The 62,223-nt window shown below is 32.2% G+C and overlaps 5 protein-coding genes across 5 annotated transcripts; 4 read left to right on the top strand and 1 right to left on the bottom strand.

The window, feature by feature from the left end:
• Window positions 1-32,588: 32,588 nt before the first annotated feature.
• Window positions 32,589-33,662, bottom strand: LOC144561961 (F-box protein SKIP23-like). The gene has a single exon (XM_078311098.1). The coding sequence runs from the start codon at window positions 33,660-33,662 to the stop codon at window positions 32,589-32,591; it is 1,074 nt and encodes a 357-aa protein (XP_078167224.1).
• Window positions 33,663-39,270: 5,608 nt separating this feature from the next.
• On the top strand, window positions 39,271-40,275 carry LOC144561881 (leucine-rich repeat protein FLOR 1-like). The gene has a single exon (XM_078311012.1). The coding sequence runs from the start codon at window positions 39,271-39,273 to the stop codon at window positions 40,273-40,275; it is 1,005 nt and encodes a 334-aa protein (XP_078167138.1).
• Window positions 40,276-43,741: 3,466 nt separating this feature from the next.
• LOC144561783 (receptor-like protein 35) lies at window positions 43,742-44,746 on the top strand. Its single transcript, XM_078310913.1, has one exon. It carries the CDS (start codon window positions 43,742-43,744, stop codon window positions 44,744-44,746), a length of 1,005 nt encoding a protein of 334 aa, XP_078167039.1.
• A 1,836-nt stretch (window positions 44,747-46,582) lies between these two features.
• LOC144561701 (receptor-like protein 18) lies at window positions 46,583-47,588 on the top strand. Its single transcript, XM_078310796.1, has 2 exons — window positions 46,583-46,805; window positions 46,972-47,588. Exons 1-2 carry the CDS (start codon window positions 46,583-46,585, stop codon window positions 47,586-47,588), a joined length of 840 nt encoding a protein of 279 aa, XP_078166922.1.
• An 8,217-nt stretch (window positions 47,589-55,805) lies between these two features.
• LOC144561624 (putative F-box/FBD/LRR-repeat protein At4g13965) lies at window positions 55,806-56,426 on the top strand. The gene has a single exon (XM_078310675.1). The coding sequence runs from the start codon at window positions 55,806-55,808 to the stop codon at window positions 56,424-56,426; it is 621 nt and encodes a 206-aa protein (XP_078166801.1).
• The last annotated feature ends 5,797 nt before the right edge of the window (window positions 56,427-62,223 follow it).

Genomic DNA, 62,223 nt, shown 5'->3' with positions numbered 1-62,223 from the left:
AGCGTTAGTATTCTATTTTTAAATTGATCAGACTTTCCATAATTAAAAATTGACAGCACCGACTTAATTCCAACCTCTATAAATTATTTGTAGCAACGAAGGATTTGTTTATTTCTTCATAAATTGATAAAACCTCCCAATCTCTCTCGTTGGTTGATATCTTTATTGAAGATTGCCATTCTCAATAATTCATCTCACGAGGAGGTAAGGGTTTGTCTTACTATACTTTCTATTGAATAATTTTATTTGTGCAAACCTCTTCTATTAGAGCACCTTCGATTAAATAATTGTAACCAAATAATATGAAAATGAGAATGCAAGCCTTTGTCTAACAAAAAATTACAAATGTACATGATTAGTTCATTGGTTTACCAAAATCTGATTTCTTTTGGTATTTGTCCACATATTGTTGAGCAAAACTTAGTTATATTAAGGATAGGAAATTGAAATTATAAATGTACTCGAAATTATTTAGAAGGGATGTACTAACCCTAAATTAATTTGAAATTTTATTTTGTATAATGGATGATTAAACATCTTTCAAATCGAATTGATGCACAAACTATATTCAAGAAACAAAATACATTTATAAGCTAGCTCTTTAATTTATCAATGTTTTTTTAAGTTTCAAATATCTACAAAACAGTTGGATTCTGGTGCGCTATAACTATTCTAAAAATATAAATAAAAAAATTGGAGCGTGCTAATTCTGTATAAACACTAATTGCAACAAGTTTCATTAATAAACCCAAAACATCAAAATAGTTCTTAAATAGACATTACTTACTATAAATAAAAATGACAGCATCCATTTTTAACCTCTATAAATTAATTATGTGTAGCAACGAAGGACTTGTTACTTTCTTCATTTCTTGGAATCTTTACTGAAGATTTCTATTCACAATAATACATCCCCCGAGGAGGTAAGCGTTTCTACTAGAGCATCTTCTACTATATTGTATAAACAAATAATATCGAAATTAGAATGCATGCCACTGTTTAACAAAAAAATTACAAATGTATTCAAAATTATTTAGAAGGGATGTACTAAACCTAATTTAATTTGAAATAGATTTTGTAGAATGCAAGATTGAACATCTTTCAAATCGATTTAGATTGATGCACAAACTATATAAATTAAAAAAGAAAAAGAAAACACATTTATGAACTAGTTCTTTAATTTTACAATGGTTTTTAAATATCAAATATCTACATCAGTTGGATTCTAGTGCGCTACAAGTTTCATATATGGAAAGTAATCCACCGTAAGTCCGTAACCAAAGTCAATGCTACAAGTTTCAGTCTAAATTGTACGTACATCATGCATGCAATTTCGATATTTCTTTCTAATTAGTTTCAAAATAAATGATTGCAGCAATATCATCGCAATGGAGATGTATATCGACGGTGTTGAGGCCGAAGCAAGCATGACTTCCTCGACTGGCAGTAACTACGTCTTTATAGACGAGGGACCATCTGATAAAACTTCATCAAATTCGCCAAATCAGTTGGATTTCCAGTCCAAGGCTCATAGGTTTATTTTATTCCTGTTCTCTATTATATTAATTAACATAATTGATTTGGTCAACTTATATATATCCTATGGTTCATATAGCTTTCAACTTATATATATCCTGTTCTTTATAATTTAACACCAACAATGGAATCAAATAATGACCTAGATTTTAACTAAATATTTTCTAATAAAAAGAAAGGTCATTAATTGGCAGCCATCGAAATGGTCATTATGTAATTATCAGCCAAAATGAGAAGCTGAGGTTGGAATTTTGTCAATGCAAAAGTAACATGCATTTCAATCCTAAATTATTTATTTCCTCTGTAGTGTGGGTTATATATTCAAGATGTGCGATGCAAATATTCGAGGGGATCAAAGTGATAAACTCCATTGCATAAAACGTCAAATGATCGCACAAAGCGGTCCTTATGAGAGCACTGCGGAAAGTGTTCTCCGAACTAGTGAAGTAAGTCAAATTCAAATTTTCCTTGCAACTTTAAGATGAATGTAATTGCAAGTATTCTTTAATTTGGTGCAAGACTTATTTTATAACTGCATGCATGTTGTCTATGGCAACCAAAATATATATAGTGTAAATTACATTTGGCAACAAAGTTTAAATTTCAAAATTGCTGAATTTCTTTTCTGCTCTCACCTTATCAGACACATTATAAATGTTTAAATTTTAGTACATATTTCAATAACCAAGTTACTTGATTAGTCATTCCAAATATGTCTAAGAAGTAGTCAGTTTTTATTCATGTTATTGCTTGTTTCAATCTCCTGATATACAACCTTTTCATAATTATTCATTTTGTACAGAAGATGTACACACCTCAAATGATATACGAAGAACTCCTTAAATTTGGATTTGAGCAAGACACCTTCGTAGAGGCTTGTGATTTGCTAATAAATGATGACAAGGAATTGGAATTATTTTTTGGTGTGCCACACAAGTTTCGCATCGGGTGGATACAAAAGAGAGTTCCCAAACGAAAATGCTCAGATATAGATCCAAAGATTCCAATTAAGAAAAGAAGAATTGTTCTATGAAGAGTGTTCTCTAAAGAATGCTCTACATGGGTCCATTTGGCAAAACAAATTTGAGATGAACAATAGTGTTATTATTTGTAAATGTAGTTTGACAAAATTTTAATTAAATTACTAAAATGATAGATTGTTTAAAAATGGTATAATGTCTCTACACTGGTTGTCTATCATGTTTTACTTATTGTATAGTTCATACTCTGTTAATTGTATTTCATGTTCTACTTGTTATCTTTTATCTTGCATTGGTTGTTTTTCATGTTGTACTGGTTGTATTTCATATTCTGCTTGTTATTTTATATCTTATTTATCTTTCATTTATTTATGTAATTTACTGTTAAAATCCGGTAACTCTATTTTATTTTTCACCCGAATTAACCCTAAACGGGAAATATTTTGAGTTGGTTTTCACTTTAGACCTTCTATGTTTATAGAAGAATACGTATTCTTTTAAATGTTACGTGTTTTTCTGGAAAAATTCTCTCAGACGTATCGACCATTCGTATATCAATATTAATTACAAAATTTCATGTCGATATTTTTCATGTCGTACTTATAATCCGCCAAATATATATAACGATCCAAGAATTCGTACATCAACACGAAGGCTAGAATGAAAGTCTTAATACTTCTTCCAGCTAGTCTTAAAAATTGTTCTCGGAAGTCTTAATATTTGCTGACACAAATCTTAATACCCATTAAAAATATGCTGTTAAATTTAAAGTTGGATTGTACAAGTCTTAATAATTATTCTAAGTCTTAATATTGTTACACAAAAGACTATATATTCACAGGTCTTAACAATTCTTTTTATCATGGCATCATTAGTACAACAAAAACCATCCTTCTTTTTAATTACAGTACTCATAGAATTGTAAATCCAAAATATGGCCGTACCATTTTATAGAAAGAGAGGAGATGAGGAAAGTGAGAGTGGTGAAAAAGCTGAGATGGGAGCGGCAACGAGTCAAGAATGAGAACGAAAGTAGTGTGAGAGTGGTGACGGGGTGAGAACAAGAGCGAGATCGAGAACTAGTGTGGAGTGAGAGGATAATGAGGCATATGTGGGAAAATTAAAGAGTTGGGAATCAATAGTTTTTTTTTTAAATGTTGGTGACTTTAATTAAGTGCTAATTAATAATTTCACTGATAAAAAAACAAACTTACAACGAGTTAAATGACTCTAAATCTAAATACACTCTTTTATTCACACAAATTCCTCTAAACTACTCTAGATAACTCTAATCTCACTTATATACACTCATAATTACACTATTATATTTCCCTATTGCTCTCTACAATTGTATTCGTATTTTCAACCGTCTCCATGCTCCGATGACCAGATCTACTCAACTGTGCTCCGATCGAGATAGCATAGAGACTCAATGCTCCAAACTCTAAATATACTGCGCTCTCGGCTCCGATTGGCTCCAGTTCCTCTTCTGTCTCTCTCATTCTCCTCTCCTCTCAAGGTAGAGGTGAGAGAGAGGGGGTGCTTTATTGGAAGAGAAACCTAGAAAGAGTGACAAAGGAGTGAATTGAAAGTAGAGATGTGTTGGAGTGCAAGTAATAGTTTCTATTTATGGTAGTTTTCATTTACGGAAGTTTCCGTAAATAGAAAACCGTTACAGTTGAAGGACGAGTCTAGGACAGAAGTTGGGATGGGGAAATTTTGTATTTTTATTTTTATTTTAAAGAATGTAACATAAATGGATGGTTATTTTTTTAGAATCGAGGATGCTTTTCATAAATAAAAATGACAATGCCACATCATTCCATAAATAAAACCGACGCTACGAATTAAAATAACCTTTGAGAGTAACCCATGTTATTTTTCACAGAATGAAGCATTACTATTCTTTTTTTAAATTAACAGTACTTTCCATAAAAAGAAATGACAGCACCCACTTGTAAGCTCTATAAATTGTGTAGCAACAAATGATTTGTGCATTCATTTCTCCATAAGCTGTTAAACCTCCGATTCTCACTCGTTTCTTGAGATCTTTACTGAAGATTTTCATTCCCAATTCTCACGAGGAGCTAAGGGTTTTGTCTTATTTTGTTTGATAATTGTCCACAAATTGTTTAGCTAAACTTAGGTAAACTGAGTTTACTTATTCAAATTATAAATGTATTCAAAATTATTTAGAAGGGATGCACTAACCCTATATTAATTTGAAATTTTATTTTGAATAATGGATGGTTAAACATCTTTCAAATCGATTTAAATTGATGCACAAACTATATTTAAGAAAAGAAAATACATTTATAAGCAAGTTCTTTAATTTATCAATTCATTTTAAATTTCAAATATCTACAGAACAGTTGGATTCTGGTCCGCGAGTAAGGCTTGGGTGCTATGGATAGCATAGAGGGCTACGGTGCTACGGCTCAATATTTGAGTTTTTTAAATCCTAACGGTCGATCCGAACCGTTCATCTTGTTCTCCATATTAATATGTGTCTGTAGCACCGTAGCCCTCTATGCTATCCATAGCACCCAAGCCTTACTCCTGGTCCGCTATAACTATTCTAAAAATATAAATAAAAAATTGGAGCGTGCTAATTCTGTATAAAGCCTAATTGCGAAATGCTTCACTAATAAACTCAAAACATCAAAATAGTTCTTAAATTGACATTATTTACTATAAATAAAAATAACAGCACCGACTTTTAACCTCTATTAATTAATTATGTGTAGCGGCGAAGGACTTGTTACTTTCTTCATAAGCTAATAAATTTTCCATATCTCCATCATTTCTTGGAATCTTTACTGAAGATTTCTATTCACAATAATTCAACTCCCGAGGAGGTAAGCCTTTCTACTAGAGCATCTTCTACTATATAGTACAAACAAATATTATCGAATAAACAAATAACATATTCTACTAGAGCATCTTCCATATTAAAAAAAATATATATATAAACTAGTTCTTTAATTATATATCATATCTACATAAAAAGATGGATTCCAATGCGCTACAACTGTTATATAAGGAGAGTAATCCACTGTAACCAAAGTCAATATATATGGTCGTAAAAAAAGATGAATGTTAATTGGGAGGGACAAGGTTGTCCTGAAAATAACGGTCCCAAGTGTACATCATGCATGCAATTTCGATATTTCTTTCTAATTAGTCTCAAAATAAATGATTACAGCAATATCATCGCAATGGAGATGTATATCGATGATGTTTAGTCCGAAGCAAGCATGACATCCTCGACTGGCAGTAACTACGTCGATCTTTATAGACAAGGGACCATTGGAAAAAGCTTCATCAAATTTGCCAAAGCAGTTGGATTTCCAGTCCATGGCTCATAGGTTTATATAATTGTTTTGTTCAACTTATATATTTCCTATGGTTCATATAGCTTTCCACTGGTACACATCCGGTTCTTCATAATTTACGTATAAAAACTTGAACACCAACAATGGAATCAAATAATATGACCTAGATTTTAACTAAATATTTTCTAAGAAAAAGAAAGGTCATTAATTGGTAGACATGAAAATGGTCATTATGTAATTATCAGCCAAAATGAGAAGCTGAGTTTGGAATTTTGTCAATGCAAGTAACATTTCAATCCTAAATTATTTATTTCCTCTGTAGTGTGAGTTATATATTCAAGCTGTCCGATGCAAATATTTGAGGTAACCAAAGTGATAAACTCCATCGTAAAAAAAGTCAAATGACCGCACAAACCGGTCCTTACAAGAGCATTGCTGAAGATGAAATAGATGCATGCCGACCACATACAGATAGCAAGCACAACCTCCTGCACCGGCAGTAATTACGCCATAATGGACAAAGAATTATCATATGAATTTTCACAAGAATTGCTTGTATTTTGTTTATGGAGTTTTAATTATATATTGATGCCAATTCATTGATTTCCTCCAATTACTCAACATTGAACAATTTAATTCCAAACTTGACATACATGTATTCTTATAATAAGCATATACTAATTGATTATTCGCAAATACTATATATAGTTTTTGAGAAATGTAAATTGGGTGAGCCAATTAAACCTATACTCACAAGGCATGTCATACCTAATATCTATCATGTTAATTTGTTATCTCATACAAAAGTTACATGCTTTAAAATTCTATCCGCGTGACCAGACCATAATGCTTATTTGTCCATCTTTCTCTGTTAATATAAATTTACCACAATCGTCAAACCAATATCACATCACATATATGAAAAAAGTTATCAATATCAGCAAAAATAATTTGCTAGATCATCAAAATGTTTCATATTGGCATTTTTTAGTTTCTTATGGGAAGAAAGTAAAACTAATTATGCTAGATAATTTAATTAAATTGAATGAATTCATGAGAAGTTCACTGATATATTAAGATGGAGATGTCAAATTCAAAGTAAATTTCTGACAATTCAAAAATTTTACCTCCATGAGAGTCGTGGTCTTCTAAATTTTTTTTTTGAAAGACAGAAATTTACCTCCCTGATTCGAAGGAATTGTATTTCCTGATGGGTGAATTTAAAAATCCTTAATTTTCAGAAAATACAACATGACCAAACAAAGGATTTCAAAATAGTGACCTAGATTTTAACTAAATATTTTCTAATAAAAAGAAAGGTTATTAATTGGCAGCCATCAAAATGGTCATTATGTAATTATCAGCCAAAATGAGAAGCTGAGCTTGGAATTTTGTCAATGCGAAAGTAATATTTCAATTCTAAATTATTTATTTCCTCTGTAGTGTGGGTTATATATTCAAGATGTGCGATGCAAATATTCGAGGGGACCAAATTGATAAACTCCATCGCAAAAAACGTCAAATGATCGCACAAAGCGGTCCTTACGAGAGCACTGCGGAAAGTGTTCTCCGAACTAGTGAAGTCAAATTCAATTTTTCCTTGCAATTTTAAGAAGAATGTAATTGCAATTCTTTAATTTGGTGCAAGACTTATTTTATAACTGCATGTTGTCTATGGCAACCAAAATATATATAGTGTAAATTACATTTGGCAACAAAGTTTAAATTTCAAAATTGCTGAATTTCTTTTATGCGCTCATCTTATCAGACACATTAAATGTTTTAATTTTAGTACATATTTCAATGACCAAGTTACTTGATTAGTCATTCCAAATATGTCTAAGGAGTAGTCATTTTTTATTCATGTTATTGCTTATTTCAATCTCCTTATATACAACCTTTTCATAGTTATTCCTTTTGTACAGAAGATGTACACACCTCAAATGATATACGAAGAACTCCTTAAATTTGGATTTGAGCAAGACACCTTCGTAGAGGCTTGTGATTTGCTAATAAATGATGACAAGGAATTGGAATTATTTTTAGGTGTGCCACACAAGTTTCGCATCGGGTGGATACAAAAGAGAGTTCCCAAACGAAAATGCTCAGATATAGATCCGAAGATTCCAATTAAGAAAAGAAGAATTGTTCTATGAAGAATGTTCTCTAAAGAATGCTCTACATGGGTCTATTTGGCAAAACAAATTTGAGATGAATATATAATAGTGTTATTATTTGTAAATGTAGTTTGACAAAATTTTAATTAAATTACTAAAATAATAGATTGTTTAAAAATTGTATAATGGTTATCTTTTATCTGTTACTAGTTGTCTTTCATTTAGTTAGTTGGTTTTCACTTTAGACCTTCTATGTTTAAGGAAGAATACGTATTCTTTTAAATGTTATGTGTTTTTCTTGAAAAAATTTCTCAGACGTATCTACCATTCATATATGAATATATTATTTACAAATTTTATTTTTCACACTGATACTGTGACCGTTTTATTTTGTTGCTTTGTTTTCTATTTTATTTTTTATTCTATCAATTTATTTTAATTTTTCATTATGTTTTCCATACACGATCCATATTTCAAATGAACAACGATACCTGAACGAATCACATTTCTTAATGGACAATCGATATACTTCCATTATCTACAACAAACAAAAATTGAACAATAATTATACAAAATAATGAAATATAATCATACAAAATAATTATTATTATATTTAAATATACATATATATAGAGTTGGGCTATGGTGCATTGTAATGTATAGCCTCTTTTGTATATTGAACTATAAATTACCGGATTCAAAGTCCAAATGACCGATCCAAATGTTCATCTTGTTCTTCATATTAATATGTATTTGGAGACCAAATTTTACATTTTTTGAAAATTTTTTACTATTTTTTTAAATTTATTGAAAATCACTATTTTCAGACAAATCTGAACCATAAAAAGCAGCGATTTATTTGTACGCCTGAATTTGAACCTACTACTCTCCCCTGTCGCCTCTCGATTCTCTCCTGGTCCAAGGGTTTGCTCAAAACCTCAAGTAGCAATGAGCAACTCGCAAGGTAGCTTTCATATATCTGTTCACAAATCTTCCACCATAGGATATTTCCTCTTCGAATTGATTAAATTGTCTGCTGATGGATTTGATTGCTCGTTAGTTTCGTGTTCTTGATGAGATCTACCGTACTATTTCGGATTATCGATCTTGATCCGTTCATTATCATGGTGTTTCTCCCAATATATTCCTCTGTAGAGTTAGGGGAATTTTTGTTGTGAGGGCTAGAAGACTAAAGTACAGCAAAATAAAAATGCAATCAAGTTGAATAAAACAAACAAATTCAAAAACTAAAAGTAATCCATAGTTTAATAAAACAAAAATATACCAAATTATTGCGGTTTTTAATTTGATGGAGGAGTAGGTGAAGGAGGTGAGAGATGTTGCTTACTCAACAAAATATGTTTTTTAATAAAAATATACATTTTTTATTGACTAGGCAACATCTCTCACTACCTTCACCCCGTCCTTCTGCCTCTCATCTGCTATCTTCTGCTTCTTCTCATCATCCCTTAGAAGAGCTAGAATCATGCTGATTTAACGGCTCACTGTTTCCACTTGCGCACCAACACTGTACAAGAGAAGAGCCTCCTAGAATACAACTTCAGTGAGCTTAGCCAGCACAAAATCTACAATGCTAGCTCTCAGCCATCCCTCTTCTTTAGAATCGGTCATCTGTATTCTGTGGTAGTTGAAACTAGAGAACTAAAAATGTTTGTGTATTATGAGAAAGGTAAGATAAGAGGATGGGAGAACTTTAAAAGACCTCAACTGGCCGGTCGCTGGTTGATGCATTAATTCAAAGGGTAGTAAGGGTCCGGATTCTCTCAAGTAACTTAATCTTTGGATTTTGGATCGAAACCATCCGATTAGAATTCGTCGCTTAAAATTGCTTCACGATTCAAATTTATCTTAAGAGATGTGTGTGCTCCACTTCAGATAAATTATCACTGATTAGATCAAATCGGACGATCTCAATTTAAAATCCAAAGATTGAATTAAATCTGAACTCGTTGATGCGGGCAACATTGTGAATAACAGCTGGAGGTTTCATTAAGAATTAATGATTATATTTAATATTTGTTGACTTCAATTTATAGATCTTGCAGTGAGTAGTTGAATCGGCATGTGCACATAACTAATATTCAGTCGGCAATTAATTTTGAGGGTCAGTTGTCTGCCACATGCATGTTATTGTTGGAAAATAATTTACAGAGATATTTATTGCAAGTAAATAATGTGATTAATGTACTGAAACCAAATCAGTTGTATTATTTACAGATTATTTTTTTTATAAGAAATATCGGTCATACAAATTATTGACCCTATACGTACAACTTGAAATTAACAAAAAACTAAAACGAAACTACTCTCTGCAATTGGTCACAAATTTTCTTTCGGCTTAGTTACCAATTTTCTTAAAATAAATAATCTATGCTCAACTGTTAATGTTTAATTGTGTGCTTAAGATATTGCATAAAATTAATAGAGTTGGATGAGTGAAGCAAGGTGTGTCAATGACACCCTTTTATTCATTTACCAGATCCATATCGTATCCGATAAGACGGATATGGATCAGATTTTTTTTCCGTAAACTTATCAGGTATTAGCCGATTTTTTTATTTATTTCCAAAAATAATATAAAATTTAAAAAAATAACCAAACCTCGGGTGTATTTACAAAACTACCCAAATCAGAATTTTTTTTTCCGGTTTTAGCACCATTTACCGGAAAAAAATTTTCCGAAAATGAGATTTTCCAAATTTTTTTTATTTTTTATAAAACTCATTTACATATATACATATACATATATTATATATACATATATATACATGTATTATATTATATATACATATACATATATTATAAAAAAATGAGTTTATAAAATAAAAAAACCCAAACGACGTTTATAAACAAAATACCAATGGTTGTATGTCTACCGTTGAACAAAAACTTAAGTTGAATTTTTTAAGCACTAAATTTTTTCGGTAATTGGTGTTAAGACTGGAAAATTGTTAAAAAAAATATTTTTGATATAAATAAAAAATTTATATGTATAATATATGTATATGTATATCAAATTTGACATCTGCTGGTAAATACAGGGACCAAACTACAAAATTGATTACACCAGCATGTAGAGCATTCAAAAATACACAGAATTGACACAAATTTCAATTTATTTGGATTTTTCTACAATTAGTTAAGAATTTCCAAAGTTTAGTTTTCGAAAAAACTTTAAACAGACATAACTTTGGCTAGGAAAGTCGGATTTGGGTGTATGACCACTTTTCAGAAAAGGGAGGACGAGACGGATCCGAATATCACCCCGGAGGAAACTCCCGGGCATTTGAAGCATCAGAATTTAAAAAAAATGTCGTTTAGTGCCTCAAAAATTCAGTTTCAATTTTCGTTCGACGGTAGGCATATAACGATTGGTATTTTGTTTATAAATGTCATTTGGTTTTTTTTTATAAACTCATTTTTTTATAATATATGTATATCTAATATAATATATGTATATGTATATATAATATAATACATGTATATATATGTATATATATATATATGTAAATGAGTTTTATAAAAAAAAAAAATGGGAAATCTAATTTTTTTTCCTATTTTCAGACTAAAAATTAGAAAAAAAAATTTCCGGAATTAGATATCGGAATTTTTTTTTCAAGTTTTAGACATCAATTTCCGGAAAAAAAATTCTGGTAATTGGTGCTAAAATCGGAAAAGAAAAATTCTGTTTTGGATAGTTTCGAAAATACACCTGATGTTTGGTTATTTTTTAAAATTTTATATTATTTTTTGATATAAATAAAAAAATTGGGGGTATTAGTATGGGTAAAGATTTTTTTTTCCCATTTTCTAAATGAGTAAGGGTACGGGTAAAGCCTATTTTGTACACGTTACCCGATCGGGTAATTATAAAATATATATATAAGCATTGAAAAAAAAATACTTGAATTGGTTTACTTGCAGTTAGCATGATGATAATTTTTTTTAATAAAGTACTATATATGTGTGAAATGAATGTATATATATATTTTAATAATTTCACTAGGTGTGTCAATGGCTATGGTAAAGTATGGTAAAAAAATATTACTATATTGGTATTATCCGTTATTTACGGCTGTCATTTCTTTTTCCGACAATTATAACGGATAAGTAAAGTACGGATAAGATAATTTGTAGCCGATAAAAGTAGAATACGGATAAAAACAATTTGTAACAAATACAAATATGAAAATGCTTCCATCCAAACTTTACCATAGCCGTTGACACACCTAGTGAAGCTATTAGTTGTTTATAATTTATTATTATCGATCCAATCAATATGTAAACTCGAGGGCATGTGCAGCAATTAAAACAGATCCTGATAATTAGTCTTCCATATATAACTGAAGATCGAGAAACGTAATCCGTAGGCACATTTTGGTGATTATATATGATACTAAATTAAGCATTATCAAGCAGGTGACTCTTTTCAAATCTGCCTTTTCTGTGTTATTCTCTTGTTTTTCCGATACAGATTTAAGTGGCTAAAGACCCGTTAGTTTTGAATAATTATAAAAATCCCCCCTCTTGAATCCCCGCATTGTCACCGTATCAACATTCCTCTAATGATGTCCAATAGTCCTTACTAATTATATGATCCATCTTTCTCCATATCTCCACACTTGTTCCTCCATTAACCTTTATAGATATAAATAGTTAGAAAATAAGATATTAATACTTCAAAAATAAAATATTAATACTTTGATGCAAAACTTGGTACAATTGTTCCCGTATCAACATTTCTCTAATGAAATAGTCGGCACCCCGTATTCCCGCATCAACCTTCCCCAATCATTTCCGCGTCAACCTTCCTCTAACAAAGAAAGATGACCTCATAGATATATATACTTCAGTAAATAAGTATAAATACTTGTAATACATGATATTAATACTTGCAGAAATATAGATATAAATACTTGCACGATGAAGTATAAATACTTGCGTAACGATGAACCCAAAAATACTTCATCATGGATCTCATTTAAAAAAAAAAGAATCACATAGAAAACGTTCGAGGTTTAGATTGGCAAAATTGCTCACAGGTCGTCAGAAATATGAATGAGATTGAATAGAGAAACAATTATTTACGTAAAATCATGTAAGCAGTTGGAGTGTCCCCACAAATATTTATGATGCGGAGCGTTTGGGGGATTTTATTGAGGAACAATTATTTACGTAAAAATTGTTCACTACATATTTATAAATACTTTTGTTCACCTCATTCAAGTACATTATATATTATTAAACAAATTGTCTTGTGAATTAAGGATTTATAAGACAAGTCCATATAATAATAATAGAAGTACGTATTATGACGTTTCGTTGTAATGCTTAAAATATTATATTACTATAAAAATCTATTGAAGAAAAGTGCATTTATATTTGGACTTTTTGGATGAGAAAGATATTTTATCAACACATCACAGCATGATATTAGAACAACCTTTTTACTGAGCAAGTTATTAAATATGCTTTGGATGATAATATTCCATCAACATTTTTGGGATTTATAGTTAAAGAAGATTTGATAACACATGCTTTCTATGATAACAGTAAACTTGTTTCTAAAATAATTACTAATAGAAACTGAGCAACCATTATAAACTGAACAACCATCACAAAATCACTGTTTTTGGATGGTCCAGATGCAGTGATTTTGTACCTATCTAAATAAATAGTAAAAACATTCCAAAAAATATAAAATTTGGTCTCTAAGCATATTTTAATATGTAGAACAAGATGAACGGTTCAGATCGACTGTTTGAACTTTGTAAACGAAAATAGAGATGTGGGGTATGGTTGGGGCACAAAACCAATGGTGGATTTTAACCCTTCTCTCTCTATATATATAGAGAGAGAGAGAGAGAGAGAGTGACTAATGTGCATTCGAATGTATATGGGCCGAAATACATACGGTCCAAATTTGACTTTTCAAAATCCAAACGGTCGATCCGAACCGTTCATCACTACTACAAAAATGGTCATTGTACACTGCACATTGTACACGGATTTGATAATTTTACCTAAAAACTGTGGATAAATTGTAATTTTTTGAAAGCCCGAAATATCTGTGGGATCTCTACATGGATGTTTATTAAAGAATCAGTGTAGAAAGCCTTGAGAGAGCTACACGGACGTTTATTAGGAACTGTACACGGATTATTATTTAAATAACAGTGTAGAAAGCCTTGAGAGATCCTACACGGATATTTATTAAAGAACCGTGTAGAAAGGTAAGAATTGTACACGGATGTTTGTTTAAATAGCAGTGTAGAAAGCTTGAGAGAGCAACACGGACGTTTAATAAAGAGCCGTGTAGAAAGGTGAAAATTGTACATGGTTTTTTGTTTAAATAACAGTATAGAAAGCCTTGAGAGAGCTACACGGATTTTTTTACTTAAAAATTCATGTAGAAAGGTTATTCTAGGGTTTTGGTTATATAAAAGACCTTCTCCTTCCAGCAGCGCCGTTTTGATCAATTAATACTCTCTCTCTCTCTCCTTCTAGCAGTGTCATTTTGATTTCTATGCACAAGGAGCTAGAATCTGAGATTTTTGAAGTTAATTTGTATTTCTCCTCTCTATCTTGCTAAGCTTAGTCATGTATATATATATATATATATATATATATATGAGATAGGCTACGGTGAGTTGCGAAGTAAAATGCGTTTCTACTTCACGCCGTATTTTTATTTTGAAAGCCCAAACGACCGATCCGAACCGTTAGATATTTAATCCATATTGAAATGTGCTTGGAGACCAAATTTTACATTTTTTGGAATTTTTTTACTATTTATTAAGCATTTTTGAAAACTGCTGTTTTGCTGTGAACAGTAAAAAACAGTAAAATTTTGTGAACCCTCAGATCAGCGGCATTCAAAATTGCTTAATAAATAGTAAAAAAATTCCAAAAAATGTAAAATTTGGTCTCCAAGCACATTTCAATATGGAGAACAAGATGAACGGTTCGGATCTACGTTTTGAACTTTAAAATCACAAAATATGAGCGTGAAGTAAAATAGTCGCTTTACTTCGCAACTCACCGTAGCCCAGCTCTATATATATATATATATATTTCTCTTTTTTTGTTACTAGCTTATTATTGCTTATTTAGGTCAATTATTAATTAATGCATGCATGCTTGATTTGTTAAGATAATGTAAATAATTAGTGTAATGTGGACTATTTTTTGAAAGTGAGAAGTAAAGAAAACGCCTAAGGTCTCCATCATCAGATCTGAGGAAAACCGTTGAAGATCAGTACTAACACTTCCGCCTAAAGATGTCTGAACTTCAGAACTGTAAGATTTAAATTACTTTGCTATTTTATTTTGAATTTACGGATTCTGGATTGCTTGTGTTGTTTTAATTGCAAAACACGTCATGAATCATTAAGACTATCATTTGGTATCAGATCCATCGTAAATTCATATAAGATGCAATAATTTTTTTTTTACGAAATTGATTTTCAATGGTTCGTATAAAAGCTAGACAGATTCAACTAATTTTATATATAAATATTTTCTTATAATTTTGGATGAAAATTTTAAAGGAGAGTTTTTATTCCCTATTATGTATGCACATATATGTTAATCAATGGATTCTTATTGGAGATGCAATATGTTGGAGACCTTTAACCAAGATGCATCATGTCATGGATCACATAGGAGCTGATTTTTTGATATGTTGGATCTAATACGCCTTAGTTTGTATGAAATTTCGGTCCAAACTAGACCATAACCAAGCATTTTGGCAATTTGAGCCAAAGGTTGATCATGTGGTTACTAAGTGGTAAGGATATAACTTTTATACAAACATTGTATTGGATCCTAAGGAGTATATGTTATGTTTTATCACATGAGATTGCATGTACAAAAGGCTTTGTATATATATATATATATGTTGCATGAATTGTAATCTTCTACCTTTTCTTGTTACTAACTAAAACCAAATTATAATTGTAGTATGGACCAAAGAAAAAGTGTTACACCAAGGAGCAGATCGACGATGTCAGATGTATGTGGACAAGACGGTTTCAATTTAAATTTTGTAATGCTCAATATGGATTTGTATAATTTTGTATATTTTAGTGTACATAAATTATTTATACTGTTGTATAGTTTTGGAATTATGAGTTTAAAAGACCTCTGTTTAATGTTTCTCTGTTTTGGAATTCAAATTAAATGGTTAACAAAATTGGAAGCTAGCCACCAAAAAAAAAATGGGAAAAAAGGACAATTCTACACGGACATTTAGCTAAATATCCGTGTAGAAAGAGTAATCGTACACGGACATTTAGCTAAATGTCCGTGTAGAAAGAGTAATCATACACGGATGTTTATGTAATAATCCGTGTAGCTCGATTATTTTGAGAGCGACGCTGGCAAGCGTTTGTACACCGTTGTTTATGTAATAATCTGTGTAGCTCTCGATAATCGCACACGGGTAAATATCCGTGTGTAAATATTCAAGGATTTCTACACCCTCACAGTCCACACGGCAGGAAATCTGTGTAGCTCTCCTGTTTATGTCCGTGTACAATCACTTATTCTGTAGTAGTGCATCTTGTTCTCCATATTAATATATGCTTGGAGACCAAATTTTACATTTTTATGTTTTTACTATTTATTAAGTACTATACAAAATTGTTAATTCAACGGTGGCTGCTGATTTTACTATTTTGTTAAGCTACCGTTGGATCAACAATTTTGTAAAATACTTAATAAATAGTAAAAAAATTCAGAAAAATGTAAAATTTGGTCTCCAAGCACATATTAATATGGAGAACAAGATGAATGGTTCGGATCGATCTTTTGGATTTTGAAAAGTCAAATTTCAACCGTATGTATTTCAGCCCATATATATTCGAATGAACATTAGTCTCTCTCTCTCTCTATATCTCCATTCTTATGTTATTCACGTAGTTGTCCTGATCCGCCAATAGCTGAGATTGAAAGATGAACTTTCAAATTGAATATCAACCCTTCAATCACATAATCTATCTTCTTTTGATTAAATACATCTATTTTATGTGTAGAAGTCTAAATTTAGTTAAAAACAAACTCCCCACAAGAACTGCTACATGGTTTGTCACAATTAAAATTGAATGAATTCTTAGCGATCCGTTTCCTTATTTCTCTTTACAACTATCTCCAATTTCTATAATTAAATTATTTTCTTATTTCTCTGTTTTCTCCATTTCATTTCTCATTTTCCTCCATAATTTCGATAATGAAAATGGAAACTATCATACCTTTTTGGATTTTATTTAGGACTACTCTATCTTTATGAATAGATGAATAGCATATCTTGTACTGATGGAAACAATCATATCTTTCTGATCTGAATATATATGTAAAGAAAATCCTTATTTGAATCATTTAATCATATATTTTCCAATTTTGTTTATTTACATATTATTTCTTATCTAAATCGTTTAATAACATGTCTTGCTTGTGGGAAAAATTAGATATTAAATCGTAATGATACTTCAAGAATTTTTTTTATATTATATTTGATCCTTTTTTTTTTCATTTTTTGTTGTTTCTTTTATTGTTATTTATTATTTGAATATCTATTTTTTCTCATTTGTGTCTTTTATTTTCATTTAAATATATTTTTTCTTAATTTTGTGTGAATGTCAAATAAAAAGGTCTCTTTATATTCTATTCAATCTTATAATATATTTTCGTTGCAATGCATGGGCACGATACTAGTATATATATATATATATAGAGGTTGGCTACTCTACTTACATAAGCATATGGGGTATATGCTTATAAGTCATTTTTTTCGTTTTCAAAATCCAAAAAGTCGATCTGAACTGTTATATGTGATCTCTATATTGAAATGTGCTTGGAGACCAAATTTTACATTTTTCTGAAATTTTTTACTATTTATTAAGCCACTTTGAAAATCGCTGATCCAACGGTGACTTCTGATTTTACTGTTTTGTTAAGCCACCGTTGGATCAGTGATTTTCAAAGTGGCTTAATAAATAGTAAAAAATTTCAGAAAAATGTAAAATTTAGTCTCCAAGCACATTTCAATATAGAAATTAGATATAATGGTTCAGATCGACTTTTTAGATTTTAAAAAACAAAAAAATGACTTATAAGCATATACCCTCATATGCTTATGTAAGTACAGTAGCTAACCTCGTGTATATATATATAGAGGAGGGTTCAAATGCACCCAAATTTTTGTGCACCCAAATACACCCTATCTTTCAAATCTTTGTTTTTTGTTTTCAAAGTCCGAATAGTCAATCCGAATCGTTAGATGCGATCTATATATTAAGATGTGCTTGGAGACCAAATTTTACATTTTTTGGAATTTTTTTACTATTTATTAAGCCATTTTGAAAATCGCTAATTTTACATTTTCTGGACGATTGGATCAGCGATTTTTCAAAGTGGCTTAATAAATAGTAAAAAAATTCCAAAAATATATAAAATTTGGTCTCCAAGCATATCTTAATATATATATCGCATCTAACGGTTCGGATTGATTATTCGGACTTTGAAAACGGAGAAAAAAAATAGGGTGCATTTGGATGCACAAAAATTTGGATGCATTTGAACCATCTCTATATATATACATAGAGAGAAAGAGGACGACTCAAATGCCTCAACAACTTCTGCCCCAATCAGCTCCCAAAATCTAAATCGCACATCTAATATTAAATTGCGGTCCAGATTGAGACTATTTATTTCTAAGAATACTCGCGACTAATTTAGATGTTTCTCTCCATTTCTTATAAATCCTCACCACTGTCCAGTTATCTTCTATCGTCTCCAACAATAACTGATATCTCTTCCGTGCAATACAGTCGTGGTCTCTCTCTCCTCCGTTCAAATTTCCAACATTTGGATATATTTTCTTGCATGAACTGTCATTTTTTTATGGCGTCTTCATAAAAAATTAAAAACACTCATCCATTTCATAAATTCAGATTCTATGATCAGTACCAATCGTGGTAAACATGTTTCACTTCTAACAAAATCATATCACATACAAACATTCACTTGAAATATATTGTCAAGAAATCAAATACAATAATAAAGAAACTTTTTCTCTCTTTAGAAAAATGGGATAAGAAAATAAAAAATGAGCAATTGCAAGAATTATCAGGCGATTACTCCAATAAAAACAAAAAGAAAAAGCAAAAATCAACAATCATTAGAAAATGACAGTTGATAAATGAATTTTAAAGATTCATGAAGAACTGAAAAGTGCCTCCGGCTAGCTTAGGCATAATGTGCCCCCACTGATATGCCGCACTGCTTTGATGTCTACTTCTAATATCGAACTAGCCTATCCAGTCGGTGAAGACGAGTTGTCGGTGGTAGTGGCAGTGGAAGCGGTTCTCTGCTCTTGCAACAAAACCCTAGCTTACTTGGGAGGCGAGAGGAGATTTTCGCCGGGTTCAAATTGGGCGGGAGCGACGAGAACGGCGAGAGGAGGAGAGTGTTGTTGAGCGAGAGGAGTGTTAGGAGGGTTGTGTTGGGATAGTAGAAAGAATTTGGATAGAGCTAATTTGCATTGTGGGTGAAAGAAGGAAAATGGGTGAGAGAAATGAGGGGTCAGGACTCAGGACTCGGGAGCAAACTGGAGCGAATTAGAATTTCTCATCAAGCACTCTGTTTGGCACAAATCTTAGTGCACGAATGAGAAGACCAGATGTTGAGAGCTGATTGAGGCAGAAGTTGTTGGGGCATTTGAACCCTCCTCATATATATATATCATAGAAAACAAAAAAAAATGTTTCATGAAGTCACTAATAACAATAATTGAACATATATATTTTGCCACTACTTTAGCTTTCTCCCCCTCACAAGTCACAACAAAAATTCCCCAAATCTTCGAATTAATTAATTAGGATAAACGCCGGGGCAATGAATGGATCGAGATCGATAACACGAAATAGAACGGCAGCTCCAATCAAGAACATCAAACAAACACCAATCAAACCCATAAACAAAAATGTAAGAAATGTAAGAAAGCTACCTAGCGCAGTTGCATGATCTGAGGATTTATCTATGTGATAGAGGTTTTGAGCAAACCCTTGGTCCAGGGAGAATATTGAGAAATTGAGAGAAGAGGTGTGAAATGGGAACGAGTATGGCGGTTCACAGCCATTGACTTCTTGTTCACACCCGTTGCAAAAGATTGGCTAGAGAGTTAGGCGGTTCACAACCATTGACTAGATAAACCGGGTCTTTCCAATTATATATATATATATATATATATATTAATCCAGATTCTTGTTTTCTTGCCCCTAAAGCAAACACGCCTTGACCTTTACTGTCGGTTGACCGTTAACTTTTGTGAGAAACTACGAAGTTTTTATATTTAACGAGTTTAATTGTATAATTTTTGTGAGAAATTAATAAATCGAGGACAATTATATGAATATATGCTTGTTTTTTGTAAAATTTTTGTATTGTATATATGTTGAGTTCATCGTTAACTTTAACAAATTATTATACAAATATACACTATGGAATTTCTTAATTAATCGAAGAAATGGAAGACTTTTGTCTATTTTATTTATGCTTCAATTTATAAAATTTTAGAGCTTCTAGCTATTATATTTTTATGTTTATTTACAAATAATAAAGTAAGAGGATTGTAAAAGCATGTAAACATTGGCTCTGAATCAGACTTTTGTTATAGTGGCTATAAAGTCTCAAAAATCCTACAAGTCTTAAAATTTAATTTTCAATCATTGCTTAGAGCTCATAAGCTTATCTTACTAATTTGGTTTTCATAGCGTGAAAAATGTTATTAATTGGTCTGCCGAATTCTTGAGGAAATATTTTTTGAAAATTTTCTGTGGCGCTGGATTTAGGTTCACAGCCTGTATTGAGGCACTGTAGATAACTAATATACAATAAGGGGCTTGCTAAATTATATACATACTATAATAAAATATAAATTTGTATGTGGAAGGGTGATGCTCTTAGCACAGTATATATATGTTCAAGCGACAGATTAAAGGAAACCCAAAACGGTTGAGGCCCCTTAAGCTTGTCTACATCTTTTAATATTGAGGATTTATATTGCTGTAGTGTCATAGTATATTGATCTTATTTCATTAGTTGTTTGCCATTTTCAATTTTTGTTTTATTAAGATTGATACAGCATGTTGCATGACAGCATAAAAAAATTCTCTTCCAAGTGTAAAAATGTACATACACATAACTAGTTTCCTAAACAATAGATGATAAGCTAGCTACAGAAACCAAAAGCAAAAGTAAAATAGTTAAATGGAGTATGAAAGCATTTTTATTTTGTTTATTAAATATATATATATATATATTCTTTTTTTTGAAACGGGACAAAATTTATGACGTAACTTTAGAATCTCATAAAACAATTAATCCAATTTAGACAAGTTCATTACATCAATATCCAAATAACACTTTGGGTTTTAATGAACCCCAAAATCATCATAGACTTGGTTTCTTCCTGATACAAAATGGTAATGTCCTGATACTATTATTTGACAACTGAAGTGGTTTCGATTTTGGGGAGATGATGAAAACCAACAAACAAGAACATTGTGTGGGTCAATATTCGTTCAGATCTTTTTACAATCAGTAGTAAAATCCTTTTTGCCAAGTAAAATATTTTCAAAAAGAAGAAACTATTACAAATTAAGAACAAACCAGAATCCTTCTGACCCACTTCTTCCGATCTTTTTAAAAATGTGCTTACCCTACTCATTTAATATTGGAAAACCCTTGTTATATTCCCAACATATACTCTTATATTACAATATATATTTTAACTATTATTTGCTAATTAATAATTTCTGAACCTAATCATTATATACTTTAATTTATATATATTTCTTTTCTAATTTGTGATACTGAATTAATTGACTTTCTCCAATATATCATTATATATAGCTAAATATGTAATTCTCAACATTTAATACAATTTTTTTTTGAGTAAAATTGAGAGTCTTGCTCACATTTATATTAAAAGGAAGGATCCGTTACACAAGGGTGGTAACCACCAAGATAAAAAGCAATTGAGCTCATAACAGTTGAGCTCCAAATAAATAAAACTGAAAATACGAAAGCATTAAATGGAAAACAAAATGAAACCGTTTTAAAAGAAAAACCAAAAAGATAAAAATAAAATATTAAAATTTCTTCCCTCAGTACACTAGCTGCTGGTGCCCTCAAAGCCACTACCATATCTTGTCAGTATTTCTTCTTAACAAATTATGCAATTTGGTTCCTGATTATCTTAATATAACGCATGTGACCTGTTGCCCCACCTTTGAATTTTGCTGCGGCTTCTGATTTTTTCTGATTTAGGCTGTGTTTGATTGCTGCGTTTGTTCTATTGCACTATATCTGCTCTGTAGCAGTATCTGTTCAATTAATTCCTGCATTGTGTGATTTGCCTCTGCAAATATTCGGCCACATCGCTCCCTCCACCATATAAACATTGTTATCAGTAATCCCGATCTCTGACTATTACTGTTCTGTCTGCCTGTGAGTGCCGCAATTGTAGGTGTCCCAATTTGCAAGTGGTCTTTGATTTTTGAGTATAATACCTTGACTTGTGAGCAATCCTGAAATAGGTGTCTAACCGTTTCTAGCTCCCTCTTGCACATAACACATCTGTTGACCACGCAAACTCCTCTTTTTGCTATATTATCCAAAGTCTGTATCCTGTTTTGAATCATGATCCAAGCAAACACTTTGAATCTTGGTGGAGCTCTTAATTTCCATATCATGTGCCTCCTGTTTTTTATTCCCGGTGTGTCCTTTAAAGCATAATATGTTGTTTTGACTGAGAACTGGCCATCCGCCGTCCAGTACCACTTGGCCCCATCTTTTCTATCCGGCTGTGTTGAGATATCCCGTATTAGTTGTATTAGCTCCTCTTTTTGTTCTTGTGCCTGTTCCGAAAGGTCTTCTCTGAAGTCACACGCAAATGACATTTAATACAATTTTATTCTAAGTTGAGTATATATATTCATTAATTAAGAAAATACAGTGCCATTTGCTTTTTATACAGTACTTGTGGAGAAGGGTAAAATGGATGAATTAACTAATATTGCTTGTTTCTGAAGTCACACGCAAATGACATGTGGAGGATGTACTGGTTTCAACTGCATGATTGGCCAAGTTAGGTGAATTCGTATCCTCTGCATCAACTCAAAAAATAATATTTTGAGTTAATACATCTGGACCATCCGATCAACTTTAAGATTCGTGCAAGTTAAATCCGTACTAATATTGAAAGCCCCCTATGTTTTAGGCGTAAGCCAGATGGGTTCCGTTTACAATCAGACAGCCGATATCTATTTTGATAGATGCTCTTTTGAGTTAATGTAGACAATGTGGACTCAAGTTAGGTCACACCAGAGAGCTCTTCAATATATTCTGTTTTTCTTTTTCATTTCTAGATAATTTATATGCTACCATTGGTTTTTTTTTTTTTTTTTTCAGTGTATTCATTGTTTTCCATGAATGAAAAAATGATTCGTAAGAAAGGCCTAATAACAATTTTGTACAGTAACATAAAGTACATAGTTTTTCAAGATTTCTTTATTTAAGATTGATTCAGAAAGTTGCATGATAGCGTAAAAGAAATCTCTTCCTAATATTGAAATTAAATGTACAAACACGTGACTAATTTCCTAAAGAATATATGATAAGCTACAGAAACCAAAGGCAAAAGAAAAATAGTTAGATGGACTCTCAAAGCATTTGTTATTTTGTTTATTTAATAAGGAATAAATTTTGTTAATATTTTTCTTGAATCTGTACTAAAAAAGCATAGGCAAGGTCATTAAATGCATTATTTAACCAAACTTATATCTAAATAATATTTTGGGTTTAATTAATACAGCCCAAAATCATTATAGGCTCGTTACTTTCTTCTTGACCCAAAATGGTCTTGCTAAGAATCATACTACCTCCTACTATTATTTAACCTTATATCCATATCCTAATATGGCTTTCAACTCCAATCTTCATCTTTCAATTTACGTAATTTATAGTACGGAATGTATTGGCTTCCTCCAATATATATAACAATATAGCTAAATATGATTTATACATTTTTTATAGTAAATTGAGTACATATACCCATTAATTCAGAAAATAATGCGCTATTTGTTTTATATAAAGTACTAGTGGAGAAGTCTACAATGGATGAATTAACTAATACAAGCTTATGAAGTCAGATCCAAATGACATTGGGAAGCACAGATCTCAAGTGACATGGAATGTTGACAAGTACTATTTACAGGGAGGCGATCGAAGGCTGTTGCTGTTTGAGATTAGGATTTTGACAAGAGGTAAAGCAATTAATGCAAAGGTTCGCCAATTATTATCTTCTTTTTTTATAGTAATCTAACAAAATTTATTACTATTTAATGCTGATGGAACTTTCTGATATTACACAAGTGAAACAGCTTTGTTGTATGTTAGTACTAGCTGATAATTTACTTGTATGTCTTAAGTAATTAGAGAAGTCTAATATGTAAAATACAAAACAGAATGCTAATAACATTGTTTGCCATCACTTATCACTCTAATGGTATACAATTATATTTGTATAATTGCCTTCCTACCACATCGACATGTTGATCTTGGGTGGCATGAGTTCTTTTTTCTGTGCTAGTTTCACCTGTTGACCCAGAAGCAGCATCTTGGCTGACGATGAAATGTGTCCTGCCCGGCTAGTATGCCTACTGGTTCCACAGCTCTAAAATTAGCACTCCAAGTTGTTGCAATTTTTGGTGGTACTAAATTTATTGGCTTCCTCCAATATGTCATTATAGCTAAATGTAAGTGCTAGTTTTATACATTTAATTGTAAATTGTGGATATATATCCTTTTATTCAGCAAAAACAGTGCTATTGGTTTATATATAGTAGTTGTGGAGAAGTGTAAAATGGATGAATTAACTAATGCGAAGTTCTAAAGACACATGGAAATGACTTCGGGAAGTGATTGGCCAAGTTAGGTCACACCAGACGTGGATTGTGCCTATGTACTCACCGTTGTGACAAATAAAGCAAAATCGTAAAAAAAAAAAAAAAAAAAAAATTAACACAGAAAAGGCAGACAGGGGTGAGATTTGTAATAGAGTCACATCATTGATCATGCTTAATGAAGGATCCCTAGTAAATGATTTTCCAAGTAAATATGATTCCATTGGAACAAGGAAAAATAAGAGAGAATTTATTGCTGCACATGTCCTCTGGTTCACATATTAATTGGAAAGTAATAAAGTAGAAACAATTAATAGCTTCACTCAACCAAATCCTATATATCCTTTTAAAAAAAATTTAACTAAGCAGAAAGGAAGTTTGTAATTAAGAAAATTAGTAACTAATTTCAGAGAGTAGTTCAGTTGGTTTTTGTTTATTTCAAGCTGTATAGGTTCAATAATATGTGAATAAATAAAATGTTGGCATAGCCGATATTTCTTTCTCAAAAAATACTCTGTGGTACGGTCCACTGATTTGGTTTCAGAACATTAATTACCATGTTTACTTACAATAAATATCCCTTTTAACTACTATCTAACAATATTATGGCAGGCAACTGACTGAATATTAATTATGTGCACATGCCAATTCAACTACTCACTGCAAGATAGGGGTGTCAATGGGTACAGTACGGGTCGGGTGGAGGCATTTTCATACCTATGCCCATTGAATTTGACTTTATTCATACCCTACCTATACCCATTAAAAATTGACTTTACTCTACCCTACCCTTATCCGTTAATATTATAGGGTAACGAAACAGTAGCAGGTAATAATAGATATTACTAATATGATAATTAGTTTTATTATATTTTACAAATTAAATATCAAAAACTCATTAATTTCATATATATGTAATTGTATTTTTAATAAAAAAATAAAAATTAATATGCAATCAATTCCGACTAAATTATTTTTCATAAAATTGAATTGAATATATATATTTAGATTTTATAATTACCCTATAGGGTAATGGGTACGAAATAGTTATTACCCATACCTTTACTCATTTGGTTAATGAAAATAATTTCTTACCCATGCCCATATCCGATAAGCTAACGAAAAAAAAATGCCTTACCCATACACCCTTATCGAATACGAAACGGGTCGAGTAAACGGTTAAAAAAGGTGCCATTGACACGCCTACTGCAAGATCAATAAATTGAAGTCAACAAATATTAAAAGTAATCATTAATTCTGAGTGAAACCTCCAGCTGTAATTCACAATGTTTCCCGCATCAACCGTATAAACTTATTAACCTTTGTCTTAATGCACCAACCAGCGGCCGCGCAGTTGAGGTTCCTTCCATCCTCTTATATATCTCATATTACACCAATATTTTTGGTTTGTCTATATTTTCAACCCACGTAGAATACAGAAGAGCGATTCTACATATGAGGGATGGCTGAGAAGCTAGCATTGTAAATTTTGTTCTGGGCAAGCTCACTGAAGTTGTAGTCTTCGGAGGCTATGCTCTTCTACAATGTCGGTGCGCAAGTGGAAACTGTATGCTGTGAAATCGGTATGATTCTGGCTCTTCTAAAGGTTGATGAGAAGAAGCAGATATCAGATGAGAGGTAGAAAGATTGGGTGAAGGTAGTGAGAGATGTTGATTACTCAAAAGAAAATGCATTTTATTATTAAAAAAAAAAAGTACTTTTTTTTGTTGAGTAACCAACATCTCTGATCTCCTTCATCCACTCCTTTTGCAAAATAATTCAACAAGCTCCATTGGCATGTTGGATCATACAGAGACTGAAAGAACAACAGAAAAAGTATTCAATAGATTGGTATATATTTGTTTTGTTAGTGTATGGCTTACTTTTAGTTTTGAATTTGTTTGTTTAATACAACTTGATTACATTCTTATTTCGCATTACTTTAGCCAACTAGCCCTCACAACAAAATTCCCAAAAATCTACAGAGGTATTGGGACAATCAACGGATCAGGATCGATAACCAAATATAGTACGGTAGATCCGATCAAGAACACCAAACTAATGCCAGTCAACTCCATAAACAAAGAAAATTTAAGCAATTCGAAGCGAAAATATCCTACAAGGAAGATTTGTGAACAGATATAAGAAAGCTACATTCCACAGTTGCTGATCGCTGCTCGATGTTTTGGGCAAACAATTGTAAAGAGAGAAAATCGAGTAATTTAAAGGAGAGAAATTAAAAAGGTTCAAATTCAAGCATACAAATAACAAGTATATTTGGTTTTAACAACCATTGAGTTATTGTCTACACCTGTTGCATCTCACAAGCTGCCAATGGAAAGGTCAGCACGCTAGAGACGAGAGAGCGAGAACATGTAGTCAACTTTATGTTCTATATGACCAGATAAACCAAGTCTTTCCAATTATATTTAAGCTAACATAATCTAGATTCTTGTTTCCTTGCACCTAAAGCAACACACTCCTTGAACTTTACGGAGGGTTGACAGGTGATGGCAACCTTCATTAGGAGCATTCATTTATTTGGGGATCTGTGCATAAAAAATTGATTTTGAGATTTGTGCATTCCAAAAAATGAAGGGGTGGATTTAGAATCAGAGAGTCATGCGATTCTTTTAGAATCACAGCAGATTTATTTCCGGAAGCTCTTATATTTAATGAGTTCGTATAATTGTTGTGAGAAATTAATAAAATCAATGGAAATTATAAGAATATGTGATTGTTATAAATTCATATTTTGTTTATTGTATGTTGATCGTTATCATTTTAAAATTGTTTTTGTTTTCATAATATTGTGATTATTTTCATGTCTGTCCTTAATCTGTTGAACATACTGAATTTTTTACAATTTTTATTTATTTTGACAATGCAACAAAGATAGTTTTTTTATTACCGAGGAAATAAAGGACTTTTGTCTATCTAATTAACCTTTTGTTGATCAATTTTGTAGCTTTTATTATATTGGTATGTTTATTTACAAATAATAAAGTTGGAGGAAAGTGGGAGTAATTTTTATCTAATTAACCTTTTGTTTATCGGCTCTGGATTCTGTCTTTTTTTATATTGAGTAGTCATGAAAATTACTGTAGGAATCTGAAATTATCCGCGGTGGTAGAAGTAATTTTTATTCGGTATGGTCATGATTCATGAATACTCCCGTGACTTTTGCAAATCTTAAAATTTACTATTGGATCATTGCCCAAGACTCGATCTCCTTTCTAAATTATATCCTTATTCATGCCTCACAAATCTCCTCCATCTGCATGTTTAATTAATTTTGTTTTTTTTGAAGGTTGGCAGTGCCAACAATATATTGATAAGAAAATCAAAGGTTTATATTTACAATACTATGCATGTAAGTAAGCTAAAAATGAAAAAGAATAACATGAAAAAAGGCAAAAAGGAAATATAAGGTCTATATATACATAATGCTATTTCTAGCTTTAGCATGAATGTTTTTTCAAATGGTAGATAGAATTGCGAGTTGCATATTTGCATATTTAATTATCTTTGATGAAAAGATTTATTTTAAATAATTTAATTAAGTTTTGCTCCTGCTTGATTCGATCCCATGTCACTTGGTTGAGTTCTAAAAGCCTTCACCAATGTGCTTCATGATCAATGTAATAAATACTAGTATCTATTATTTTTAATATATACTTGAGGTAAGCCTTACGATTTTTGTCCAATTTTGTTAATGTTATAATTATAACTAATCTAAATATTATAATTAAATAATATATATAATAGGAATATTGTATTCTAGATTTTTTTTAAATTGCCGTATCACCGTATCCATGCAACATTGCTTATAACTAATACCCTAACTTAGGCAAGCTCATTACATTTATTATCAACCAAACTAATATATCTAAGAACAATTTGGGTTAAAATACAGCCCAAAATCATTATAGGCCCTGTTAATAGGCCTGCTGAATGAGCCGGGCCAGCTCATGGGCTTTGAGTTGGACTCTTGAATGAGCCGAATTGGGTCCAAACTCAACTCGAATTCGAAATAGAACATCCTTTCTCTAACCGAGTTGATCTAATCCGAGCCGGGCTACCCATTGAGTCTCCCTCTTGCCCACATGACTCGCTTCTAGCCGAATCTGCTGGGATCAGATTCCCCAAGAATATCTTCAACTTATATCTCAGCCCGAAATTTTAAAGTCAGGAAGCATAATTGGTCACTGGACCCGGTTCTTTTTTAAACAATATTTTAAACTCGCAATGCTCTTTTGGTAACTGAAATTGGTCAGTGCAAATTTGAAAGAAATATATCTGCTGTGATCCAAAGGATTTTCAAGGACTGTTTTTTCAAATCTAACTTTTTATTTTTTTGAAATTTATGCATAAAAACCAACTTTTATTGAGGTTTTTTCATTTTAAAATATATATATAAATTTACACAGGTATATCCAAATTTATATTCTGGCAGCACTGATTTTCAAAAATAATATATATTACAAAACACTTTGCATAGTAACCAGGACAAATACAATCAATTGGGTTTGAGGCGAGTTCGGGCCGAGCCTAGATAGCCCAATAGACCGAGCCGAGTCGGGCTTTACCCTTCAAAGTTGAGCCGAGCCGAGTTGAGCTGGGCTGAGTTTTGGACGAGTTCCGGCTCATTAGCACCCCTACCTGTTAAGAATAAAAAAAAATAGTCTTGCTAAGAATCAGATTCCCTGCTACTATTGTTTGACAGCTGATATTTGTTTCGATTTTGCTTAGACCAAGACCAACAAACACAAAACACTGTGCGGGTCATTGGTTCAGTTTTTTTTTTTTTTTTTTTTTTGGCAATCAGTTGGTCTAAGAATTGAATTAGCCACTAATTAACCATATCCTTTCTGACACCTTGGCCTATCTCGTTAGAACTATGCTTCCCCAACTCATTTTATAATATAGCTTTTAACTCTAAATTGGTAATTAAGCAATCATTTACAAACATATCCCTATACATCATAATTCATTTTATGTAAGTTGTGCTACTTAATTTATTGGCTTCCTCCAATATATCATTAATTAATGCTGATTGAATGTAATTCTCAACATAAAGTACAATTTTATTGTAAATTGAGTATATATATATTATTCAGCAAATACATTTCCATTTGTTTTATGTATAGTACTAGTGGAGAAGTGTAAAATGGATGAATTAACTAATACTTAGTTGCTTCTGAAGTCACATGGAAATTAAATGGCGAGTGACAGATCTGTAATTATTGGCAGAGTTAGGTCACACCAGACATGTGTGGATTGTGTCTAATGCGTACTGGTATTTTATGCCAGTAAAAGATTACATAGGAGCTTCTGTATCCAGCTATAAATATTTTATTGGCCACATTTAAAATATATTTTTTGGTTCTATTACTGCCTAGCTTTTTATTGAATAGGTTGCAGTCTCCGGTTCTTAAAACAAAAGAAATTAACGACAGCCCCATAATCCATCTTTTTGGTTTTCACAGTAGTAGAATGGACAATACCTTGAGTTTCATCCAATATCTAGATTTACAAAGCAAATTAGCTTATTCAATTATTTATTACAATATATGTAACATTCAGACTAATTATTCGGACAATGCTTTCTTATAATTATTTTTTTTGTTATCTTTTGTCTTGTATGAAAGAACTTAGTTGTTATAAATATATAAATCTCTGGTCACGCAAAAGTTGATGTCATACATATGAGGTGATAATTAGTGAACATCAACACAATTTCTAGAACTGAATTGCAGTAACTAATTCTATTATGACCATGCATGAAGTGGGATCATACATGCATTTGAGGTGCTACTATGGGAATCACCCGAAATGTATTCAACGAAACAACCACTTTAGTATCAAGGGATTTTAAAGTCAAAAAATGATATTTTTTGTTCTTTTTTTAATTTAAATTTGGTATTTTGCTGGTGGGCCACTACTATGTCTTTAATTCCTCTTATTATTTATCTTTTAAATTTTGAAGCTGGTTGACTTGTTGCTTGTTCTACCTTTACAATTGAAGTTAGAGCACTGTTCCCTTGTCACAGCTTATCATTACCACCAATTGTTACAAGATTTAATTAAGCCAAATTCCAATAAAATAAGCGATACATATTTGCTCTAATTAAGAGAAAAAAAAAAAAACTAAATGCTCGTGCAACTGTCCCATATTCGAATGCAATATTGACGTACAGTAAGAATATTCTTGAAAATAACTTTTTATTATCATTAAAAAAAATAAAAAACTGTTAGATGCAATATTTTTTTTGTAGATTCTATGTAGCGTTGAATTTAGGTGCACATCCGATGGCCATGGACACTAAAAATCCGTTGCTGTACTTAGGCACGGTAGATAAGTTACAATGAGGAATTAATATCCTCTGAGATATCTCATATTTTGCGTGACTTTATGGAATCATAAAGCTCAAATAATACTTCCTCCTGCGCCATTCCCAAATAGACACCAGGGACGTGGGTCACACAAAATATGAGATATCTCAGAGAATACACACTCTACAATGAGGGCCCTTACTAAATTTTGCTCGAGTAAACTATATATATATATATTTGTATGTGGAATGGTGATGCTCTTGGCCCAGTATGTTAAAGTGACAAAAGGAAGCACAAAACAGTTGAAGCCCCTTAAGCTTGTGTATTTACTCTGTTAATATTGAGAATTTTATAATGCTATATTGTCATAGTAACTTGATCCCGCTTCATTATGTGCTGTCTTTTTTCATCTTTTGTTTATTTAAGATTGATACAGCAAGATGCATGATAACATAAAAAAAAATTCTCTTTCTCATATAAAAATGTAAAATAGTTAAATGTTGTTAAATGTAAAATAAAAATGCAAAAGTAAAATAGTAAATGTTGTTTCAAAGCATTATTTTTGTAATTTTGTTTATATAAAAAGGAATGCATTCTTTAATTTTGTTCCAACATAGACCAATTCATTACATCCTCTATTGAACCAAACTTAAATCTAAATAACACTTAGTATTTAATGCGGCCCAAAATCATCATAGACCCGTTGGTTTCTTCTCAATACAAAATGGTGTTACAAAGAGTTATTCTGACACCGCCCAAAATACACTCTTTAGTATTTTCGTCAGAATTTCTTTATATGAGCTTCAATTAATGTGATTCAAAGTTCTATGTACATGTTCTACAACATTTATGCTATACGTCTTTTGCAGAATTAGAACATAACATGATCAAAATGAAGTGTTGATAATTAAGATGAAAACTTTGGAAGATTGCTAGCATTAATTTAGTTGTGAGAGTTGGAGTGTGTTTTAAATAGAGTAAAATAACTATCTGTATTCCGAATTTTATAATTGTGTTTTGTGGTCTCTAGATTGCTAATTAGTATTTTTCCAGTTTTTGTGGAGTTTGTAGATGTATGATGTATTTACTATTTTATTTACTTTGACAATTAGTGTATATTTCTTGCTGGTATCCAAATATGAACTGCCAATTTTGATTGTATGTTTTTTAGCTTTGAAATCTGTATTGCATGGTACAAAAATACAAATTGTTCAGCAAACAGTTTACATACCTTTCTAACTCAAAAGTTTTACCTTTCACATAGCAAAATTAAAAAATAGATCCAATCAGATACTGTTACAAATTAGGCACAATCCAGATTCCATTGGACCCAACTTGGCCGATCTCTTCAGAACTGAGATTTCCCAACTCATTTCGACCGATTAATATCCCACGGTCATGACCTCTTTTGCCATTCCATCTGTTAAAGTAGATACAGTTTCCTTTAATTCCCTGGAAATCACTAGCAGACAAGCAAAACCCACTATTATTGGAATTCAAGAATATCATCAGGTCGCCAATGTCACTCAGCTTCACCCAACAGGGAGGCTTCTGCTCTTCATCAAGCCGGTACACCTCAAACCAACAGTTCTTTAGTGGTATGAAATCATAATTATGGCGTGAACAAAAGCGTCGTTGAATTCCAAGCATAGCCCCGGTTCCCTCGCCTAGGCAAGAAAAATCATATGGCACTGTGTTAGGGGGAAGCCCCACATCAAATTTGTTTCCACTTGCCAAGTCAATAATTATTGTGCTATAATTTCTAAAGTTATTCAAAAATACCCTTCCTCTGTGGTATGCAGCGTATGGTTCTAAACAGTATGGCATTATTTCTTTCAACTCCCATACGGTATCATCATTTTTCCGATGCCCCACATATTGATATCCATCAAGGCAGCTCCTCATATATATTACCATTTCATTGGAACTTTGGATAGGATCGGAAATGGAGCCAACATGGAGGGGCTTAAAATTGTCGAAGTTTATGAAAGGGAGGGGGAGCTCAACCCTTGTGAATGGGTTCAGGAGAGCGGGGGTGTTACCCGTATAGAAATTATATGTGACTAAGTGCCCCTGTGACTGTCCAGAGAATTCCTTCTTGAAAGCTTCTGGAACATGGATTCTACGAGTATGGCCGTTGAAAAGTGAATATAATTCAAACTCTGGGCTGCGGAGATATTCACTCTGGAGAAACAATGGTAACTGAGGGGGGTGCTCAGAAAGAGGGGCAGCTGCACGCCACCATTTACACACTGCACGGAAGTTGGTGTAGTCAAACGTGTCGTACAGTTTTTTGTAGATGAGAAGAACCACATCGAAAGGTAGATCAGCCCAGTCTGACGATGGTACAGTTTTGTCATCCTCAAGCATTCTTCTTTGTTCTGAAATATATGACATGGAAACAGTACATGATAACCTACTGTGACATAACAAGAAAAACTAGAATTGATTATATTTAGTTGTTGTTGTACATATGGCTCAAAATCATGCACATATGAACGTGACAACTTCGGTAACAAAGAAATATAGAGAATAGAAAAAAAAAACAATAATATCATACTATAATATTCAAGACAAAAAAAAGGGAAACACAATGCACTCCAATATCTATGCATGATGTGTTTATGAAAAACTTATTTTTTTTTATTCTTTCCAAAATGGTTTGTTAGGTATACTTGACAGAGCGCTTACCTGACAGAAGCTACGATTTTTTTTGGGAAATTTGCTAGGTATACTTGATGATCTAAAGCTTATTTTATCATTTACAATCCTAAAATATTTTGTGTCTATATATAGCTATCATGAGAATTCTTATTTTATATTAACCTTCCAATCTACTGCCTTATTATGGTTTGTTTATTTGAGATTGATCCAGAAAGCTAAAATTAGGTCTATATAGGGTATTCAAATTGTGCTTATTGTTTGTTAAAACTGATCAGCGAAAAAAAAATATTTAAATAAAGTTACAAATATAATTCACAAAATTAGGGATTTTCTTCTAAGTCAGAATCAAAATGGTCCTAAAGCATGTGTACTTATATGTCATGTCTTGGTCTTGGTCATGTTCATTGAATTTATAAAGTACCATCTTAGTACTAAATGTTCCAATATATTGGATCTTCTACCCGTCACACATTAAGAGAAAAAGAGTCCTACTAAACATGGTTTTAACCATTTTACAATTGAAATACAAAACACAAAGATGATTCACGACACATAATCACGCATTCAAATTCTACAAAATAGAACACAACTCTAAATGTCCTAAGAATCATTGAATGTTTTGTTGGTAAATTTAGAAAATAAAGGAATTACAAAGTTACCTTCTTTCGGTCGGATCCTTGAGATCTTGCAACTCTTCCTACAAGAACTTTTCCCAAAGTAATTTGCTTTCATCTTCTTACGTGCCTTTGTCTTCTTCCACTAAAACCACCAATTACCAAGCAAAAACATACGGATATAAGAAAGGAGAAAGATGTGGTAACTAACTCTCAAGTCTCTCATATGATCAATTGATTGAATTTCCTCTCTAACCCGTCTCTTAAGGATTTCTTTTATAGCACAGGGTTTCCACTAACTTGTCTAGAAATAAATATCTCAAATTAGCTACAAACCGTGCCTTGAAATAAATAATTGTTCATATTCTACTGGTAATTTAGCATTGATATATGACAGAAATCCTAAACAATTTTTAGAATTACTAATTTGATTTAATTGACTCTGACTCGATTGATAAAAAAAATCCATAATCAGAATAGTTAAAACAAATAGTTAAGGTAAGAAATGAATCCGTTTTCATTGAAGTTAATGATAATGAAATTTTTTTTTTATAAATGAGAATTTAGATTATTTGTTCTAAGAATCTCATATCAATAGAAACCATATTTTCATCTGTAGGACTCCACGTACCCGAATCAATCAAAGATTTGATTCGATTGAAACTCTTCATTGGTAAATGAAATGCACAATGTTGATGATAAGGGGTGGAGGCCAAAAAAAGATTCATAAGTTGTTATTAATGAAGTAGAAATTATCAAATTCTTGGACTTTTATATCCATTTATTATGTGAGATTACTACATGTATAGTATTCCGAATTGCGTTTTCTAAACAAGAGAGACTAGTTACAACATGTTCTAAAAAAAGATGTGTTAAAAATAGCACAGGATTCAAAAGGAATGCTTTGACTCTGGCCAAAAAAACGATTCGTCTAGGACGCTCCTTGTGCGGCCGTCAATAATGCTTTCACTCTTCCATTGAGGTTGCTTTGTCTCGTTAGGATCCATCGGTAGCAAAACATGTAGACTGTACTGCACTCTATCGGTATTTTGGCATCTGTTGAAAAGTTTCTAACAAGCTTTACAACATTTGCACATAATCTCTATCGATCGGTATCGTTCATAACCTTTGTAATACAGATTTGGGCTCAAAAATGTGTTTCCCTTCCCAACAGTTCTCACCAAGGGGAAGCAAATAAAAGGCACATAGATTTAAATCCTGCATATAAATAGATTTATATCTTGCAAATTATACTGCCTTGGTACGTACCTTGCTCAATATATATTGCTGTCTTTGGAGCACGTCACTCTGAGATCAGAAGTGCAACATATATGTTGATTAGATTTGTTTCTACAAAATTACACTAAATCTTCATTGACCACTTTGATGAGACTTTAGATATCTCAAATTTGGCTATGCGGATTCATAAATTAAGATTTATTTAATATACCAAGCTTAGTAAGTATTGGGTTTAGTTCCGCGTACATGTAGTAGCTAGGATCATGTGCCACGAGTATAAGTGTATTACAAGTAACAACTTGTTATATCTTTATCCTTGCTACATGAAATGGTAAGTAGTGCGTCCTAGATTTTCGAAGCAATTTAATTAGTATTTTTTATTTTGTTAGGAATTCAAGAGTTGACATTGACCACATTTAAATTTTCAAGTGTCCGGTGGCTGTATAATAGATCTGGATGTCACATAAATTATGTGAATAATATGATGTCACACATATGTAGATCTCATATTTAAAGTTATCAAAGGTAATAACTTACTATATATATATACATTATAAATGGAGCTACAAATTTCTCATTTCTAGAATTTTTATTCCAAATAAAAGTAATATGTATCTATTTTTATGGTGCCCATATTTTATATCTTAATTTTTGATTATTTTGCCAAAGAGAAGTAATAATATTTTGATGGGTTTTTATTAGTTTAGATATTACGTATATCAAATTTTAATCTAATTATGTTGACAATATTTTAGCCATTCATCAAGCATAATGAAATTTGATAAATGGTGATGCCAAAATATAATAATCCGTACTAATATATGATATGCAGCTTAATTGTCAAATTGAATAACGAAGTGTGCACAATTTTATTTTGAATTTAAATGTTTCTCAAAAGCAATTGTCGAAGTATCAAATGAGTGCAGAATAAAGAAAAGGGTCTGAAGAAAACAAAATACATATAAAGTCAAAATATCAAATGAGGGAAGCTCTTAAAGTAGTCCATCATGTGGTGCTGAGTCCCCTCAATAATTTTAAAAGTTTTCCTCATGTTCATATAAACTTCAGTGAATTTTTATTTTTTTATTATAGTGTATTTGTAGTGTATTTATTAGAATTCCACATTGTCCCTGCGAAAACTGGGATTCAAATTCTTGTAGAATTACATTATGCCTTCACACATTTTATGTATTTTATAATCTAAATGTTCTACTTCTACCCCCTTCTAATTATTAGTACCATCATTTATTATTTTGCAACACTCTATTATTTAGAAATTATGGCTTGTAGTTACGTACGTACGTATGTATGTGTGTGTGTGTATTCATACATACATACATACATACATATACACATGTATAGATACATATGCATACATGCGTTCATGCATACTTACATTGGTAAACGCACTGAAGCCGAAAATTAAGATAATAAGTCTATTTCATGGATGATTATCATAATGCAAATTTTCTTATTTAAGATAAGCCTATTTTCTCAATGATATATGTTGAGTCGATTACCTGATCCGTATTGTTTCCTATAAGGCGGGATATATATGGATAAATTTCTTTTTTCCGTAAGCTTATAAAGTATGAGTATGGATAATAACTTTTTTTGTTGGCTAAACGGATACATATGAAGTCTATTTTGTACTCGTTAACTTATATAATAATTATGCAAAATAAAATTATGTGATAATGTTTTATAATATAATTATGATGGTAAAATTTATTTGTATAATATTTTATATGATATTTTTTGACCTATAATTAGTGATGTATTTTTGTTATTTAGTATATATTTTTATAATCATATGAAAAATAAAGATATTACTTTTATTTGCATGTCTTCTTATTTAGTTAAATAATTTAACTTGTCCAAAGATATATTTGTATATTTGAATTCTCTTGATTTATAAAAAAAATTGTTAGAATTAATTGCACATTTGTTTTATTTATTAGTAATGTTATTGCATATGTAATAAATTAGTTTTGATGTTCTATTTATAAAGAATAATAAAACTAACTATTATATTAGTATTATTTATTTTTCACCCGTTACTTTTTTGTTATCCAATAATTTAAATGGATAAAGGTGTAAATCCTGAAAATATTTATATTACTTTTGAAATTTATTTTGGATTTAAATATAATATTGATAAATTTAAGGTTCATTATGTAAAATGACAAACTTAAAAAAAATGAGTAGAACGTGGCACTTGGTGCCACACCCGGCCCATTTGGTTTGATCCACTCAAACCCTTTTAAAGCTTTTCCTCTCCTTATTTGATTCGGGAAGAGAAAAATTAAACAGAAACCGAAAATGAAAGAGACGAAAAAAAAAAACAGAGAGAAAATTTGAGAAAAATGAAAAGAAATGTTTTGATAAATATTATGATAATTTATTTCATGTTCGATTGGAATTTCGACTATGTCGCGTCGATTCTGAACATTCGTTGCACTTTGATTTGGATTTCGAATTGATCTCTATCAGATAATCGAACTTTTTTATAATGTGTCTTCGATTTATTTAGTTAAATTGGATGTTTGAATTAGGTTATGAATTATGAAGGCATACTTAATAGGATAATCGGTCTGAGGTTCAAATTTAAATGTGAAATGATGAGATTGTTTGATTCGAGAATGTGAGAATTGTCTGTGGTAGACATTCCAAATGTGTACATACTGTGTGACTTGTTTTACTAATAACCTAGACCCATGTGTTATCACTGTTAAATATGCATGCATAATTTGATATGAATTTGTGTAGATTAATCCAGTCTGTTTGAAATAGTTGTTCAATTAAGTCAATTATATATAGAGAAACACATCATTAAATAAGCGGTTACTGAACTTTGTAGCTAACTTCATATTATTTGTGTTTGTGTTTTTGTTTGTGATGCAAGTTGACGGGATAAAGAATGGATGCATGGGCGTGCCTCTCTTGTCGTGATCCTCGGTCGAGTGGCAGGGTCTTGGTAAAAGGTAAAGTACGTAGAATAAGATCAATTCTTAATAAACAAATGATAAGGTGTAAGTAAGATCAATTTTTAACGGGCATGACAATGAAAATACTTCCATTGGCACCCTTTAATACAATATGAATCTTGATATTAAATTAAATAAAGTTGCTTTTTTCAGAAGGATTCTACGTGGAGTCCATCGTACGTATAACCTAAAGCACATGTAGAAGGAATTATTAAATGCTCCACTAATTACTATGTTATTTCTAAATGGTATCATTTATGTAGGTCAAGCGCACTTTTCTCTAGGTCGTCTCACCATTACTCCATTAACAAGTTTACTAAAAGTACATAAATATGTACGTACCAATTTGTAGGAAAGAAAATTCGCTCATTAATTGACACTTTGCAATTCTCCTCTATATAAGTTCGTACATATCACAATGTTCTAACACATGCAACAACCATTCAAAAACCCTCAAAAAGAAAAAGATAGAACATGTCCATGATTTTCCTTTTACTGCTCATCCCCTATTGTATCTTCCCGGTGTTATCAGCTCAAGATGACGGGCTGGTGCTCCTCAAAATCAAGGAGCAGCTTAATACGACTGAATACTTGAGTAGCTGGGTCGAAGGCTTCAACTTTTGTAATGGCTCCGGCAATAATGCAACTCATGTTTACATAGATTGTACCAGCACTGGTCGCGTACGGACCCTCATTTTGTCCAACTTTTACTTCTTCCATATATCCACACCCTTTCCGGAAGCCATTTGCGACTTAACCGAACTAGAATTTCTCTCTATGGACCATTTTTATGTGTCTAGTGGCCAGTTTCCTTCCTGCTTTAACAAACTTGTCAACCTTCAAAAAATTTTTATGTACAAAACAGTTTTCTATAGCACTGTTCCTGAATTTCTAAACAATAAGAACCTTACTAGGATCGAAATATCATCCAGCGGCCTATACGGTCCAATTCCACCATCTCTCTCTGCGTTACCCAACTTAGAGACCTTGGATCTTTCATGGAACTTTCTCAATGGTACAATACCAGCAGAGCTTGCCCATAATCCACCTGCCTATCTTACTCTTCGTGAGAACCAGATGTGGGGCCAATTACCAAGGTGTTGGGGAAATTATGTAAGTATCGATCTCAGTCACAACTATTTTAGTGGCGATGCTTCTGTTTTATTTGGTAAGCAAAACACAGTCACCTACATTGATTTGAAATTTAATCATTTTGAGTTTAATCTGAGTAATGTAGTATTCCCGGAAAAACTCACAAAATTAGATCTAAGCTACAACAAAATCTACGGAAATGTGCCTGAGTCACTCAATAGGCACGCAATGCTAAACCTCGATCTATCAAACAACGGACTCTGTGGGGAGATACCTCAAGGAGGTAACATTTCACTATATCCAAGCGCAGTGTTTGAATATAATCCATGTCTCTGTGGGACTCCCCTGCCACCATGCTCCAATCTGGCACCTGCACCGACACCTTAAGCTGGCCTCAAGAAATATGCATTTGATCAAAGAGGACGAAAGATTTCATGCGTCATGTTTTTTTTTATTTTTTTTCTTTTTCTTTTTTCTTTTTCTGTACCCAAAATAATGTAACCGTAGTGTTTTAAACTTTCAAATAAGTAATATGCATCTAGTTTATTGTGATTTGTTGATAAATTGTAGACATCATGAACGATATTTTGATTTTCATATATATATATATATATATATATATATATATATATATATATATATATATATATAGAGGTGGGCTACTGTGAGTTGCGAAGTAAAGCGACTATTTTACTTCACACTCATATTTTGCGATTTCAAAGTTCAAAACGTCGATCTGAACCGTTCATCTTGTTCTCCATATTGAAATGTGCTTGGAGACAAAATTTTACATTTTTTGGAATTTTTTTACTATTTATTAAGCAATTTTGAAAGTCGCTGATCTGATGGTCCAGAAAATTTTACTGTTTTTTACTGTTCACAGCAAAACAGCAACTTTAAAAAATGCTTAATAAATAGTAAAAAAATTCCAAAAAATGTAAAATTTGGTCTCCAAGCACATTTCAATATGGATTAAATAGCTAACGGTTCGGATCGGTCGTTTGAACTCTCAAAATGAAAATACGGCGTGAAGTAGAAACGCATTTTACTTCACAACTCACCGTAGCTCATCTATATATATATATATATATATATATATGAGTTAGGCTGGGGTGCTATGGATAGCATAGTGGCCTCTATGCTACGGCTCAATATTCGAGTTTTCAAAATCCAAACGGTCGATCCGAACCGTTCATCTTATTCTCCATATTAATATCTGCTTGGAAACCAAATTTTATAATTTTCTGAATTTTTTTACTATTTATTAAGCCACTTTGAAAATCGCTAATCCAACGGTTTTACTGTTTTGTGCAGCCACCGTTGGATCAACAATTTTGTAAAATACTTAATAAATAGTAAAAAAATTCAGAAAAATGTAAAATTTGGTCTCCAAGCAGATATTAATATGGAGAATAAGATGAACGGTTCGGATCGACCGTTTAGATTTTGAAAAGTTGAATATTGAGCCGTAGCATAGAGGCCACTATGCTATCCATAGCACCCCAGCCTAACTCTATATATATATATATATATATATGAAAATCAAAAATAAAGAGAGAGAGAGAGAGAGAGAGAGGAGAGATCCAATTACACTCTTTTTTTGTGACACGGGATTACACTCTATGTTTACAAAGTCCAAACAGTCGATCCAAACCGTTACTTTGATGGATGTGTTAAAATGTCCTTGCAGATCAAATTTTACATTTTTCTGAATTTTTTTACTATTTAATAAGATGGGTACAAAAATTCAACAGTCTAAATATAGCAATTTTGTTAAATAATTAATAAATAGTAAAAAAATTAAATAAATGTAAAATTTGATCTGCAAGCACATTTTAACATATCTATTATGTTGAACGGTTTGGATTGACTATTTGGAATTTGAAAACTTTGAAAATAGAGAGTGTAATTGGGTGTCACCAAAAAAGGGTGTAATTGGATCCCTCCTCACCAAAAAAGGGTGTAATTTGACCTATAATTAGTGATGTATTTTTGTTATTTAGGATATATTTTTATTATATGAAAAATAAAGATATTACTTTTATTTGCATGTCTTCTTATTTAGTTAAATAATTTAACTTGTCCGAAGATATATTAGTATTTTTGAATTCTCTTGATTTATAAAAAAATTTGTTAGAATTAATTGCACATTTGTTTTTTTATTAGTAATGTTATTGCATATGTAATAAATTAGTTTTGATGTTCTATTTGTAAAGAATAATAAAACTAGCTATTATATTAGTATTATTTATTTTTCACCCGTTAGCTTTTTTGTTATCCAATAATTTAAATGGATAAAGGTGTAAATCCTGTAAATATTTATATTACTTTTGAAATTTATTTTGGATTTAAATATAATATTGATAAATTTAAGGTTCATTATGTAAAATGGCAAACTTAAAAAAATGAGTAGAACGTGGCACTTGGTGCCACACCCGGCCCATTTGGTTTGATCCACTCAAACCCTTTTAAAGCTTCTCTTCTCCTTATTTGATTCGGGAAGAGAAAAATTAAACAGAAACCGAAAATGAAAGAGACGAAAAAAAAAACAGAGAGAAAATTTGAGAAAAATGAAAAGAAATGTTTTGATAAATATTATGATAATTGATTTCATGTTCGATTGGAATTTCGACTATGTCGCATCGATTCTGAACAGTCGTTGCAGTTTGATTTGGATTTCAAATTCATCTCTATCAGATAATCGGACTTTTTTATAATGTGTCTTCAATTTGTTTAGTTAAATTGGATGTTTGAATTAGGTTATGAATTATGAAGGCATACTTAATAGGATAACTTGTCTGAGGTTCAAATTTAAATGTGGGAATGATAAGATTGTGTGCTTCGAGAATGTGGGAATTGTCTGTGGTAGACATTCCAAATGTGTGCATACTGTGTGACTTGTTTTACTAATAACCTAGACCCATGTGTTATCACTGTTAAATATACATGCATAATTTGATATGAATTTGTGTAGATTAATCCAGTCTGTTTGAAATAGTTATTCAATTAAGTCAATTATATATAGAGAAACACATCATTAAATAAGCAGTTACAGAACTTTGTTGCTAACTTCATATTATTTGTATTTGTGTTTTTGTTTGTGACGCAAGTTGACGGGATAAAGAATGGATGCATGGGCGTTGCCTCTCTTGTCGCGATCCTCGGTCGAGTGGCAGGGTCTTGGTAAAAGGTAAAGTACGTAGAATAAGATCAATTCTTAATAAACAAATGATAAGGTATAAGTAAGATCAATTTTTAACGGGTATGACAATGAAAATACTTCCATTGGCACTCTTTAATACAACATGAATCTTGATATTAAATTAAATAAAGTTGCTTTTTTCAGAAGGATTCTACGTGGAGTCCATCGTACGTATAACCTAAAGCACATTAGAAGGAATAATTAAATGCTTCACTAATTACTATGTTATTTCTAAATGGTATTATTTATGTAGGTCAAGCGCACTAATCTCTAGGTCGTCTCACCATTACTCCATTAACAAGTTTACTAAAATTACATAAATACGTACGTACCAATTTGTAGGAAAGAAAATTCGCTCATTAATTGGAGACCGAATCGTCTGCCCCCCGGGGGGCAGGAATTTCCTGCCCCAGAGTCTCTGCGGGTGGGACCCCATTTAAAAACAGTAACAAAAATTAAATCCTTAAACAGTAACGGTCCCACTGCGCAGAGACTCTGGGGGTAGGAAATTCCTGCCCCCCGGGGGACAAAGGATTTGATTTCCATTAATTGACACTTCGCAATTCTCCTCTATATAAGTGCGTACATATATCACAATGTTCTAACACATGCAACAACCATTCAAAACCCTCAGAAAGAAAAAGATAGAACATGTCCATGATTTTCCTTTTACTGCTCATCCCCTATTGTATCTTCCCGGTGTTATCAGCTCAAGATGACGGGCTGGTGCTCCTCAAAATCAAGGAGCAGCTTAATACGACTGAATACTTGAGTAGCTGGGTCGAAGGCTTCAACTTTTGTAATGGCTCCGGCAATGATGAAACTCATGTTTACATAGATTGTACCAGCACTGGTCGCGTACGGACCCTCAGTTTGTACAAGTTTTACAACTTCCATATATCCACCCCCTTTCCGGAAGCCATTTGCGACTTAACCGAACTAGAATTTCTCTTTATGGACCATTTTTATGTGTCTGGTGGCCAGTTTCCTTCCTGCTTTAACAAACTTGTCAACCTTCAAAAAATTTCTATGTTCAAAACAGGTTTCCACAGCACTGTTCCTGAATTTCTAAACAATAAGAACCTTACTATGATCGCAATATCATTCAGCAGCCTATACGGTCCAATTCCACCATCTCTCTCTGCGTTACCCAACTTAGAGACCTTGGATCTTTCGTGGAACTTTCTCAATGGTACAATACCAGCAGAGCTTGCCCATAATCCACCTGCCTATCTTATTCTTCGTGAGAACAAGATGTGGGGCCAATTACCAAGGTGTTGGGGAAATTATATAAGTATCGATCTCAGTCACAACTATTTTAGTGGCGATGCTTCTGTTTTATTTGGTAAGCAAAACACAGTCACCTACATTGATTTGAAATTTAATCAATTTGAGTTTAATCTGAGTAATGTAGTATTCCCGGAAAAACTCACAATATTAGATCTAAGCTACAACAAAATATACGGAAATGTGCCTGAGTCACTTAATAGGCATGCAATGCTAAACCTCGATCTATCAAACAACGGACTCTGTGGGGAGATACCTCAAGGAGGTAACATTTCACTATATCCAAGCGCGGTGTTTGAATATAATCCATGTCTCTGTGGGTCCCCCCTGCCACCATGCTCCAATCTGGCACCTGCACCGGCACGTTAAGCTGGCCTCAAGAAATATGCATTTAATTGATCAAAGAGGACGAAAGATTACATGTGTCATGCATGTTTTTTATTTTATTTTATTTTTCTGTAAGACCATAGGCTCATGTGAATACTATTTCAATTGATGTACCCAAAATAATGTAACCGTAGTGTTTTAAACTTTTAAGTAATATGCATTTAGTTTATTGTGATTTGTTGATAAATTGTAGACATCATGAACGATATTTTGATTTTCATATATATATATATATATATATATATAGAGAGAGAGAGAGAGAGAGAGAGAGGAGGGATCCAATTACACTCTTTTTTGATGACACCGGATTACACTCTATATTTACAAAGTCCAAACAGTCGATCCAAACCGTTCATTTTGATGGATGTGTTAAAATGTGCTTGCAGATCAAATTTTTCATTTTTCTGAATTTTTTTACTATTTATTGAGATGGGTACAAAAATTCAACGGTCTAAATATAGCAATTTTGTTAAATACTTAATAAATAGTAAAAAAATTCCAAAAAAATGTAAAATTTGATCTGCAAGCACATTTTTACATATCATTATGTTGAACAGTTTGGATTGACTGTTTGGAATTTGAAAATTTTGAAAATGGAGAGTGTAATTCGGTGTCACCAAAAAAGGGTGTAATTGGATCCCTCCTCATATATATATATATAGAGAGAGAGAGAGAGAGAGGAGAGAGAGAGAGAGAGAGAGAGATGGGCTATGCTGCTTTGCAATGCATGGGCACCCTGGTGCGTTGGACTATAAATCACGGATTTAAAGTCCAAATGACCGATCCAAACCATTCATCTTGCTCTCCATATTAATATGTGCTTGGAGACCAAATTTTACATTTTTTGGAATTTTTTTACTATTTATTAAGCCACTTTGAAAATTTGAAAATCTGGATGAACAGTAAAAATTTCTGGACCACCGGATCAGCGATTTTAAATATGAAATGATGAGGTTCAAATTTAAATGTGGGAATGATGAGATTGTGTGTTTCGAGAATGTGGAAATTGTCTGTGGTAGACATTCCAAATGTGTGCATACTGTGTGACTTGTTTTACTAATAACCTAGACCAATGTGTTATCACTGTTAAATATACATGCATAATTTGATATGAATTTGTGTAAATTAATCCAGTCTGTTTGAAATAGTTATTCAATTAAGTCAATTATATATAGAGAAATACATCATTAAATAAGCTGTTACAAAACTTTGTAGCTAACTTCATATTATTTGTGTTTGTGTTTTTGTTTGTGACGCAAGTTGACGGGATAAAGAATGGATGCATGGGCGTGCCTCTCTTGTCGTGATCCTCGGTCGAGTGGCAGGGTCTTGGTAAAAGGTAAAGTACGTAGAATAAGATCAATTCTTAATAAACAAATGATAAGGTATAAGTAAGATCAATTTTTAAGGGGCATGACAATGAAAATACTTCCATTGGCACCCTTTAATACAATATGAATCTTGATATTAAATTAAATAAAGTTGCTTTTTTCAGAAGGATTCTACGTGGAGTCCATCGTACGTATAACCTAAAGCACATGTAGAAGGAATTATTAAATGCTCCACTAATTACTATGTTAGTTCTAAATGGTATTATTTATGTAGGTCAAGCGCACTTATCTCTAGGTCGTCTCACCATTACTCCATTAACAAGTTTACTAAAATTACATAAATACGTACGTACCAATTTGTAGGAAAGAAAATTCGCTCATTAATTGACACTTCGCAATTCTCCTCTATATAAGTGCGTACATATATCACAATGTTCTAACACATGCAACAACCATTCAAAAACCCTCAAAAAGAAAAAGATAGAACATGTCCATGATTTTCCTTTTACTGCTCATCCCCTACTGTATCTTCCCGGTGTTATCAGCTCAAGATGACGGGCTGGTGCTCCTCAAAATCAAGGAGCAGCTTCATACGAGTGAGTCGTACTTGAGTAGCTGGGTCAAAGGCTTCAACTTTTGTAATGGCTTCGTCAATGATCAATCTCATGTATACATAGATTGTACCAGCACTGGTCGCGTACGGACCCTCGGTTTGTACAACTTTTACATCCATATATCCACCCCCTTTCTGGAAGCCATTTGTGACTTAACCGAACTAGAATTTCTCACTATGGTCCATTTTTATGGGTATGATGGCCAATTTCCTTCCTGCTTTAACAAACTTCAACCTTCAAAAATTTTCTGTGTATGAATCAGATTTCCATAGCACTGTTCCTGAATTTCTAAACAATAAGAACCTTACTAGGATCGAAATATCATCCAGCGGCCTATACGGTCCAATTCCACCATCTCTCTCTGCGTTACCCAACTTAGAGACCTTGGATCTTTCATGGAACTTTCTCAATGGTACAATACCAGCAGAGCTTGCCCATAATCCACCTGCCAATCTTATTCTTCGTGGGAACAAGATGTGGGGACAATTACCAAGGTGTTGGGGAAATTATGTAAGTATCGATCTCAGTCACAACTATTTTAGTGGCGATGCTTCTGTTTTATTTGGTAAGCAAAACACAGTCACCTACATTGATTTGAAATTTAATCATTTTGAGTTTAATCTGAGTAATGTAGTATTCCCGGAAAAACTCACAAAATTAGATCTAAGCTACAACAAAATCTACGGAAATGTGCCTGAGTCACTTAATAGGCATGCAATGCTAAACCTCGATCTATCAAACAACGGACTCTGTGGGGAGATACCTCAAGGAGGTAACATTTCACTATATCCAAGCGCAGTGTTTGAATATAATCCGTGTCTCTGTGGGACCCCCCTGCCACCATGCTCCAATCTGGCACCTGCACCAGCACCTTATTAAGCTGGCCTCAAGAAATATACATTTGATCAAAGAGGACGAAAGATTTCATGTATCATGTTTTTTATTCTCTTTTTTTTTTTTTCTTTTTTCTTTTTCTTTTTCTGTAAGACCATAGGCTCATGAATACTATTTCAATTGATGTACCCAAAATAATGTAACCGTAGTGTTTTAAACTTTTAAATAAGTAATATGCATTTAGTTTGTTGTGATTTGTTGATAAATTGTAGACATCATGAACGATATTTTGATTTTCATAGGAACGGTTTGGATCGACTGTTTGGAATTTAAAAACTTCGAAAATGGAGAATGTAATTCGGTGTCACCAAAAAAGGGTGTAATTGGATCGCTCCTCATATATATATATATACTAGTAATCGTGCCCATGCACAGCAACAGGAGCAAATTATATAGTAGAAATCATTAAGCTCCTTAAGGAGGAGAGATAATTTAAATCAAATTTGTAGTGAAAAATAGTTAAATATTATATTTATGTACAAGATAACACATGTGAACTCTAGTGTAGTGGTAAGAATTTTGGCATCAACAGAACCCAATTGGGTTCGAATCCCGCCTTCAGCAGAAAAAAAAAAAAAAAGGGTGCGCGGTGCACAGGCTCGGTCCGCAGGTGCCGTGCGTGGTTCAGAGGCGCGTTCCACGGGTGCGGCGTGACCAGTGCATACTTAAGTGTTGAAGCTCATAATTTGAAAAATTCATCTATGTGCGATCTGGAAATTCAACAGCTGAGCATCATTCAGAAAAAAAAAAACAGTAAAACAGGACCCTTGCAAGATCTAGACATTAAGCTCCTTAATAAGGAGGAGATATATGTATAGAGAGAGAGAGATGGACTATGGTGCATTGCAATGTATAGCCTATTTTGTACATTGGACTGTAAATCACCGTATTCAAAATCCAAATAACCGATCCAAATGGTTAATCTTGTTCTCCATATTAATATGTGTTTGGAGACCAAATTTTACATTTTTTTGAATTTTTTTACTATTTTTTAGATTCATTAAAAATCGTTGTTTTTTTATGGGTAAATTTCGTTAGAGGTCACTAAACTTTACCTTTTGTTATGAATTAGTCACTCAATTTTAATTTGTCCCTCTGTGGCCACTGAATTTTGTGTTTGTTTCAATCAAGTCACTCGGCTAACATTTCTGTTAAAAATAACTGACGGCTCCAGCTCACAATCAATCCGTTAGATGTGTAATTACACGAGTAACTCATGTGAGGACGCAAACCATTTTTCCCATTCTCCCCGACTACCTCCTCTTCGTGTCCTCCCTCTCCGGTCCTCTCTCCCGTTTATCTACTCTCCTCCTCACCAAGTAGAAACCTCCAACAACTTAATCTCATTCGCACCTGTCCGACTGCCTTCTTCTCCCTCTTGGTTTCCTCCTCCCTCTCCCGCCTATCTCCTTCTCCCTCTCTGATCCCTCCTCCTCCCGCCTACACCCTCTCTCTGTCTACTTCGCTGGTCAGGTATTGAATCTTGTCACCTCTCAATCCATAAATGTTGCAAAAAATATGGTTACCGTCACTATTTTTTTTTTAAGTTTCATAATATAGTTTATGTGTCGCACTAAACTTTTGTCCCACCAGATGATCAATGACCACTAGGTTGGAGTAATTTTCAAATAAAATGAAAAAAAAGGATGTATGCTTGACATTAAAATTAAGCTTATCGGTACAAGTAAACTCCCCTGTACTGTAACCAAGTTTGGAGGAAATTATTTTTTATTTTCATGTACCTTTCTTTGTTTGATTTTTTTTGTGTTAAAATGAACAAGCATTCACTAGAAATGAGTTTGAACATTTTGTACTCATTTGATGATCCAGGATATGCTGAGACTGGTGCACTGATATGACAGTACTATTGGTCTGATCTGATGCGCCACTACTGGTGCATACTGGTGTGATATCATAGTACTGATGTGATGGTACTATTGGTTTGCATCACTTCATCTAATAAGATAAATTGAAGATGATAAACAGGAGAACCAAAAGAAATATTCACAAGACCACTGTCTATGAGGAAAATGAGATCAAGGCCTAGTAGCTAAGTTGGTAAAGATATTATCCCAATTAACATACTGGCACAAATCTGAGATGGATTAATGGTCAGTCAAGATGCAAGATGAAAAAAAGAGGGACCAACGATAATGTTGTGTGTTTGTTGGCATGCATGGAGACAAAGAAATGATAGGATTTTCAATCACATATGGAAGCCGCCTGAGGTGATAATTGAACAAATTTGGCAAGATTCAGGGCTGTGGATGCAACACTGCTAATGTCAGGCATTAGGATATACTTACATGAGAATGTAATTTAATTTCTTTGAACACCTTGGCAGCAGCCAAGCTATCAAAAAAAAAAAGGCCTAGTAGCTAAGTCAGATGTGCAATTGTGTGTGCATGGAGAAGTTCAGATCAGATGCTTTGTTATTTCTATAAATTGAAGATGCATGGAGAAGTTCTAGTAGAGAATTATCATAAATAGCCGCCCCTAATTGTGTTATTTAGGTGGTTTATGCATATTAGAATCAGCCATAAATAGTCGACCCTGATTATAGTTTCATTTTTTTTAAATTCTTTTTTAATGTTGCAAACCCCCACCAAATTTGTTGGCCAATAATTAATATGGCACAATCACAAACATTTTGAGCATGCTAACTAAACACAACATATAAAATTATCTTAACACAATAATTAACTAAAATTATCTAAATTACATGCTATTGTATCCACACAAAAAAAAAACACAAAAGACACCAAACAAGTTGATTTTATTATGCCTAGACAGAGATCAGAGGAGCGTAGCTTGTGGTTTGTGGCCTTCAAACTTGTGAATTGGTGACCCGACCCCACCAGGGCGCCAAACCATCACATGAAAGGTGTATAACTTTATTGTTAATACATTGGAAAAAGAAATTTGCAGCGACAGATTGGTACATATGCCAAGTTAAACTGTCACATTTACATATAAAATCATTGTTTTTGTGATCAGCTCAGCCCACCAAATCATTATTTCAACAAACAAGGGACTATGCTTACAGGTAAATGCCCACTATACTACATCACTCATGGTTTCTTACAAAATATAAGTGTTTCAGATGAAAAACGTTTAGTGAAGCTTAGACATACTGGTATACTAGTGAAGTATTGAATGAAACCCACAACGATTCACGATTTAGCAAATGATGAGTTGAAAATCTATAGAAGATTCAAACTAAATTTGTTTCAAGATTCAATACCTGACCAGCGAAGTAGACAGAGAGAGGGTGTAGGTGGGAGGAGGAGGAGGAGGGATCAGAGAGGGAGAAGGAGATAGGCGGGAGAGGGAGGAGGGAACCAAGAGGGAGAAGAAGGCAGTCGGACAGGTGCGAATGAGATTAAGTTGTTGGAGGTTTCGACTTGGCGAGGAGGAGAGTAGATAAACGGGAGAGAGGACCGGAGAGGGAGGACACGAAGAGGAGGTAGTCGGGGATAATGGGAAAAATGGTTTGCGTCCTCACATGAGTTACTCGTGTAATTACACATCTAACGGAGTGACTGTGAGCTGGAGCCGTCAGTTATTTTTAACAAAAATGTTAGCCGAGTGACTTGATTGGAACAAACGCAAAATTCAGTGGCTACAGAGAGACAAATTAAAGTTGAATGACCAATTCGTAACAAAAGACAAAGTTTAGTGACCTCCAACGAAATTTACCCTTTTTTTATGGTCCAGATTTGTCTGAAAACAGTGATTTTCAATAAATCTAAATAAATAGTAAAAAATTTCCAAAAAATATAAAATTTGGTCTCCAAACATATATTAATATGGAGAACAAGATGAATGGTTTGAATCGGTCATTTGAACTTTGAATCCGGTGATATATAGTCCAATGTACAAAAAGAGTTTATACATTGCAGTGCACCATAACTCATCTCTCTCTCTCTCTCTCTCTCTCTCTCTCTCTCTCTATATATATATATATATATATAGTAAATCTACGGTACTTCGTGAATTAATGAGGGTGTTTTAATTCGCGCTCATATGTCTAGTTTCAAAGTCCAAATAGCCGATCCAAACCGTTAGATGTTTAATCTATATTAAAATGTGTTTGGCGACCAAATTTTACATTTTTTTTTTGAAATTTTTTTACTATTTATTAAGATAGTTTGAAAATTATTGTTTTTATTAAATTTCTGCACCATTAAAAAACTTTGATTTTCAAACCATCTTAATAAATGGTAAAAAAATTCCAAAAAATATAAAATTTGGTCTCCTAGCACATTTTAATATAAATTAAACATCTAACAGTTTGGATCGGCTATTTTGAACTTTGAAACTATGAGCGCGAATTAAAACACCCCCATTAATTCACGAAGTAGCGTAGCCTTACTCTATATATATATATATATAGAGAGAGAGAGAGAGAGAGAGAGAGAGACTACTGTACTTCCATAAGCATATGAGCCAAAAAAATTATTAATAGAAAATTAATTATATAAATATCAACAATAGAGAACGAATCTGAGATTTTTTAGATATACGGAAAACGTGATAGTTTATAACGTCCTCTAGACGTTATAGACTATCATGGCCAGGATTAATTATAAGCTCCGCACTTAGTTACACTTTGTAATTAACTAAAAAAGCAAAAAAATAAAAATTCACTAGACGTGATTGTTAATCACGTCCAGCAATCATTGGCCCAATTTGAATGAAATGGCTGGATGTGATTAACAATCATGTGCAGTTATTTTTTTTTGGTTAATTAATAAGTGCAGTAATTAGTTTATCGCTAATCCTGGCCATGATAGTCTATAACGTCGAGAGGACGTTATGAACTATCACATTTTTCCTATATCTCGAAAAAAAACCTAAATTCGTTCTCCATTGTCGATATTTATTTAATTAATTTCCTATTAATAAAAATTTCGGAGCATATGCTTATAAGTCATTTTTGCATTTTCAATGTCTAAATGGTTGATTTGAAGCGCTCAACATGTTCTCCATATTAATATGTGTTTGGAGACCAAATTTTACATTTTTTTGAAATTTTTTTACTATGTTTTCAGAATTTTCAAAACAAGGTTTTTCATATTTTTTTTATTATCTTGGTTAATAATGTACTGTTTGAATCAAGTTTATGTCTTTCAAATTTCAAAACTACAATCTTTTAATTGTTTAATTAAGATATTTGAGTGAGATTGATTAGATGTTGCCAGTACTGATTGATCGAACTTTTTGATAAACTGATTATGTCGCTTTACTAAGGATGTAATTAATTAGTAATGCCATGTAAAGGAGTTGGACTGCTTTGCTGTTTGCATCTTTTTTTTATCTATATATATATATATGTTTCCATTATATTGCCACTTATCATATATTTGTTTGTATTCTTTGCTTAGAATCCTGATATGTCGGCCGTAAAAAAGAGGAAAATAAATGTTTGGAGATCAAAGCTGCCACGTAACAGGGACGGTAATTATCAATATGTTTGTTTCGAAAATCTTCACTTAGGAGAAAATAGAGAAGAATTCGAAAAGTTGCTAATAAAAAATGTACTCCTAAGAGGCAGCAAATAGGTACGTAGCTAGAGATGCAATTCATGCTGTGCAAAGACAATACTAGATGTTTTTGTTCGGGTTAACATTTTTGTTCAAGCTTGCATGCAAGTTAATACCAAATATGTTTAGTTTAGCTCATTGTTCCATTGGTTTTGTTCATTTAAGCTTCCCTTTTCCATCTTTGACTGTTTTAAAGAGGTTGTTAATAAAATGTGATGGAATATATATGTATATATGCTGCACCTTTCCTTTAGTTTTGTTCATCTACTTTGTTATTTTTGTTTGGCCAAAAAAAAAAAAACTTAATTTATTAATTTTGTTATTGCGTGAACATCTCAATGAAAAAGAAGATTCCATATATTTGATTATACTGTTTGTATTGACACAAACTGTATGGTGTGGGAGTTCATTTTTTCAAATAAATTTGCAAACTAGATCGACATGGTACGTACAAGTAGTAATATAAATACATGACTGCAGTTTACGAGGTTTGATTGCAAGCTAATTTCCTTACAGTGCCACAATCAATATATAGGCTTAAAACAGCGAGATTAAAATAATGCAAAAGTCGCTTCTGAAAACTTGTGAAAGTAATAATAACTATAAAGTATTTCGAACTCTAAACTAAAATTTAGTTGGGAGTGGTAGAGATCTTAACAGGAGATATCATTAATTGGATCAATAAGAGTATACATGAGAGTCTCGATATTCACAGACGAATGTTCCATTGTCGTGCCTTATTAAACATCCATTATGACTAGGCGAGGGACTTGATTAAGTGAAGTCTGAGATCTTTGGTCTAGTCACATATCTCTTTGCAACAATAAAGTCCAAGCTTAACGGGAAGTCTTTATTGGTAGGGTGATTGCTACGCGAAAGCGATAGTCTCTAAGTTGGATTAGAAACCCTCATACAACAATTGAAAACCAACATCAAATGAAGTAAGAGTCAGAGTGGATTTAAGTAACAACGGCATTTCAAAACCTAGAAATTTACATCTCCAATTTATCTATTCTATTTGCTTTTAATTTTCGTCAAATATAAATTTGACCTCTGATCCAACAACAACTCTTTGATTTCAGATTTTGTCTAGTCTTCTAAAGAAAAATGATTTAATTACTCAAGACCTTAAATATTTTTCTTGCGGATCGACACTCGTTTATAGTACTCAATAAGATTATGCACTTGTAATCTAATTAAGTATAACCTGATTATAAATTTAAAAGCACATAAACACATCAATAGCAACTCTAATGTTTTACTTATTATTTCGAATTTTATCAGAGATGAAGGGCTAATTGAGGCTTAAAATAAAGCAATATTACCAGTATGTAGGTATAAGAAAAGGTAAAAAGAAAGGTAAACACTAATTGGTACAAGCAAACAAAGATAAGATCAACTGACAAAGCTGATGAAGTCGATCGACTAGCGCAGCATTAGCTTCTCCATCCCTTGCTGGCGCATCGATTATGAAGAGAAATACTGCTTTGTTCCATAACGCATAATTCGAATAATTAATTAATTAAAAGTATATATCTTTCAAATAAAAGATAAAAAATATGATACTAAGAAAAATAATAATATCAAAATGTATGATAAGTAAAACTCCTTTCCAAAATATAACCAAATTGTATATCTTAATATATGACAAGTAAAATTACAGTCTAAAATATTGTACAATATTTCAAATCAATTGTTTCTATTATGGACTGCCAATAAGTCAACAAACATTCATCATTTTGAAGTAACAAAAAAAATATTAATTTTAAAAATAGCAAATAAATATAATTTTAAGAAAAAAAAATCACATTCTCTTAAAAATATTGTCATTGTATATGCTCTATGATAAAAGCTAATTGATTAAAATAACAGATTTTAATTACAATCCCTAATATTTACTGAAACAACAAAGTTTACAATATGCAATATTAATTAAAACAACCGAATTTGTGATATCTAATATGTGAAGGAAATTAATATTTATTAATATTATTTCTTCGTACATGTTCAATTCATTCGACATGTAAAATATGAAGTGCCACTACTTCCATAAAATTATAAAATTTGCAAGACATAATAACATTAAGCAAAAATTACTTCACATTTCATCATCATCACCATCATTATTATTATTTTTTCCATATTCTTGATCTATAAATAAGATATATGAGGTTGGTACGAAGTATGTTTAATATTAGACTCATTTTACAATAATGGTTATATGGATATTTGCAATTCGCAACTATGCTTCAGAAAAATGAAATTCTGCATTTACATCTTAAGAACATATTTGTAAATGTCCAACGCATATGAATCATACATCATCTATGTGATCATCTGTGTAGCGGGTACAAATTGAATATAATCAAATTTGTTATCTGCTAACAATTTTTCCAAGGAATTGATGTTATATCTCCCGAGACATTATCCCCCATATGTATTAAATTGCACTAAATAAGAAATTAAATTTTCTATTTCTATAAACCCCCAAGCGTCATCTCTTCCCATTAAATAACAAATTAAAGCTTTAAATTTGTGTCATTCATGAATCGTCATCTATACCCATTACATAAGAAATTTACCCTTTAAATATTTGTATACACCAAATCGTTCTCCTAGTTCCAAAAATAAAACCTCCCCATTCCACGTCAAGGCCATGGCGCCGAGCTCTCCCTCCCGAATCGACCATCTCTCGGTTCTCCCTGACGAGGTGCTCATTACCATACTCTCTCTACTACCTACACACATCGCCGCCCGCACCTCCATTCTCTCCCGCCACTTCCGCTACCTCTGGAAAGCCTCCCCTTCCGTGGACCTCCGTTTCACATACCATCGCTCTTTCAAGCACTCAACCTACGTTTCCATGGCTAATAGCGCTCTCCTTACTCGCACACCCTCCAACCCTCTCATCCATCTGAACCTTCATATCGGTTCTCCACTCCCATGCGATCTCACTGACTCATTTATCTCTTCTTTGCTCGTACATGCCCATGCTCTCGGCCTGCGCCACCTCTTCATCGATGACAATTCGGACTTTGAGTACTCTGAATCTGTTCTCTGCTCTGTCTTCTCCATTAGCACTATTGAGTCTCTTTCAATCCGCATTGATTCCACATTTCCATCCCAAATCACTTTCACCCGCTTGAGAAGCCTTTCTATCAATTTTACTACAGACAACTGGACTCAATTCCAGCGGCTTCTCTCTGAATTGTGTTGTTTGGAAGATTTACATCTTTATGTGAACGCTTGGGTTGAGATAGTTTGCCTGTCCTCCTGAACGATAAAAAACCTAAAGCTGTTTATTGATTATATAGAAATTGATTCTATGGACCTATCCATGCCTTCATTGGATCAGTTCATTTATTTGAATAATCGTTTAGGATGTAGAAACGTACTACTGATCCATGGAGAGATTCCCTTAATAAGAAAAGCTGTTATTACCATTGGTTGCCTTCGTGAGGAGAACATCACAGCTGTTGCTCAGATGCTGAACTTCATCGCACATGTGGAAGAGTTGAGCCTTGATTTGGAGGAATATAATGTAATAAACTCCATCTCCCAAACCTTATTTTTGGGTATTTGCTGAAATTAGGAAACTAGGTATTTCTACAAACAAAGCAAGCACTGGAATAGAAACGTAAGATAATTATACAAATATAGATGTGAAATGTAGCTAACTTTTTTTGTCTGATTTCTACAGTTCTCCAGGAATCCATTTTGTGTCTTGATGGAACCGGGCAAAGAGGTACCAAATTTTCCTAATTTGAAGCACCTGGATATGAGCATATGTTTTCATGAGTTCAACTTTGAAGCTGTGGTCACGATACTACGTCATTGTCCTGCATTGGAATCACTAAAACTACATCATAAGGTGCATAATTGCTTTCGTTGAAATTTCATTGATGGAAATATTCCTTATATATATATAACCCATTTTTGCTCTCTCTATTTTGTTCCTAATATTTTGCTTTTCTGTTTTTGTACCAATTGAGATTTAAATGGGACGACCGGACAAATATATAACTCGTATTATATATGATATTCATCACCTAGGCTATATCTTGGTTGATCTTAGTAATGTACTTTTTGAATCAAGTTTTATGTTTTTATCATTGGCCATATCAAGTTCATCACTTAGGCCATATCTTGGTTAATAATGTTCTTTTTGAATCAAGTTTATGTCCTAAAGATTGCAAAATTAGACTCTTTTAATTGTTTGAAATATTTGAGTGAGATTTATTAGATGTTGCCAGTATTGACTTACTAGACATGAATGGTCGAACTTTTAGATAAACTGATCATGTTGATTTCCTAAGGTTGTTCTTTTGCCTCGGATGTAATTAATTAGTTATGCCTGCTTCGTTGTTTGCGTCTTTTTTTAATATATATGCTTCCATTATATTGCCACTGATCATATATTTGTTTGTTTTCTTTTCTTAGGCTCCTGATGATATGTGGGCGGTTAAAAGTGGGAAAAGAAATGTTTGGAAATCAAAGCTGCCACGTAACAGAGACGGTAATTATCAATATGCTTGTTTCAAAAATCTTCATTTGAGAGAGAATAGAGAAGAATTTGAGAAGTTGCTAAACAAAAAATGTACTCCTAAGAGGCAGAAAATAGGTAGCTAGAGATGCAAATCATGCTATCGAAAACAATACTAGAAATGTTTTTGTTCGGATTCATTTTTTTTTTAAACTGGATTTGAGTTCAAGCTTGCTTGCAAGTTAATAGCAAATATGTTTATTATTTTAGCTCATTATTCCATTGGTTTTGTTCATTTAAGCTTTCTTTTTTCCATTATGGTTGAATCTTATATATTAGTTTTTCTACTTTAGAAATTATTATAGTGTGAGTTCAATTTCTGCAAACTTGATTTGTTGAAGTTCACTTTCGACTTTTTTAAAGAGGTTGGAATTTAAGAAAAAATGTGATGCGATATGCTGCACCTTTCCTTTAGTTTTGTGCATCTTTGTTATTCTTGTTTGACAAAAAGAAAAGCTTTATTATTTTTTATATTGCCGAAACATCTCGAATTAATGAAAGAAGATTATGAAATAAAAACATTAAATATTAGCGTTGTCCACGGAATTATAAAAGAAAAATAAAAAGTATCTAAACTAGACATACCTTTCGCAAAATGATGACAATATTGTGCTATCTAAGAATATATTGTCCATGATGTGGTTTAGGTTTAGTTCTACAAAAGGTGAATAGAGAAATGCATTCTTTCAAATAAGCAACGTGGAACTAAGTAATTTGAGAACCGGAATGATAAATATTTGTTTTTTAATTGACTGGATTTTATATAGTATATATAATAGAGTAACGTACATTGCTCTCCATATTTTACATCTCCGCTCAAAAATGTTTCAAAATTATATTTTCTTAATTAATTTTGATCACATGAAGCTATATGCACCTTGTTTACTTGACTCCTTGTAGCCTCTATTTTTCATTTCCAGATCAAGAGATTCAAAGGTAAAAAAAAATTGGATAAGAAAATTCCATCTGCTATCATTCAATTTTTTGGTCTTTTAAGCAACAATAGATCAAAATGACAAAATTACTTGTATGAAATTAAATAACACAGAACTCCCATGAATCACCCTTCCCTTCCATATTTTATTGATCAAAGAATATTTGTTGTTATTTTACATGGCACCAGCCAAGGGTATTTAACATCAAGATTGAATCCTATAACATCTTCTAATTTTAGAATATAAGGCTAGATAATACAACAAATCAATTCCTAAACCATCTAAGGAAGGTGGGCTAGGAAGAGGAGCTGCTGGATTGATTCTTTCCTTCTTTGCTTAATTGATTATTTCCTTCTTTGCTTGATATCAATTTATTTCCCCTGCTGAATATTTTGTTTCCCTTGCTAATTATTATGATCTCATGTGATTATTTCACACAAAATAACTTGGTTAGTCCGAAGTCCGAATGATCTAAATAATTTTCGGAGGAAATTTGCGGCGTATCTTTTGTTACTTTGTATCTTCATTTGTTTTTCTAAGAGAAAATTACTTGTGTATCCATACAAACTTTTAAAATAGCCAATTTTTCCATAAAAACACCATAATATCCAATATTCTCGTAAAAATTTTAAATTATTTCTTCTATCCCCTTTTATTTATTTAATCTTATACTTAATTATTTTAAAAATGAAATTGACAAGAATACCGTCATCTCGTTTTCACTATATACATAACTTCTCTAATTAAACAACAATCGGACTAATAAACTGTTAAACCATGGCTCGCCTCCTCTCCAAAATTCTTCAGGCACTGATAGAGCCGCGCCATTAACAAAAGCTTAGTATTCTATAATATGCTTGGTCCAGGGCACTATAAAAGAGAAGGTTGGCACCGAATAATTATAAGAGAGTAAATTGAAAACAAAAGAAGGGAATGAATTGCTTGCTTGGCAGCATAACTCGTGGCATCAACTAGCTTTTGCAAATGACAGAAAATATATACTTCTCTTCTCCTACTTAAACAAAAAAGAAACTAATACTTCAAATATTTGCAAGCAATAGCAACTATTTTTCTGTTGGGTTTTGTTTTACTAGTAACACATGGCTGTGTTAACGTGTTTCCAAGGAGCAAAAAATGTCAAATTTCCTTTGGACTTTTTTCTTACCTGGCTGACTACAGCATGAATCCTCCTACTTCACTCGGCCACAACTTTTACTCATCTCTTTGGTGCACTAAACTGGATCTATTCAAGTTATCTAAATGTACCTCTTTCTTCTTGACTCAATCGACTGTGTTTAATTCCCAAAAAAGAATTAGAAAGGACAAACGCTCTTTCTTGCTCAACTCCGTAAAAAAGAGAAGCAGACCTGAATCAAAGCATTCAAGCTCAATTCGACGACTCCAATCAGTAAAGAAAAAAGAGATGGGAGAGACGAGGGTATATATGTCAACTTTATTTTTAAAGTAACTAAATTAAAGTTTAAATAAATAAAAGGGGATTCAAGAAATTATGTGAAGTTTTGATGGGCAAATTGGATATTATAGTTTTTTTATGGGGAAATTGGCTATTTTAAAAGTTTGTATGGGTACACCATAAATTTTCCCTTTTTCTAATTAGTATTCAAATATATTTTTTTGTAGGACCAAGATATAACTTGTTTGATTTTTTTTTTTTTTTGTAAGGGACTATGGACTCTATTAAATTCGGAACATTTAGTCAAAGAAGCAATATCAATTATTAAATTTATTCAAATAATTGACTCTATTTATACGGGTAGCAACTTTTATTATTTCGAATTGCTCAATATAAAAAAGTTCATTTATTTGGAGTACATACAGAAAAAATATATTTCTTTCTACTATGTTCCATTTAGTAATGTCGCAGATTATAAATTTTGTTGTTTTAGTCTGTCATGTCGTACTGCAATTATATATACGGATAGCATTTTTTATTATTTTGAATTGTTTAATAAAACAGTTCAATTATTTAGAGTACATATATATTAAAAATATATATTTCTTTCTACCATTTTCCATATTATGGCGATTTGTGTGCATTTTTATTTAAATTTGTTGGTTATTTAATTGGCGAAATTATTAGTCTCTCCATCCTTAACTATGAATTAAACAAATAATCGAATTTATTGGATGTAATAGTTTATAACTTTTGTCTCATAATTATCCCTAGAACATTAATTTGCTAAATCATTTGTTTTCTGTTTTTATCTTCTTCTTTTTAAAACACATGTTACTATCTGTAAAAATTAAACTACATGTCACACATGTACAACATACAAATGAAATCCAAAAATAATAAACTAAGAGGAGCTAATACATATCAAACTTTTCATGCCCTTTACAAAATTTAACCACAAATTCCTTTCTTTTTTATCATTCTACACAATAACTCCTCCGTGAGATTCGTTTCTCTGAAAATTGTTTTATTTTGTTGTCACCATAATAACTATATTATGCAAAAGAAGTGCATCGCTTATTTATTTTTATTTATTTTTGTTATCAATTCAAAATTACTAGAAACCCTCCAAGAATTATCAAATTTTTGTTAGATCAAGTTTCCAAAGACATTAAACGACACCCTAGTAATGCACTAATAGTTCTCCAAACTCTTTCAGCATATTAGCAAGAATACAGACAAGAATACAGAAAGTGAACGACATCTTTCTAGCTAGTCACACTAATCACATAACTGGCATCACATATAACACATCATAACTTTCTTAGCAATAATATCATGGATAAAAAAATGCTCTTTAATTAATCACCAAAAATCCAAAAAAATAGCTTTCATTATTATAACTTTAAACCAAACCGATTTAATATTATATTTTGTAAGATTTTATGGTTCATTGATTTTCTCTAATATATTAATGAGAATTGATTGCAGAGAAGAACATGTAGTATCAAAATATTAGAATTGATTTATTATGAAAAAATTAGCATGTTGAAATTTGATCGTTCGATCAAGAGTGTGCAACATTTGTGCTTTTAAATAACAACATGCACACTAAATTACAAGTCATACATATAGTGCTCCATCCTCATACTTTAATTATGAAGATCAATTACAGCACACATAATTTATCTTCAATATGAAAGATAAAAAATCTAAAATACAAAAAAGAATAATCTCAGACAACACGGATTGTCTAGAAACACATTTTAAACGCCCTTCAGGCTGTAATATTCCAAAAAAGAAAAACCGCTTGAATTAATTTACCAAAGAATAAAAATCAAGGGCAGAATTAGAAAATTTAAATAAGGGGAATTAAACTCATGACCTTACAAATACCAACTAGAACTCAAACCACTAGACAACTAGCACATATTTGTTATCTAATGAGGGGAGCAAGACTATGTAAAAGTTCAAAAAACGCAAAAGTTTAATTAAATTTTAATATATATAATTAAGAATTTTCAAATTATAGGATGACTTAGCACCTCCTGACATATACGTAGATCCGTCTATTATGCTTTGTTTCTTATGAATAAAAATGTTTATTGAGAAAGTTCCGATGAGAATTAAGTTCTCCAGTTTTGCCAGAAACTTGCACAATCTGAAGAGCACAGTTTTCTAA

This window comes from Carex rostrata, chromosome 1 (assembly GCF_964058835.1).
Source record: "Carex rostrata chromosome 1, lpCarRost1.2, whole genome shotgun sequence".
In the NCBI taxonomy this organism is placed as follows: domain Eukaryota; kingdom Viridiplantae; phylum Streptophyta; class Magnoliopsida; order Poales; family Cyperaceae; genus Carex; species Carex rostrata.
The sequence above is the reverse complement of the archived record's forward strand: the minus strand, read 5'-3'. Positions and strand labels throughout refer to the sequence as shown.

Coding starts and splice junctions, on each gene's coding strand:
- LOC144561783 (XM_078310913.1), top strand. CDS start 43,742: ATGTCCATGATTTTCCTTTTACTGCTCATCCCCTATTGTATCTTCCCG.
- LOC144561961 (XM_078311098.1), bottom strand. CDS start 33,662: ATGCTTGAGGATGACAAAACTGTACCATCGTCAGACTGGGCTGATCTA.
- LOC144561881 (XM_078311012.1), top strand. CDS start 39,271: ATGTCCATGATTTTCCTTTTACTGCTCATCCCCTATTGTATCTTCCCG.
- LOC144561701 (XM_078310796.1), top strand. CDS start 46,583: ATGTCCATGATTTTCCTTTTACTGCTCATCCCCTACTGTATCTTCCCG. Junction 46,806..46,971: donor TGGTCGCGTACGGACCCTCG/GTTTGTACAACT, acceptor TGTATGAATCAG/ATTTCCATAGCACTGTTCCT.
- LOC144561624 (XM_078310675.1), top strand. CDS start 55,806: ATGGCGCCGAGCTCTCCCTCCCGAATCGACCATCTCTCGGTTCTCCCT.